Genomic DNA, 55,436 nt, shown 5'->3' on the forward strand with positions numbered 1-55,436 from the left:
TGTGTCATGCCTTTACCTGGTTGTTTATTGGACTTTTGATTCTTGCCTGCTCCTATATATATATATATATATTTAGTTAGGGATATATATATATATATATATATATATATATACATCCATACCCTCACTGGGTCCGTCCAGTATCACAACCACAAATACTCCCACTTCACGAGGTGGAACAATAAGGGCTCTATGCCCAGCCACTGCACCGCGCGTAATCGCTGTAAGTTCCCCATATTCCCTGGTGGTCTAGTGGTTAGGATTCGGCGCTCTCACCGCCGCGGCCCGGGTTCGATTCCCGGTCAGGGAACGTGTTTTGCAAATTTCCCCGCTGAGGCATTGATAAAGGATGATCCTATTTTGTCTGTATTTGCCCCAGTGATACCGCACAGTAGGGAATGAAGGCTGGGACCAAAATAAAGTGTGCTGACGTGAGAAAGAGGAGACATGCGCAATTCATGACAATTCATGACAATTCATATTACGCCCAAAACACTCCTATAAATAATTAAGACTAAATACAACCCCTTTGCGCCCAGATTACGCGCCGTTTAACTAGCAAAGGGGGAGTAGGACGCGCCCTAAATGCACCTTCGCCATGCGCTTTAGATAGTTGAAATAGGGCTGTTTATGCTAATAAACTGAACCGCATCAGCTCAGACTCGTCTGCATTTGGGTCCTATCCCTTGTGTTCCTGTTACCCTGCTAGCACCAGCCGTGACAATGCCCAAGCTCCCACCCATCCTATCAATAAAACGCATAATTTCCCTCAATTTCAACCATAGCAGTTTGCTCCTCATTAAGCCAAGTCTCACAAACTGCTATTGCACTAGTTCTTACACAGTAGTCTCAAACAATGCTGGATCTTTGAGTATCAATAATGTCTTATTGATATTACATCATCCATATTCACATTACTATTGAACAGTATAATATTCACAAGGAACAACATCTTTCTCCATATCATGTAAGTAAGTGTTGTCAAAAGTTTTAATTGCCTGTTAGTTTCCCATCATTGATGTCTCCGGATGGAGATAAATGCAACCTGTCCTCAGTGGAAATTGATACCAATCCTGCGCCATTTCAATGTCAATCACTTACAGAAAAAATAAGTATATTATTGTCATTGTGGTCATGCTAGGTTGGTATCGTTCACAGGATGACTTTAGTTTTGATTGATTTATATTTATCCAAATCAGTAATCATTTATCTTACTATTATTACTTTTGTTTCCTCATGTGATCCCTTCAGCTGGATATATCAGCGTTCTTTGTAGTTGGATGTCCATTCGGGTACACGGCAGCCCCCCGCAGCTTTCTGGCTCGCCACAGTGTCTCTGGTTTGAATTCTCTGTCTACAAAGCTAATTATAATTGCCAGCTTTGTCCGTCAGAGGAAGTGTATGGCAAGCCGAAATCGCATTGGTTTGTATATTCACCTGAAGTACCTGCTCCTCCAAAGAGAGTAATTCTGGCGTAGGTTCAATGTCTGGTCTCAAGTCTGCTTAGAATCAAATCATCCATCATCATGCAAAAAATCATGCAATTATTTTGTCCTTTTCTTTGATGAGTACTTAGCCCCTCCGGCAAGAAGTTAAGAGACTTTCTGATCTCCTGCATCTCGTACTCCTACAGATCAGTTTTCAGTTCCAACTTTAAATAATGTTGCAGCTAACTTTTGAGGAATTCAGGCTTTCGAGGAAGAGGGTTTAGGATGAGTAAATAACTCAAACTGCAGGCTGATGATGTCAGCATCCCCCTGATAAACTCAAGCTCACTACCACAATCCTCGCACTGCACTGGTTCCTTTGACCTTTTATACTACTTTTACTTAATGTTATCTGTTTTTATATATATATACAAATGCATTATTTATTAATTTTATCACTACTGTACACCAGTCTACCGCAGTGTTATATTTTATATTTCATATTATATATTATGTTTTATTCTATTTTATTCTATTTTATTCAATATATATGTGTATATATTATTCCCTGAGAAATGAAGAACTAACATGTTAAATAGGGACTGGTTTTATTGGACCTCTTGCTGGGTGTTTTCCTCCACAATAAATAAATAAATAAATACTGAAAAAGACTCTTGGATAACTTTCCATTTCAGGACAAAGCTAGTGTGTTTAGCTATGATATGCCTCACCTAGCTACCGGGCAAACCTCTTCACTGCAAAAGGAAACAAATCTGTGTTGTGCCATCCTGTGTCCAGCGTGGTGGCTCTAGCTGTTCTGCACGTTGTCTCACCGCTTAAATTTGTAGTCCTTAAGATTTCAGTCCTAAAATTTCAAGGCTTGTACTTCAAAGCATCATGGTTTAGAAGGCTCAGCTGGAGACTGCCTCTTTATGCATTCATGAGCCATGTGCTACGGTGGCTAAATAAAATAGCATCATTATATCGCTAAAGCGTTACTAATGATATGTACCTGTCATCCAGGCCCCTTCAGAAGTGGAATGTGACACAGACAAATGAAAAATCTGACCCCTTCCAGTTTTTACTATTCTGTCACCATAATGGCATATCAAGCTCTTTACATTGTCTGCCGTGACCCTGATGTTCACCATAAATCAAACTTCTCCAGTTCAGTCAAGGGCAGAAAATGGGGGAGGGGTGTCCAGGCTAGCTTCTCCCAAGAGAAAAAATATTCTTGTCCAGGATGAGCACTGTCCCATAGCACAATGATATACAACCCTAAATAAAAACGTACCACACCACAAACAAGGTGACCAGTAGTAATGTTTATTTAAAATCTGAATTTCAGGTTATAAGAGACTAAGCTCCCAGTAACCTAGATGCTAGAAGCACTGTAACAGTCTTGTGTTCCTGTTGCCATAAATTACAGAAAACGAAAAGTAACATGTAAAGAAAACGTGTTCGGCCTCTCTATACTTACAACAAGGGGACCTTCAGTAAAATGAAGCTAAAAAAAACGACTTTCGCTCTATCATGTCCCAGGAGAGGTTCAACAGTTTGGCAATGCTCTCCATAGTCAAGTTGCCCAGGAACTGGACTTTAAAGACATCATGACTTTGCTGTAAGGAAAGTTCGGGGCTTTACATTTGGAGTTCACCTGTGCGCATTCAGAACTGGGGGGCGGGTTGAGATCATCTTTTCCAGCCTTGGAGCATGTGGCTCCAACTTGGCACACCAACAACTCACCAGGAGGTCCCAGAGAGGATCTGCACATTGATCAAAGATGGCAAACTTCTTTTTGTGAAATGGATGGATATGAGGTAAGCTTCTGTCTCTCATTCTCTGGGGAAATGTTTGTGAGAGGAAGGAAGACGAAGTGATGGCGGATAACAGGTTCTCACGGTTCACCCTCAGTTCACCCGACACACAGCTGTCGCCTTCTCACCACCTGGCCTGCACACTGGAATCCATGTTCCTGCTGGCTTTCTTTGGTTCAATCTTATCCATCAATCAATATACTCACGTTCATAATCAATAAACAATTGTTCCCATCTCATTGATTATGTGGTCCTTGCTCTAGGACTATTGGCTGTATAGTGTAGATACAGGCACAGATATATGGTGAGGCTGTCAACTCTGTCTTCATACAGCTGGTGTACCTGAGTCTGTTCAGGCAGTTTTGTACAGATGGTATTAAAATTGTGATTGGTCTATTTTTTTTTTAATTAATTGGTTTAGTGTATTTCAAAATCATTATACAATATACTTAAAATATGGATTATATATGCAATGTTATACATCTTTGTCCTTACTGTAGATTTTCCAAAACCCTCTCAGGAGTGGATTTGCTGAAACTGCTCGTGCTGTTGTTGAAAAAAGTTATTCAGTAGACATCTTTCTGTTGCCTCCAACGCTCATAAACGATTTAACATGTCTTATAGATTTCATTTTTATTTATCCAGCCTAGAAACAAAACAGGCCACTACAGAAAACTCTCCTGAGTGGAACATGTGGTGGAGATGTCTTTTGTCGAGGGTTTAGAAACACATCTCCCAACGATCTCCCCTGTGTCTTGTAAGCTGTGCGAAGAAAAAGAGAGCTACATCCCCCTATCTCTTCTAATTCAATTTCATGTCTGTGTTTCTTTACTATTCATCATCTCTCTCGACTATGGATCAGTCGGGAGATCAGTGATTGTTTTGTTCTACGGCAAGAAGTAATTTAGCACCAGGGTAGATTTCATTATCAAGGGGATAAACTAACTTAACCCTAACCCACCCTGGTAAAGAAAGCTCAAGCACGGCTGTACTTCTTAATGAAACTTAAGTTCTCCTCATCTTTTACAGAGGAGCAATAGAAAGCATACTGACTGGAAACATTACAAACTGAGGGCTCTGCCGGGGGGGGATTAAAACCGCCCAGAAAATCATTGGTATGTATCTACCAAGCATCAGTGATATCGGTGAGGTGTGTGTAGAGGCCGATACTAAGAGACAACACCCACCCCAGCTGCTGTCTGACAAGCAATACAAAAGCATCCGCTGCCGTACCACCAGACTACAGGGCAGCTTCTTTCCTCAGACTGTGAGACTTTTAAATTCATCCCCCTCACTTCATCAAAATGAATAGTTTTTTGTGTGTGTAGCATAGAGTGACAACATACATTTTGTCGTACAACCTTGTGTTGTAAAATGACAATTAAATGAACCCTTGAACCCTTGAACTAAGATCGTTCTCTAAAGTCAGACTCACTTACTTTCTCTCAACCAAGATGTTTCATTTTCTTGCGTTGAGTATTTATTTATTTTTTCCCCTTTAGTGTACTGCGAAATGGAGGGAGTTAAGACACACACACACACACACACACACACACAGGAGTTTTTTTTTAAATCATGTCCCTCTGCTCTTTGTGCTCCCTGCCTGTGTCCTTAAGTCCCCTTTGCATTCTGACAGTAAAGCTGTGGGACTTGAGACCCTGCCTGCTTTCTTGGCAAGATCAGCGGAGGCCCGGCTGCCTGACGTACACGTGTAAGCAGACACAGTGAATGTGTACTTCAGCCATCAGGGACGGGATTGTGGATGCTCCCGATTTAACCACGACAATAGGGGGGCAATAAGAACAGGATCGTTGGTTTGCAACTCTGCAACATGCATCCAACACATGGAGGACGTTTAAAGCCACAGCAGCTTCTGCCAGGTTTATTAGGGAGGAGGCATCTCTCTCTCTCTCTCTCTCTCTCTCCCTCTCTCTCTCTCTCTCTCTCATGCCATCTATCACATAACTGTGGCAGATTAACATTTCCCCTTGTGTTTATTAAGTTGCAGCCCCTTTGCCAACAATATGCAGACACAAACACGAGTCAACAGTCCAGCATGAAGCATGGAGCAAAAAAGGTGGTTGCCCTCTGAACCAGCAGCTTCACGGCACATGGCTTACACCTGAGGTAGCACGACTACTATACAGTCCTGTATCCAATGTGAAATCTATTTCTAAAAATATGTGTAAGGAGCATTTGTGATAATGATGATCAACTAACCCTAACCCTTTTGAAATAAAGAAATACAGGATGTGATGTACAATACGTGGTTAAAGAATTGTATGTTGTTGTCCAGTGTATACACAAGTAAGCTTCTGAAAATAAGTCATTATTTTGCCTAAAAGGTCATCATAATTGGACCTGCATTCAACAGCAAATTCCTACATTTAGGAACATAAATCCACAATTCACAAGAAGGCCATGAGATCTGACTGTCCAACATCCAGCTCAGATATCACATTCAAAAAAGATGATCTGAGGAAACAGCCCTCTGTTATCTTTGGGGGATTTCTTCATTGAGTTGACTTTCTATTGTTGCTGTGATGGTTCCAACATGAGTGCAGTCTAGCTCCATACTCTTCATTCATAACTTCATTACACTGCCTTACATAATTACCAAAGATGAGTAATTATATTATTAATGTATTATTCCTCATACTTGTCTCAGCAACTTTCCCATAATAATAAGATCAAAAACAAACATAAGATATTAATAATAGTGTAATTATGAGAAACAAAAAAAACGTAGATGGTGGATTTTTGTGGACTTCCATAAATGACAAAAAGTGATTATTTCTCATGCTTTATTAATTATTTATGTCCAAATCACATGTTCATTTGTTCATGACCTTGTTTTGTGTGTGAAATGAAGACAGTACTGAAATACGTACTGCACTGTTGTCTTTGTAACAACAGCGAAGCACAACTGAAAATATCGATAATATCAGACTCTTCACTTCCAGCTTGTTTGTCCTCTAAAGCTTTGCAGCTCATATTTGATTTCCGAGCTAAACTTTTCTGTCTGACGCAGCTGAGCTCAGTGTGTTTTGTGAGAACACAGAGACTTTCTGAAGCACCTGCATTAAAAATATGCAGCACGTGTGAGGATCTGCATAGGAACTAAATCCCCTCCATTGTCCTTGTGAGCTGTCTTGAGAATGGTGAATATCTTAGCTCTAACCGACCTGCCTTTGGGAAGGAAGGCAATTACAGTGGGATTTCATGTACACCACAGCTCAGGATTACAAAAGCCTTGTATCAGGATGGTGCGACCCCACCCTCCATTGTGGCTCCTTAGGAGGTATCCACTGTCTCCAGCTGGGATGAGAAAACTCCAGACCTGGGAGGTAAATTTAATTTTTGAAGATCACAGGCCTTTATGATAATCACTCCCATTCCAGCAGTGGACTGTGAGAGATTTCAAGAGACAGGATTACCAGGGTTTGGTGACTCAATTTCAAAAAAAGGAAAAGATTAATTTAGGGGTTATAGTACATGAGAAGACAGCGGAGAAAACAACGGCTATGCTAATTTTTCTCACCCCTATCTGTAGCGATGACCCTGTCCACACACTGCACTCTGTGTTTCTAAAATGTACCACGCAAAATTATATCGTTCTGCAGACAATAAATTTCAACTAAAGCTTGTCTTCACTGCTGAGACTTGACAGTCAAATCCTTGAATACTGAGCGAACAGACTGATATGGAGCCTCTGCAATATCACATCAACAAGCACAGGCACCAGTGACAGTGTATGTTAATGCTGCTACATGTAGGTCCACTGAAACAGGTGGAGGTTAGAGAATTGCCTTTGTGAGCTGCATTATAATGGCCACATTAAGCAAAGAAAAATAAAACATAAGCATAACAAACATAAGTAAAACATACTGTTTCACCAAAGGGGAAAGTATATAATAATAATAATAATAATAATAATACAAAACCAGGGACAGTAAAACAATGGAGGATAATGCTCACATAGATTAAGAGTCAACAAAATATGCTAAATTACAAATATTTATAAATGGACAATAAAAAAGTATGACAATAAAAGCTGAAAACTGAAAATGGTAATTATTTATAAGAAGCATTTGAGGCAAAAGTCAGGCACAAGCCTTTTGGACTAGAAAATAACTCACCTGCCAGAGTTAATAGAGTTTGATTATGTATTTTGTCAGTCTATGAAAATTCTCAGCCTCTGAAAAGGTGCCGTTAATTTGTAGTGGCCTATAAAAAGTGTGTTTTTGTGGGGGTGACTTAACTAAACAATGGCAGCAGCATTTACAGTGTGACACTGACCCAGATTACATTATTTTAACAGCCTGAACAACACATCTCTAAAAGATTCAGGCTGACCCGTCACACGACAACTACACTCCGGGATGAAGTGAAGGACCTCCCATTCCTTCCTGGCAGTAGTCAAGCTTTAACATTACACCACCTGGCCAGTGGATCATTTCAATGTACGACTTTAATTGCAGCTAGCATATCTCACTCTATACGTAGTCGTGTGCTTCCGGCGGTACTGGAGCCATAGACTGCACGCACATACCACCCTGCCCTAAACAAGCACGTTTATTTTCTTATTTTTATTACATTTTAGATTTCATTTATTTTATAATATTTATTTGTATCATATTGCTTTGATTAGCAGACAATACACAACTGTCAAAAATCAAATTAATATAAAGGGGCAGATTCTTTGTAAGATAAATTCTTTGCTGTTGAGCACCATGATTTCCATTTTTTTAATATAATCACAAAAAGTTATTTATTACTCTTGTGCAGTAAAAAGGACGTCTGACAGATAATAATGATAATTAATAATCTAATACAAATAAATATGTGCGCAGTGTGCTTCTCCATCTGCCTAATGGGAAGGTTCTACCATAGTTTCTCAGTTCTTACTCAATCAGCTGACTGAGGGCGTTCACGCTCACAGTTGAACCAATCAGATTTTGCCACAACCTCTGTGAGTCAATCATCTTGCTGCTGTTACACTTTAAATCTGTTCCTTCCTCTGCTGCTGTCAGCTGTCATTTCAGTGTCAGATCGACGCAACCCTCCTCCACCCCATTCACCTCCAGTTTTCATCCCATTCAGCACCCAGGGGTTTCAGTTTTCATATGTGCACTATATCAAATAAATTCATCTAATTACTTTTGAAGTCTCTTTTTCAATGAAGTCTCTCCTGATTGAACTGAGTGAATCCTGCAAAATACACAATCAACCTCTGTAAACACGTCTCCACCTGTTATTTGCACGATCCTCCCATAAATGTAATGAGGAAAGAGGTGCACACGGCAAACACTCACACAAGTGACATGTAAACTGTGGCCCTGCTCACACCTGGCATTAACATGCGTCTTAGGTGATCACAAGTGGACAGCTCGAAGGTACTTCAGTTCACACCCAGCATTAGAATGCGTCTCCACATGCGTCTCAAGCAACCACTTGTGATCTCACTTGCCTCCGTTATATGAAAACAAACGTACATAATTTCCGTTTGCAAAGAACAAATGTGTTGTTGTTTTTAACCGGCGTGAGGCGGCAATGCACTTCCTGTGGCTAGTCTGCTGGAAATTAAAGAAGAAGTTTGAAAAGACCTTGGCTTCTTGGCATGTTCAAGACATACCAAATCGCTCAAGATGTTTGAGGCACTCATAATATATCTCTATTTCTGGTTGTTTCGCACTTTCATATGGCGTCGTTGGTGCGTGAATGAGTACTTTCACTTACACAAAGGACATCAGTTGAGTAGGTGGTCCTTCAATGTGGCCCAGGACACATTTGCGCACACACTGCTAAAACAATGTGGCCATATGTGGCCCTGACCACCTCCAAATGTGATCTGAGTGATCGGCTCTCAATGCGTCCTCAATGCGTCTTGGCTGCATTCACACCTGGTATTAGAGCTGTCCACTTGTGATTGGATCACCCATGACGCATGTTAATGCCAATACCAAGAGATGTGAGGGTCAGTCTGACGCTCACACCCTCTCTATGCAGTGATTGGTCAGGAGTGTGGAGGTGAGAAAGTAGGCAGGGCTTGAACTTTTCTCTCAGGGTCTTTACTAGCACATCATGGCTGAGGTGGAGGCCACAGAAAAGTGAACTTCATCCAAGAAGACACATAGAAGCTTGTTGATGGATTAACATAATCAGCAGGTAAGAATCTATGTGATCACGTGTACAGTGCAATAAATAATAATTATAAAAATAATAATAATAATTTAGTGCGTAGTTCCTCTTTAAGAAATTGCTTTCTTGACAGTTCCCATGATCAGCACATGGATTGGGTAACTTTAAGAGTAGTTCAGCTCTTGAATTCAAGCTACAATCACACTCTCATAACTTCCCATGAATGACTGGCAAATAAAAGCTCTCATGTTTGGATCCAAATGGTTGTTTAAGCCCTCTGGTGCTGCTCTGCTGTCCCTGCACACAGTCATCACCCAAAAATGATCAGAATCAGGGCTTCAGGTTTCATGCAGACATGAGTCAGGGCTGAAGGGAAACAGTGAGCAGGCTGGACTGGGGGGGGGTCAAGGCTGCCATGAGGAGGGACACGCCACTTTCCCAGGCTTTTGACAAGCCCAACAGCTGAGATATGCCCACCCCCAACACCCACCCACTGCTCCCACACACAGATGGATGCATGTATGTACTGTGCGTGTGTGTGTGTGTGTGTGTGTGTGTGTGTGTGTGTGTGTGTGTGTGCGTATGTGTGTACGTGTGTTGATGCTTGTGATGTTGTGCCAATGAGGGAGAGTTGTGTAATGAGAAAGAGAGAAAGAGGACTGAGAGATGATGATGTTTTTCTTCCCATCAGCAGCAGGATGATGAGAGTGGAACAGCAGCTGTGCTCTCTGTCTGTCTGTCTGTCTGTCTGTCTGTCTGTCTGTCTCTCTGTCTGTCTGTCTGAGTTTAGACAGTTATCCTGTGATGCACTATGAATAGTTTAAGAGGAGACAATAACGCTCTTGTTCCCCTAATTGACTGTCTGATTCATGCTGACGTCGCACAGCGGCATCTAGTGGTTGTCAAAGCAGCTCCATTAGTAATTTAATACCTGTAAAATAATTACTGCATGACTTGGTGAGAGAGTACAGTGGGGGATCACATACAGATCCACACTAGAAGGGATTATGTAAATTACACAAGCAGTTGTCTGTATGTGGATTATTTAGGGAAGGAAGTCTTCCAGGAATAAGCAAAAAAGTAAATACAAAACTAAATGTCAGTACTTTACAAACACACATCACACACACATAGACAACATACAAGTAACAGCCCATAGTCACTTCAAAATTTCATAAAAAGAAATTACCCTTGTTTTTTGTTTGTGTTTTCTTATTTGATTATTATTAAGTTATTTTCCTTTTTTGATGCCCACAAATGAATTACAAGTTGGCTTTCAACTCAATCATCTTAAGATGTGAGTAGAAAGTTCTTTCAACTGCATTTATACAACCTTTTGACTCAAACGTAGGTTAAGTGTGATATGCTACCTCAGTACACTTTAAGAACAAATATTACTGGGACCACTAGAGAAAATCACACATTTAATATCCAGGAATTCGCATTAAAGACACTTCCACTAACTATCTGTGTAACAATTTGGCCATATTGACCATACACGGTCCAGCCGTTTATTAAGCCATTTATTAAGTCTCGGTAATTTATCTGGGACTATTTTGGGAACTTGGGGACAATGAAGCCAGCTTAACCACATGCATGACTGCACTTCAAATGTCTTTTTGATTTCACATCAAGTTCAAGTTGAAAGGTTTATAAAGAGTTTAGTGGAGAGCTCGCACCTCTTCTTCGTGATGTTATTAAAAGCTGCACTACCTCTAACTCAGGATAGATATCAGTGTAGCAATGATCAAATTAAGGTCATTCCTGGTTTCATTTCACCATCTTTTTTCAAGTGCAGATGCGACACATTCTGCCTCAAACACATGTGGTGTATTTATCAAACAGACGCAGCAGACTGATGCCACAGTTTGTGTGTCATTTGTGTGAGTGATTGCAGTGTGCGTCTCTCTCCTCATTACATTTAAAGGAGACTCAAATAACGGGTGGAGACGTGTTAACAGAGGTTGATTAGGGTGCTATATGTTCTGCTGAAGTTTGCGATTCTTAGACAAAACACAATATTTGATGTGATACTGTAACAACAAACAAACATGAGGAGTTGTGCATTGTGTTCATTAAACTTGAATTTGAACTTGACCCTCAATGAACTGTGAAATCACATCAGACTGCAACTATATTCTTTTTTTCTTATGGTAAGATATTTACAGGGCTGGCTGCATTTACCTCAGTATCAACATCCATATCAACACCATCTCCACCTCCACCTGCTCCGTCTGAGCTGCTGGATGTGATCCTCTCTCTCTCTCTGGCTTGTGTGGTATCACTTCACTAACACTGGAGGGCAGCCGAGAGTGGGCACAGGATAATGTGACGATGGGGACGTTGGTGCAGCTGGAGAATGGATGTTTGGGCTAATTACTACAGGCACATGGTCACATGGGCCCGGCAAAGCCCTTTGGCTTTCCCTGACAGTTTTTCTTTTATATGAGATATAGATTCTGGTCTGAGGGAATGACTTATCTGTGTCTGCATCTTGAGCCGTATGTCAAAACCATCTCATTGTACTTTTGTATACCAATATCGTCCTACAACAGAGACTGATTGAACCATTAAAGCCTTGTACTTGTTGTACTTACAAGTTATGAAAGTAAGCCTGCTCACCGCTTTGAATTATGTTTTTATATTTATTTTCTATTTGCTCCCAAGAGTTACAACTGACAGAATAAGGTTAAAATTGTGATACATGCCATAATAATACATCTAAGCAACACATTCATTTATTGGAATACACAAATGTAATTATGGTCAGATCTACTCATGCCGTAATATTATATTATATTGTTAATTAACTTTCAGCAAATTATAACAAAGCCTAATAAAAAGAGATTTTTGAGAACTCGAGTCCGCCCTTCTTCCATTCCCCTGTCGGCTTTTTCCACTTCCTGTGGGTCATCTTTCCCAGGCTTTCACCAGATGAGCTCGGTAATATAAGAAACAAAGGTGTTACTTGCAAATTAAAGAACAATGTGAATGCAATGTGAAAGTTAACTAAGTGGTGTGCACCCAAAAAAAAACTAAAAACTGTCATACATTGAATAAAGTGTGAACATAAAAGACTATGTGTAGTGTCATTTCTATTTTGGGGAACAATATCTGGTTTAAAATGTGACCAAATGTAAAGAAATACGAACACACATTACACACATAACACTACACATTAATACACACTTTAATCTAAAACAAATAATATCTTACCAAATAAAACCAGCTCAACTTTAATGTGCTTTACAAGTTAGTTAACATTATTTTGCCCTCAGCCACTCACAGACACATTACAACACTGACAAGTCCTACCTTTAAGGATTACCCATAATCCCTTGGTATTACTACTCAATGCAGGTGCAATGTTATGATAGCAGATGGCATTTAGCATTTATCTGTTACACACGCACCAATCAGTCAGATACAGTAACACACACACAATCACAGCAACAGGCAAAGGTTTTAGTTGTGTCTTGGTGATTGAGTCCATTTTCTTTTAAACTCTGATTGTTGAGTCTTTCCACGTCATATATCTCTTCAGTGTCCAGCCAGTGTCTCAGAATCAGGGGGTCCTCTTTTAACCATTTCTGAACTGTAATGATATATCTGTGCTCATGTTGTACATTTACATTTTCCTGTCAGGTTACCTAAATAAAGCACAATCTTTATCTAATTAGTAAAAACGTTTATTTTCAGCCTGTCAGTTATAATGCTTCTTGCTAATGCCCCATGTGCCCATTGTTTAAAACCGTGATCAAGGATCCCCTGTTTGAATTTGGAATCATTCGCCGTCCAACTGAGAACGTTTACCACCACCACACCATCTCTTTCTTTGAGCATTATTCCATCTTGTGTTACTTTATATTACTACGGCTTGAACATGAGTTCCATCCACTAGGTGAGTGTGTGTGTGTGTGTGTGTGTGTGTGTGTGTGTGTGTGTGTGTTTCTCTTTTTCAACATATGGTGTCTGTGTTGAGTGAATCATATTAATTAATGGTTTCACCCACATATTGTAAACCACATTGCTTACACGTTATTAGGTAGAAACAATTTGTAGAGCCAGGGCTCCCATGAAACAGAAAACATTGTTATGTTGATTGGCGTTGAAAAAAATCCCCATGACATTTAGGTTTTAGGTTTAATAGTGGTGAGACCTTAGCTTTAACCAGTTACTTTACTTTTTCTGAAAGCTGCAATGATTCAGTCCTCCTTGTCCCAAAGGTCTGGTTTGCTGAAATGTTTTAAGGGATTTTCTACTGAAAGACCTAGAGTTCCCTCTAGTGGTCAAAGCCAAAAATAACACTTTGGTGGCCTGCATAAAATCCTCATGTTGAGTAAACATTTTGTGGAATCTTAAATTAACTGATTGAACCAGCCCAGCATAGGTTTGCTGCGGGTGGCAACTTGCAGCTTTGTGGAGTACGAGTGTCTATCCCCTTGAGAAATACTTCATTATGCAATCAGTGAGTTTCTTGGAATTTGGCCCCTTTAAATGTTTTAGTGTCCAAAAAATCCACAGAAGTCAAGCTGGTGGTAGATTTGAGTTTGATGGATGCATTATGGTTGTTCAGAGTGGTCAAAAATCTAAATCCTACTTTGAGTGTGCCCACAGACCCCAGATATCATCCAAAACCTATAATAATGTACAGGCCTTTTTATGCATTTTATGAGGTCTCCCATTCAGCCATGAAAATCTTAACATGTGCAGGGGGGAAATTTCTTGCTCATAGCTGTGCCTTTAATTTGTCTCCCTTAAATTTATGATCATTCCTGGTCAAATAGCTACAATAATTCGTTGTCTGGTCTTTTCTTGTCTGGGTGTTTATGGAATATGTTGCAATGGCTTGTATGCCTTCAACAATATCAATATTAGTATATAAACTATCAATATCAAAATTGAATCCTCAAGAATGTGGAGTTTTTTAACGTCATCTATTGTCACAGCTAAGGCCGTGCCCCCAGCTATTCCTTGTGTTTCTAGTGTTTTTTCACTTCCCATTGTGTCTCTCTGTGGTGTGTGTGTGTGTGTGTGTGTGTGTGTGTGTGTGTGTGTGTGTGTGTGCGTGTGTGTGTCTGTGTTGTGAGTGTGGCACTCCTCTCACTCTCCTGGCTTCCTGATTGCTGTCCAGCCTACTCACCTGCTATCCATCAGTATAACAACCCTGGCTCTTCATCCACTCATCGCCAGATCGTTGTTAGCATCGCCGGCTCACTTGAATTGTGTATAAGGGATAATAACCACCATGAGACGAGATATTTTTTTAACAACTTTTTTTGTGAGTAGTTAGGTTAGGGGACTGCAAATGTCGAAGGCTCAGATTATCTTCTTCTTATCAGTGTGCTACCATATGAAGTAGATTCAGGGAGAAGTGTATGACTGAAAAGACCAAAATCAAATGAAGAAAAGGACCTAACTAAATTAACCTAAACCATAAAAATATAATATAATATAATATAATTATATATATAATATAATAAAACCATTAAAAAAAAACCTATGTTGAAAAAAGTTAGGGAATTTCACCAATTGGAAAGTCAGCCATAATGAGGTTGAAAAGCAATTTGGCTCCATCTAGTGAGTATTTTCTGCATCACACACGGCTTGTTATCCCACTTCGAGGAACAAAGAGCCGGAAAGTAACATCTTAAGTTCGACATATGTTGTATGTAAGTATGTGGAGGAAGTTAAGTGATAATAAAACTTGTTTTTTTCCACCCAGGTAAGTACATTTAGAATAAAATATTAAAACATAACATATAGGTGTGTGTTTTAAGTTCTGTTTATGATTTTACAATTTGACTGTAGTTGTCTTTTTTTTTTCTTCAAATCTTCCAGGTCAAGAGGTCACTGCAGAGGGGAGTTCAGGAGGCAACGGCCGTCCAGATTCCAAACCGAGACACAGGCGGGCTCATAAAGGAGGTAAGCGGGATATTCCTTATAATCCAGGCAGGCAGAAGGAACCAATGGGACAAGAAAGTGATATAAGTAAACTGTTTGTGGGGTCATGCAAACCAGTCAACGCTTGCCTACGATTCATAGCCTAGCAACAGCCTTGACAACACTTTGATTGACACATATGTATGTATATATGAGTGCTGTACAACAACAATAAATAGATACAAACTAGGAAGCTCCCTAATCAAATTCCATTTTGCATGCAAAGTAAGATTAACTAAAAAAAAATAATATATACAGTGGGGTCCAGAAGTCTGAGACCACTAGTCAAGATACTTCTATTTTGCATTTGTTTCAAATGTAATACCATTTTTCATTATAAATGATAATATCAGCTTAACAATTTGAGTGAAAAGTTAAATGTTTGAAAAATTTCAGAAAATTGTTTGGTATGTTCCCCTGTTGCTTTAAGGACCACATGCACTCGAGCCGGCATGGACTCCACAAAAACCTGATGACCCATGTTGTGATGTCACAGAGTGTTTGGTTATCTGGGTCTTTAAGTGCTCCCCCCCCAACAGTTCAATGGGTTTGAGGTCAGGTGACTGTGGAGGAAAGTCCATGAGAGTCAGGGCTCCTTGGTCTTCAAGTAGTTCTTGCAAAGCTTTGAGGTGTGTTTGGGGTCATTATCCTGCTGTAGTATGAATCCCTCTCCACAAAGATGCAAACCAGAGGGTATAGCATGTCTCTGAAGAATGGTGTGGTACTTCTCCTTGGTCAGGGTGTAGTCGATTCGGTGCAGGTGTCCAACTCCAGAGTAGGCAAAAAAAACCCACACTTGAATATTCCCACCACCATGATTCCCTGTTGGTTTGAAACACTGCAGTATCATTCTCTCTCCTGTTCATCTCCTTACATACACCCTTCTGTTACTGACATACATCTCAAACTTGGACTCATCAGTAAATAGGACTTTTCCTCATCCACAGTAAATGCTGGTATTTCTTAGCCCACCCCAAGCGTTTGGCCTCGTTTCCCCTTCTGAGAAGTGGTTTAGAAACTGCTACTCTTCCTCTGAGACCACTACAAGACAGCCTGCATTTGACAGCACTTTTGCCAATTGGAGTCTTGCGTTCTTTATTTAGCAAATTCAGTATCTGTGATGAAGTTGCTTTTCTATCTCTCAGGGCACTAAGCTTGATGTATTGATCTTCTGATGGTGTGGTCACTTTTAGTCTGCCTTCTGATGCCATGTTTCCCACTATCACAATGCTACTTTGTAAGCAATGATCTGCTGGAAACTTGAGGCACAGGCATATTTATGAACAGGTGAACACTGGCTGCAAGTGGAGTTTTTTGAACAAGCCTCCCATGAGTAGATCAAATCCACCTGAGCGTCATCTGAACGCATGCTTCCATGGAAGGGATACAACTCAAGGAAATCTGACTTTTTGTACATAAGGTTAAGGTTAAGTTGGTCAATGCCACAAATGTGCTTAAATTTGATTGCTGACCTAAAAATGATGCAGAATCCTAAATATTTCTTCATTTTACACCAACACAAAATAGACTTCTTCAACAAAAACAAAAGGAACCCTTTCAATAATGATTTGAAAAACAAATTTGAAAAAAAACAAGACAAGCACCAATTGGCTTTACGTGTTCTTAATAAAAAGGTGCAACATCCACACTATACAACTCATGCAGAGGTTCAAGGGTCATTCTTGACCTGGGAAACAGCAGTGGGGAAAACAATCTCAGCACAAGGTCCATTTAGTCGGTGTTCTTTCACGTGTCACGTGATCTTTATCAGCAGGTGGACTGATTTTTTTTTTTAAGCCAACATGAACGAAAGGTCTCTACAATTTCATGTAGTCACCACAGAACAACTACTAAACTACTATTGTTTACTCAACTTCATAATTCTACGATAAATCATTAACCTTGTAGAATTTGTTATCTTGGGTTGAAGGACATCAATGGTGAATGTGACCCAGAGCTCCTGTGTGTCCTGTCACTGCTCTAAAACGACTTTGGTTTTGTTAATACAACAAAAACAGGTCATGTCATGTCAGGGCTTCGATTAAGCCGGTTAAACAACTTAACATAAAACTTAAATCTGATCCCCTGGTCACTGCCTGTTTAAAGGAAGTTCGTCCTTGCAATTGTCACCCAGTGCTTGCTCATGGTGGGAACTGTTGGGTCTCTGTGAATAGTATTATAAAAAGTACGGTCTAGACCTGCTCTATATGAAAAGTGCCCTGAGATAACCTCTGTTATGATTTGGCGCTGTCCAAATAAAATGGAATTGAAGGATGACTTTTGAACAGAGAGCTGGAGACAGAAGCTCAAATACTGCCTTACTTTCATACCTCCACACATGTAGCCAATGGCTGGATGTTTCATTGTGCCTGCTGGCAGCATGCGTTTCATTGTTTAAAAAAGCAATGGCATATGTGATGTGTTAATCAATAGCGGAAGGTCGCTTGCTTGTTCCAGGGGATGGATCTACTTGCCACAGACACTTTGTTACCACACTGATCCACATCTTTACATTTAAGATTGAAGTTTCCACAGAGGCAGTGCTCATCTCTCTGCAGTCAGTGTTTATGTTGTAATATTATATTGTTTTACCCAGCCCTACGTTGTTATAGATACAATATATAGATATATAGACATACAACAAGGAAGCTAACCAGCTACATTATTAGACTGGTTCTTTCACAGCAACGCATCAATCTAATAACACTCTGAAAGGGGACATCGTGCATATTGATATACTTTCATACATTTATTTTTACCTGGGTAAATAAAGTACAGGACTTTTACTTTGAATAGATTGTTTTTGCAATGTAGTTTTGTTACTATAACTCAAGTAAAGGATCTGGATTTGTCTTCCAGCCCTCGGCAAAGCAGATCGACAAAAATACAAAACACTGGCTCTGTCACGAGCCCAAATGCAGACTTCAGACAAGCAGGTAAGGTGGGTGTTACAGAAGTGTCAATGTGGGTGTTACAATAAAGGAGTTTTATTAGGCCTACAACAATTTCTTGTATGCATACGGGGCTCATGCCTTCATAAAAGACAGAAGACCACAGAATTACACTCCAGTTTTATGGACAGATCAATGACAGAAAATAGTGGAAGCTGCCTCGACATCCTTTGTCTGCAAACAATATGAGTGCACCTGGCTGCCTTATCCTTCCTCCTGTGACAGAGTTTTCTAATCATCTCTGTGAGAGAGTATGTACAATTTCCCCCCCGGGGATCAATAAAGTAAATCTGATTCTGATTCTAATTCTGAAGGCGGGCGGGCGGGCGGGCAGGTAATCCTGGAGACAGGAAGAACAGCGTTTAGATAACATTCTGGCAGATAAACTAACTAGCTGACGTGGCAGGAATGAAGGTGTTTCTTGGCTGAAGCGTGGCACATTAACAGACAATGATGGCTCGATAGCAGGCAGGTGTGCAAGGAGAGAGAGAGAGGGAGGCATGAGGAGAGGTGAACGAGCAGACAGACAAAACACACACACACACACACACACACACACAGGCAGGAGTCATGGAGGAGGGGTCATGACAGACTCTAAATGACATCTCTCTCTCTCCCTCTGTGTTCCTCTCTTTCCCTCTATTGGTCAATCCAGGTTATGTAAACAGTGAAATGCAGCGTTCCTTCCTCACAGGAGGAGGCGTGGACACTAGAACTGTGGTAGTGTGGCAAAGGTGAATGTGTGTGTGTGTGAGCGTATTCATAGTTGCCAGGCAGTCCTCTGCTTCACACAGCCTCCTCCTCCTCCTCCTATCTCCTCCCCCACTGCACTATTTTTCACTCCTCTGCCCCTCCCCCGGGCTCAGTAGGAGTGTGGATCAGTGTGTGTGGCCATGTGAGACTGGGCTCTCACCTTCCACCCTATGTGTGTGTGTGTGTAGTAGTCTGTGAAGTATAATCCTACACCACCAACATGGGTTTAAAAGGGTCATGGGGTTCACAGGATTGACAGCCCCCTCCCCTTGTTGTCTTTTATCAATCTTTTTCTTCCTTCCTTTCTTGTTCTCTGAGAAACCATCACTCCTCTTTTCTATGTCTTCCTCTCATCTTTCGTGTGTTTCTCACTTCCCTTCCGGGTTTTTCTCTGCCTCTTTTCCTTCATATTTTTATCTCCTCCTACTTTTCCCCACCATGGTCAACTTCAGTTTTAATTTTTCTTGGATATATGCTCCATAATTCTCCTTAATCCCTTTCGTCATGCTCAGCATTGTTTTCACATTTACGTGTTGCTGAAAAAAAAAAAGCCTGTGGCAATTGTGGTGGTTTATTGGTTTTTACAAAGTGCAACACTGTCCTGTGGAGCCAAAATAACAGAAACATTTGACAATATATAAGGCATTTACAGTCCGTCACATAGATACAATAGAATTAACTTTTGCTGTAGAACTGTTTTTCCTTCATCTTTAGTTTAAAATGGCCAAGACGTGTTATGGTTATTCTATGCCTCAGCCCGTCCAGACTAATGATCAATATTGGGATTCATATCTTTGATAACAAAATTGAGTAAAATAATGATGATTTTGGCTGGTCAAAATTTTCTTCTCTTTCAGTCACACACGTTCTATTTTCTCCCTCTTCACACCCTCACAGTTTTATCTTTATACTCTCATATTTCAGACAGTCTCGAATGCTTTCAATTAGCCAGTTATCGTTGAAAAAAGTCATGATCTTCACAAGATCTCAGTGCAATGGCCACAAATCAACACGAGCAGAAGTTGCAGTAAACAACAAAACTCAGGATTATCATTTCACACCCCGTGCACCCCTCCTCTTCCTCCTCTTTCCCCTCTCCCTCCCCATCTGTCCAGCTCTTCCTGGTTGAAACCCATTGCCCCTGTTACCCTGTTACCTAAGGCAGCCTCTCCGGTGTGGGCGTGGCCTGCTGACATCACGCTCGCTTCTGTGTCAGTTGGCTGGGGGAGGGGAGAGAGAGAGAGGGAGGAGGAGGAGGAGGAAGACAGGAAAAGCAGCGCATGTCGGGGGGGGTTTCCTACACACGACAGGCGCGGCCAGCTTTCAAGCGACTTATTGTTTTGTAATTGTCCCAATGGCCTTCTGTCCCCTTGTTCCTCACTGGAGCATCGGTAAAGCTGCGAGACGAGGCTACAGCTAGACGTTGAGAGCGTTTATGTTCCACACGCGCTCATTCACACACACTTTGACATGCTCGGTTGAGACGGGACACGGAGGTGGTGTGTTAGCAGTATGAAGGAGGAACACACACAGCATCTGGAGTAAGTTTCAAAGACAAAGTGTAGAGGAGGCATGGATCTCTCAGCAGAATAGGACACATACAAACTTTCAACCACATGACATGGGTGAGTAGCTGACGGGTTTGTTTGACTGACTGATTGTTGACAGGGTTTTTTTTCCCCCCTGCACACCTCTTGTTTCTGTTTCTGTTTCTTCTCATCTCTCTGTTTGTCCTAATATCTCGTCTGCTGTATGTCTGTTTATCAGTATGCCGGTAAAGGGGGGGGGGGGGGGGGGGGGGGGGGGGGGGTTCTATCATTCTGACCTAGATGTGGTGCAGGGCCAAGTCTTTGCAGAGCAGAGCTCAGAGTTTCATAAGGCATGTTATGAAATAGATGCAGGAGTTGACCTTGCCCCCCCCCCCCCAAAAAAAAATGTTATCTCGTTTCATTTAGGATTTTATTGTCAATTTATTTGGATAAAACTTAATTTTTGTGGGTAATTTGTGGCCTTTACAAACAGAAACTGGCCTAAAAACGGAAGTTGCTGTTGTAGAAGAAGCCTGAATTTAGTTTGATCTCCTTTCTTTCAATCAAAATCATTTTTTGAGAAATCAGACAAATCTGCCTCTGGACACATTGTACTCTCTTTAAATGGACGTATAATTGCCAGTGTGCTGTTGTTCTGCTACAGCATTCATGTTGAAAAACACACATGAAACACAAGTCTTTTTGTGGGACTTTTACAATCAAGGATTGTAGAAATACTTCTTTAAAACATAGATTTTGTGAGTGTAGTCTGGTGCTAAAGTAGTCCTAATGCACCTGTGGATATGGTTTTGGAGGTTTTTGAAAATCAGGTTTCAGTTATTGTACTGTTGATTATAATTACAGTTCCCTGAGTTGTAACATCAAAGTCTTGTACTTTGTTTCATATAGAAGGATTCTGTATGGATCGTGGATCATGTAAGTGAGACTTAGAGGTTTTAGGAGTCAGTGTGTAGGTGTTTCAGGGACCTTGTCACAGATTTCTGCGGCCACATTCCTCCTCTGTGCCCTTCATTCTGCTACACGCACATTCACACACACACACACACACACACACACACTTGCGCAAGCTGTCTGTCTGGGTCAACAGGGCTCCGGCAATGTCGTATACAAGCATTCATGTCCGAGAAGTATTTTGACATAGCAACACATAATTCTTGTGTTTTACAAGGTAAACATGAATAGATGGAATAGAAATGTGCATGCACAATGTGTGTGCGTGTGTGTTTGTGAAGTCCTGTTTCTTTACAAAGCATCCATAACTGTTTCCTACAGAAGTGTTTGTAACATCCATGGATTTGTGTGCTTGTGTGAAATCTGTTTTTTTATGAGCATCAGTCACATATTAGTACATAAAATGTGGTTGTGTGTGTGTGTACTTTTACCTACATACATTTCTGTGTCCTGTTCTTTTTTCTAGCAGTTTTCAGTTTAAACGATCCTTAGACAAACCAAAGACGAACATTGTTGAGGTGTTTTTAAGAAGAGCATCTTTCCAGAATCACTTTTTTCACTGACCAACAAACATGTAAACAGGCAGCATGAATGTGTGGGCGCCTGCTTCCGTAGGCCTACATGCTCTGTATCCTGAGTGTGTTATGGAGGCGTGTATTTTTTTTAAGGTGTGGGGGGGGGGGGTAAGGGATGATCAGCCGTACGAGTCCCCCCTTAGCAGGGCCCCAGCTCCAGCATGAAGGCTTATGTAAGTTTTTCAGCTGCCAGCCCTCCTGCCTGCCTCCACCTCACATTCACATTGCTATTGACTAGGGAGGAGCACACCGAGCAGCTGGCCAGTAGTCAGTCAGTTACTGAGGCAGTATATTAAAGACCAGCCTAGTGTAATACAAGGCAAAGAGAGGGACAAATACACCTCCTGTGTACTTCTTTTTTAAAGTTTTTTTCCTGAAAGAAGAAGCGGTTTTGAGAGTTTGACAGGGAGTTCAAGAGCAAGAGATAAGAGAGGAGAGGAAAAAGGAAAGCAGAGACGAGCAGCACATCTCTTTTTTTTTTTCTTGGTAACCATGCTGCTCCTGGACGAAACAGAGTCATTCACAGGTAGGTGACATCATCACCCTGACCTGGAGGAAAGGGGTAGGAAGTTTGGGAGAAATAGAGCAATGGGGGAAAATTAGGAAGTAGCAAAGAGTGAAAATACAAAGGGGTTCACAAAGGTTCGAGATGGGCCGATGTTTTGAGAAGAGAAAGAAACGCTGCAGAAAGCAGAGACACTAGTTAGAGTCAGTAGTTCATCTTATGAAATAATGAACACTGCTCCTCGGCTGAAGACATGCTTCTCAGTAGCATCCTGTTTGGGGGGGGAAAAGCAGCATAACTGAATGCCAGAAAGGAGATGAATGGGAGGGAAAGAGGACTTAAACAGACGTAATGAGCAGAAAACCATCTCAGAAGTGTCTAGAATGTGCAGCAGTTGTTGATTTGGCGCTTCTTAAGTTACTTAACATTGTTGTGTAACACTAGATCCATACCTACTGAAGCATGGACTCGCTGTCTATCTGTTTTCTCTCTCTGCACTTTTATTCTCGTCATATTTTCTCTCCTCTCAATCACACTCATCTATTCCCGCTCCCTCTGTTCGATTTGTCCCATTTTCTCCCCTTTTTGGTCAGTCCTCCCTCCATTTTTCGGCTTCTCTCCCACGCCTGCCCGGCTGCCTCTCCTTTGTGTTGTTGTCTATGGCCCGCCCTCCCATTGGCTGTTTCTACAGTTACCTAAACCACTGCTGGTACGTGATTGGTGGATCCGGGTAGGATTGGGCCATGCTGGAAGTGTGAGGCAGGAAACCATATGGTTCATCAGACTGGTGGGTTGGGGGAGTAAACGTGTGAGGCGGCAGGCAGGGACAGAGCGCCGCCGCAGTCTGGATGAATGAAAGTAAAATCTATGAAGGTTGTTTTTATAAGCATGTGTGCTTAATTTCTTCACTCACTCAGCAAAGGCAGGACACTCAGGAAGTCCAAGAGTTCTGTTTCCTTCCTGCCTGCCTGCCAGTGGCAGTAAACAAAGTGGATGTGTCCCCTGACTCGTAGGCTACCTGCCTGTGTTTGGTGTTTGCCATCCTGCCTGTGACTTTATGGTCAGAGTGCAACTTGTTGCCCTCTAAGGCTGTGGGTGATGGCCTATCCTACCTCCTCCTTCCCTATCTGGAGGTTTTCGAGCATCCTTGTCTTTGTGCTGGCTCGCTCACCAGCTACACTGACTGTCTTAAACAGTCTGTCGTGTTAATGAATCCTTCCTATTGCTAGATGTTCCAGTCGTGTGCAGTGGCTAGCCCACAGTTGGTCCTTAGCTAGCTGCTGAGATTTTGCTCAAGTTTCTCATCGCGTTCTGCGGCCAGCCACAGTTCTCGCTTGGATAACCTGGCCACACTGCAATTGAGCAGGCTTGCAACAGGTCGGTTTAGCCTGTCTGGCTAGCTACTTGTTTGCCTGGTTGCATTTGTGTGACTCGCGTCCTGTGGCCACTTAACAGCCAATCGTACTTGTTGACACCATGTATTTAAGGGAAAAACTATGTTACCATGTCTGTATATTTAGTATGGTTTTCCTTGCAGCATTGTCCTAAATGTCCTGCATTTCTCACTCAATATAGATGTGAACACTCAAATGAAAGCCAACACTTAATGTTTAATTTCGAATCCAAGGTGTTTTCAAACAAATGTGTCAGAGAAGGTCATCAGGCATTATTCAGGATCTCTGAGCTGATCAGTAAAGGATTTTGACTTTCTGTCCTGTAAAACATATCATTTGTTTTTATTTTGCTCAGGCTGCACTGTGTTTCCGCTGCGCCTGCCTCTCGCTGTGTTTGCATTTATTTAGAATAGCATTCACAGGGATCCTTGATGGAGAAATAACTAATGTCTACATGCTTGTAATTCTTGGGATTGCTCTGGGTGTTTGGCTCGCTGTGAAAAGAGACACTAAATGCCTTGTCATCGCTGCAAACATGGCATGTCGAATAGTGATAAAGGCTGAAAGAACACACTGTTCTCCCTCAAATCCATTGTGTAGGATCTGTGTGTGTGTGTGTTTGCACATCTTCCTGTGAGTAGAATCTGTCTATCAGTGACAAATTGCTTATTGTGAAAAAAAGTGAGAGAGTTTAACAGCGGCAACACCTCTGTTGTACAATAAAGCAGGAAAGAGCTTGTTTACTGATTCTTTTTTTTCCTTGTGCTGCACGGCACACTCTGTTCAGTTGTAATTGGTCTTGGCACGCAGGGCAGGAACAACCTGTCCAGTTCAGACCAGTGTCGGGGTTCGGGCCATGGCTGCTTTCATAACGTCACAGTGCAAAGGATGTAGGCTTCGTCAAGCCGGCCACATGGCTCTCATTCCCACTTCCCTAATGTCGTCTTTTTTAAAAACCAGGACTTTTTAGTGTCTTTGTTTCCTCCTGTCAGATCATATAGTCACTTTGTTTGTTCTCCTTCAATGTCAATTTCCTCCTGTTAAGTTGTCTGTGTTCTTTTTTTTTTTTTTTCATCTCGCCGCTGCACACTGTTCCCCCCTACCCACCCCTTCTTTTTCTTCTCTTTCTTCTCTTTCTGTTTGGCTCTCACTCCTCATGCTTTTCAGTCAATAGATTATAGACTTATTACCCATAAGTGCAGATTCTCTGTGTATGTGTATGATTCTCTGTGTATGTATCCCTCTCCTACGCTGGTCTCATTTATGGAGCACTGACCCTTGTGTGAGGGACACTGCGTCAAGCATAAATCCCGCTTGATGTGTTGTGTGGACGTGAGCGTAAACCCCCGTGCATGCAATCTGGAGAAGCGTGTTCCAGCCTGAAGGCTAAGTGTAATTTACAAAAACTTCATACAGACACATTATATACATGCCAGTGTTTCCCAAAGGTGGAGAATTTACTTGTAGTGGTGGGTGGCGCGGCGTGAAACTAGTCAAACAAAGGTATATGAATAACTCAGAGAGACCTAACGTGCTGTGTTAACTAACTAACTCAAGACATCACTGTGTTTGTGAGTTTGGTGTTGAGGCTAACGTTACTATCCAGCCAGTCCAACTACCCTCGTAAGTTAAAATAAAATGTGTAATTTTAACTCATCAAATGCAACAAGGCATTCTTTTTTTAGGCATCCAATGCTAGGGGTGTAATGGTATGCAAAATTCAGGGTTCACATGTACCTCGGTTTTGGGTCATGATTCGGTATGTTTTAGGTAGGCTACAGCTGGGAAAACAAAGAACATATTGTCAATTAAAAAATAATAACATAACACAAATTTCAGCAATGCTCCATCATAAGACTGACCTGTTGATAATTCCTGAACAACCGCAGCTTGTGCTGGTTTATATAGGGCAGACACAACGGACTGACTAACATGCACGGCAAGGCACATTGTAGCGGGGCTCAAGCACTTTGACCATTTTCTCTCTAACTAATCGGGAAACTGTAATGCTCCCATAAATGTCTCGGCTGACTAGCATGCTACAGCTGATAGACAACAACTGGTGCGCTGCCAAAACGTTCCTACGTGCAAGTAGTCGAGATAAATGAATATCTATATATCTATATGGTGTATAGTATGATGTATGACATTTTTGACCAGCACAGTGACCAGCAGAATCCAGATGTGTGTGTGTGTGTCTGTCCTCTCTCACTTCTCTTCTTCTGCCCTCCTCTTCCTCCTCCTCCTCAGCAGCAGTGACACACTGGCCTACAAACAGAGCGTTCTGCCTCGCCTCTCCCCTCTGCTGCTCTCTCCTCTCTGTCACCGCCTCATCGCAGCTCCGACACACACGCACACATGCACACACGCACACACATGCAGCCAGTGGGAGGGTTTCATAACTCACCTGCCGTGCTCTAATAAAGCAGTCTTAATAACTCATTCAGGGCAGTCTGTTATATAAGAGAGTCTGTCTGTCTGTCTGTCTGTCTGTGTGTGTGTGTGTGTGTGTGTGTGTGTGTGTGTGTGTGTGTGTGTGTGTGTGTGTGTGTGTGTGTGTGTGTGTGTGTGTGTGTGTGTGTGTGTGTGTGTGTGTGTGTGTGTGTGTGTGTGTGTGTGTGTGTGTGTGTGTGTATATACACAGTGTGTATATATATATGTGTGTGTATATATATATATACACACGGGTGAGGCGAGGTAGAACGCTCTATATAGTATATATAGTCTTTCTCAATGCAGGTTATGTAACCCAGTTAAATCTTGGTTTGTCTTGGGAAGGAAACCACAACTGTTTTTCTGTTTGGTTTTGGCTTTTTGTTTTAAATCTGCAGTTTGTGTCTCAGTTTCTACATTTGATCTTTGTGATATTTTCCTTCTAAAACGTTTGTTTCAGACAGAGGGTGAATTGAGGGGCTGCATGAAGGGCCAGTATAAGCTGGAAATGAGCATAATGGGTCCCCTTTTAACAAGAATAATATTCGAAAATTAAATCCATCGGTCGGCAATGAGTGAAAAAGTGACATTTATTCTATTGCTAAATGCATACTTCTATCACACTGTTAGGTGTGATAGAAGTATGTTTCAGAGTTTACATCATCAGTCTGTCTTGTTCCGATTGGTTTTGTGTTTGTCTTCTTATTTATCAGTTAATTTATCTGCGTCACTCTGTGCAATCTGTCCGCCTCAAATCATCTCTAACATTTTTCTTGTCCGTAAGAGTACAGCGTGAATTCTGCTAAACAGCAGGAGCGACATTGACAGTGCACAAACACAAACACTCACGCATACACATGCCTGCATGATTCTTGTAATTTTTGGATTGTATCCACGTTGGATGAAAGCATCAGCTCAATAAATGTAATGTACACACACACGGCGGCATATGTGTGCCACTGTGTGTATATTTGAACGTCTGTGTGTCTAGAAGAAGAGATGTTCTTTAAATGTCACTGTGTTCGTCTGGGTCTACCAGCTCTTGCGAGTGTGTGTTCTGCGTGTCTGTGACACGGTGCAGCTTTGTGTGTGTGTGTGTCTGCGCGTACAGGACATGAGGTTCTTGTGAACATGCTGGTTGTGTAACAGTCAGAGGCAGCAGTTACATAAGCGTCCCCCCTCGTCCAACCAGCCTCTGAGTCGGTGGCCTGTCTGTCTGTTAAAGAGCAACTTTCTGGCTAAGTGACTGTGTGTGTGTGTGTGTGTGTGTGTGTGTGTGTGTGTGTGGGTGTGGGTCTGGGTGTGGAAGCAAACGGGATTGTTAATAAAGCAGGTCGTCTTATTGTGCGCCGCAGCCTCTTGAGGCGCCTCCGGGTGGAAGTAAAATAGAGACTAAGAGACGTTTTGTGTGTTGCGTGTTGACCTCGACTCTTAACACAACCTACTGACCTCGTTAACACCTTCACAGTCATCCGTGACCCACCTCCATTTTTGTCATGTTGACATTTTGACTGCCTTCTGACATTTTTAACACAAACGCAAACACTTCGTTGAATCGGATGTGGCTGGTTGCTGTCAGATGAAATCAGGCTTCCTGTTTTCTGACGTTTGTGTTTTTCCAGTACATCTCAGTTTGCGGGGACATTTGTCAACCTTGTCTTTGTGTCCAACAAAGTGTATATACATGTGTTTTACCTTGTTAGCTTGTTTGTCTGTCATTCTGTTGGATTTCTGAAGAACTTAGAAAAAGATTCCCAAATAATCAGGTGAATAGTTTGGTCATCACATTTGATGCTGATCATCAATTACATGAATAAATATTTTATTTATCTATGAAAGACTTGATTCTAGATATCAGTTAATCAAATCAGTTTATCTTATGTGAATGAGAATGATGCGTTTGAGCAAGTTGGAGAATTTCTTATTTTTTGCTGGGAGTGCCATGTTGTTCTGGTAGGTTACAACTAAAATAAACAATGTGAAACTCTTTCATTGTCCGTCAGATTTTGTCCACCCGATAGTGTCACAGCCGTGCAAGATGCAGCCAGTAAACTTTACAGGTGTGTAGTTGAGATCAAAATGAAGGGCGAGTTTGAGGATATCCAAGAAAGGGCGCCGGAAGTACGGGCGTAGGAAGTAGGGAACTTCATTGAGTACTGAGTACTCATGTAATAATGTAGTAATGACTACTGAGTACTCATGGGTCGGAACATCAACATGTTGATGGGCGATGCAGCTGTTCAGTTCAGTTTTGCTCAAATGTCGCAGAATGATACACCTTCATAAGTATTTTAGAAGTCCAATATGTAGCGCAAGTAGGGGTGTCATGATTTTGATTCTAAATCAGAAGAAAAAAAATGAAATAAGCTTTCAATTTCAAAATTCGAAATCAAACGCAGGATCAGGTATTCTCCCACTTTTATTTTTTCTCTCCACGCCCGCCTACTTGCAAAGAAAAAAAGACACTCACAAAGAAACACTTCAAAGATGACACGGTGTAGCTTACGGTGGCCTGCAGCTGCACTTTTCAAGACAGGGACACGCACGCACGCACACACAGTGAAGTGGTCAGACTGTCCGAGAGTGACTGTCGCTAGCCTGCCAACGTCTGGCAGCGCGTCAAAAAGCCTGTCGTATATTTATATACAGTACTTCAACGGTACTCCTTATCAGCTAATGGTTACTTTAATGTAAAGATTGACAAGCAGTATCAGCAAGAGCAGTAGCACCATTCAAAATTCAAAGAATGTGAGGCCATCGGCCTCATGGTTCGTGTGTGTGTGTGTCTCAGAGAGGGGTTGCAGTGTCTTCTGTAATCACAAGGTTATGTAACCAATCTACATACTGTATATGTTAGGTGTTTATGTAACTCCTCACACTGCGCTGATGAACGCAACTCTGCAACCATCCCCAGAATCAGAAATACTTCCAGGGCGCCGTGTGTTTGTGTGTGTGTGTGTGTCTGTGTCTGAAAGTTTACAGGCTAATCAGGCCAGCCAATCAGTGAGCTAGGGTCTAACCTAAGGAAAAGCAGGAGGCTAGTAATGCATGTGCCTGCTTGTGAGCTAGATAGGGTTGTATATGTATTTTTATTTAGCCATACAATTCATAGTGTTTTGAATATGCTGATTAGCTGATCAGCTACTTCAAGTCTAGTGTTGTTGTTTTTGGTGAAATATCACTTAAAGTTTGTAAAACATTTTAGAAACTGCAGACACAATAGAAGTCTTCGTGTGAAATCCCAACAAGAAAGAGTGAGAAGAGAGAGAAATTAGTTTTTGAGTAACGACCTGCTTCTTGACAAACGCTGGTGTTAAATAATCAGATTCTCAAGGAAACTCTGGAGAGAAACAGATATCCAATAGCTGCATGAGATTTATTTTCATCCATAAATCATGAATTCAGACAAGGCACTCCCATACAATCACACAGGAACTACGAGGTCCTGATGACGGCAAATATTTACCACAACTCCACGTTCCACACATTTCACTCGAGCACGCACGCACACGCACACACACACACACACACATGCACACACACACACAGAGTACAAACTGTCCGGTTATCTAACACAGACGGGGGATTCCAGGAAGTAGACAGGAAACTGAGGGATACAGAATTCATTGTAACACAGCACCAATATGATTCATCGAATCATTTCATCCAAATGCCGTGCTAAGAGTCTCAGCTTGATGTTTCCAGGAAGCAAAATGAATCAATTTTGTGCCCTTTTTCTACTAACCATAAATACATCTATTCTGTCGCAGTTATTCAACATGTTTTGAAAAACTTAAATGGGAATTGTGTAACATCTGACTTTTGAAATGCCAGTGAGAGGGCAGCTTTTGTTGCAAAACGAGACTGAGGCTAAAGGCCAGGTTTGAAATCAGAGGTCCTGATGAGGCAATCATTTACTAATGATCGTATTATTAAGGTTATCAGCTGGACTGATGATCTTTAAAAGGAACAGAATCAAGAAATGTGAACTCTGCTAAGGAGATAGTTTGCCATCAACATCTTTTAACTTCAGCAAATCATTGGAGTGGAAGAAGACGTTTTTTTGCTGTGGGTACAGTAGAATACGTTGTCTGTGAGGGGATGGAGGCTTGCAACAAAATAAAGCCTACTGCTGTGAGGAAGAGGAGACGAAGGTGGCGCACTGTAACAGTCCAGCTAGGAGCAGAGGAGGAGGGAAAAGGTGGCGACAGGCAGGAGGGCGAGCACATCAACAACTCACTCTGACTATTAGCCAACATAATAATAATTAGCTAGCTAGATGGTTCAAATTAGACCGTGGCAACGTGTTTCACTAGAGCATTTTCTTAAAAGCACACACCATAGCTGTGCAGTATATTTGTTGGTATGTGTGTATGGATATGTATTTTTATGTGTGTGTATGCATGGATGTCTCTGTTTTATTTGCACATTTTTGCTGTTTTATTTTGTTTTTTATGTAAAGCTCTCTGAACTGCTTTTGTATGATATGATGCCATACAAATACATTTCAAATGAAATTAATTCTCCTACTTTTTCCTCCTCCTCTTCCATGACCTGGCTGTACTTTCCTGAATTTAAACTCCCTCCTCCTCTACTTTTCTTTTCCTTCATGTCTCTCTATTCATCTGCCGCTTCCTCTCCTAACTTCTACCTTCTCACTCCTCTCCTCTTGTCACATTACGTGTTATTTCTCCTCATCTCTTCTTGTCCAGGTACATGTTTCAGCACGCTCATTGGGTCGTTGTGTTACATAATCTCCCTTCCTGCTGACATTCGGTTATAAAACAGAATCATACCTCACAGGGCAGGAAGACCTTGAGACATTCGGCATGCTTCTGTCATTACAAGGCCTAATTACATCTGTCTGACTGACAAATCAGATCATTGACGTAAAACACAGCACATGAGTGATAAATGATTTATCAGTCTGCGCCAAAAACAAATCCCTTGTTTCTTAGTCCATGGCTTTATTTTCCTACAAATGTCTTTGAAAACTGATACGATATAAGATATCCAGCTAATTACAATACAGACAGACAAACAGGAAGCAATGACTGGTATTTTACTGTCACTAAATAAATGAATAAATACTTAATTAAATGGAACTTGTACAGATGAAGGTGCATCATGCTGCGACATTTGCCGCAACGCCTGTCAACATGTTGACGTTCCGACCCATGAATACTCAGTAGTCAATCTACTGTCCAATAGTTGTCGAGGCATTTCACTCAAAACCACAAATGTGACCTTGCTGATGGTGCTTGACGAAAAGTCGGGAATTACCAAAACCAGTAGGCTTCATTGTCTGAGGACCATGAATGTCTGTAAAATGTCATGGTAACCCATCCGGTGATTGTAGATGAACTCTTTTCAAACACTACTCTGAGACACATAAGCATATCACACACACACACACACACACACACACACACACACACACACACACACACACACACACACACACACACACACTCTCTCTCACTAACTACTGAGACAGGCTGGTGTCATTAGCAGCCACGTCAAGAAGTTTATCACATAGATGGACTGAAGGGGTGTTTTATGTAAGTTGTTTTTCAACTCACTGTGAGCTCATCACCAGCCTCCATGCTTCATTATGTGTGTGTGTGTGTGTGTGTGTGTGCGCGCGCACATTCTCATAATGTGGGAAACAGACTGTGGTTTGCCAGGTGCCATGCGGTCAACATGTCTTGTATGCATTTCTTTGTGTGTGTGTGTGTGTTTGTTGAAACTGAAAATCATGTGTGTGTTGGCAGTGTGTTCTTGTTTGTCCAGTCATCCCAGGCAGATTCTTGGCTGGACTGGCCTACACATTTGTGTGTGTGTGTGTTGATTTATATTCTTATGTGAACACTTGTCCTCTGGTATGTGTAGGGGTGTGAGTTTGTGTGGTTTTGTGTACGTGTGCGTCAGTGTTTGTGTCCTGTCTTGTGTTTCATAAGCCGTCCATATTTATGATCCAGCTCTTACGTAAGCCTCAGATCTAGTTAAGTGTGTCTCTGCCAGAACAACTTAGAGAGGAGGGGTTGAAGAGAAGAAGAAGAAGAAAGGTGAAAGTGAAATACAGAGCGAGAACTAGAAATGAAGACAAGAGAAAGACTGAAGAGAGATAGACAGAACAGAGTTAAAGGTGCCATGTCATGATTTTGTGTTGTTGTATGCTTTGGCTCAGGATGAGAGGGATCTTCTTCATGCTGTTTTGCAAATATAGTTTGATGTTAATTTAAATACATTTGAAAATCCTCGCAGGCTCTGGCTGACAACAGCAGCCCGAGTGAGTCAAACCAGTTTGATGGAAGTTTCCATTTCAAACACAGTAAACGGGCACAATTGGATGTCAGCAGCTCGAAATAACAAGTCCTAATAAATATAAGAAAGGCTGCAAAGACTTGTGAGTAGGATGACATTAACCATTTTATACAGCTATATTTTAACAATTCCTTTTATGTCTGAGGTAAACAGGATGGTGTCGGTCAGAACACAGGAATGAAGATGAGACGTCATTTCTTCTCTGAACTGTATGGTGTTCCTGCAGTGTTTATTGTCGCAGTTCAGCACTCAGTATTGTCATCAGGAATTGCATATAAATCACCATTAGGCACTGGCATATTACTGCAATTTTTATACAGATTTTTTTCTCTCTATACAGTGCTGATACAATAAAACCGAGAGGATCTGCATATTTGACTTGGGATTGTTCACATCACCTAATTCTTTTATATGATGTATGCCTTCCTGTTTACTGACAGTTATAATTAATAGGTGTGTGCGACTTTTGGAGTCGGTAAATTGATTTGTGAATCGTGGGCGATAAAGAGTCTAAATTCATAACATGCATCATGTCCTGTGTTTGTCGTGGCCTCATTCACAATATTTCCATTTTATTCCAATTAAAATAACCATTACTTATTCTCTTCCTGTCTTCCTCACACAGACCAGTCCCACGGCGCCCCCTTCAGCTCAGAGAATGAGGCTCAGGGAGGCGACCCCGCTGCGTGGCAGTGCACCCCTCACCCATCTACCTCACCTTCGGGGGAGACAGCGGCCCATCCTCCTCCCTCCCAGCCCAAGTCCAGAGCCCACTCCAGGCCAGCCAGCCAAAGCCCCTCCCCTCCCTCCGCCCTGACAGGAACCAAGAAGAGGAGCTCCAAACCGGCACACATGAGACGCAACATCAGGTACTGAATCCTGACTTCAACTTGAAAGACTGTCTCAGTCGAAGAGTTCAAATGGAGGCCTGCTTGTTTATTCCGTAGGGATCCTTAAGAAACTGTAACAGAAACTGCAATAATTAACCCACCGTAATTTCTTATTAAAGCTTTAGATGAGTTTGAAACTGATTCCTATACTTAGAGAAGGATTGTTGCCATGACATTAAAGCACAGGTTAATATTGAAGTAAAGAATCATCTGAGGAGCTTTGCTCATGAACTACAAGGCATTTGTTTCCGGATAGATAGTCATTTTATTTAGCATATTGTAGCAGATCATATTTCTGCTACAGAAATTTGAACTGAGATGTAGAGTAAACTAACATTCACGCAGCTTATTCAACACTTATTGTATTTCTAATAACGTTCATTGTTGGCTGGATAATAAGATTTATCTTCTCCCTACTGAACCTGTTTTTACCTTCTTCCTCTCTTCTCATTTGGAAGAACTGAAGGCCAATTACATCAATGTAATGTCATTACATGTAATGTCAATGTCATTACATTGCAAGCACTGATTACTTACCTTTCTTCTAATCAGACTGTGTACAACTAATGTATAATTTCCCCAGAATTTCAATAAAGGAACATTTGTCTAATATCATTCAGCTTTCAAATAATGAAATCATGCAGCTGTCAAAATATTGGCAATTTTCTGTTTCTGTTGAAACTTACTGAGGGAGTTTCAGTTGGAGTCAGTGACTGAATGTAACTCATAATAATAATAAAAAAGAAAAAAATAACTAGATTGTGCATTTCCTAAAGAAAATGTGTGTGAGAGTCGGGAGCTGTTACCTCTACCCGTGTCCACACAGACGGCGCTGCTGCTGCCAGCCCTCTCTTTCTGCATAGATTCAGCCTTTAATAATGGCCATCAATAATATAATGTTTCGTTTCATGATAGATTTAATTTTCATTTCGTTTCGACAGATAAAGGTTAAGAGGCGTGTGCTCAATTTTACTGGGGTACAATGATAAATATTTTTCTGTGCATTGAAAAATAGGGAGAGAGTCATGAATCACTTAATACATTTGTGAGTCCTTCTGTCCACATTAATTAATATTGAGACCCATCTTACTCCATATAGGGGGCAGAAGAACTGAAAAACAAGCTAAGGGACACACACCCTCACCTAATCTTTACGGCTAACGTGTTAACACATCTGACACTTGGCAACATTAGCATTCATTTGGATTTGTGTTTCCGTTGTATTCTTGAATAAATCTCCATTTCCCAGACTCTGAAGATCTAGTAGTGTGTTTATTGTAGACAGTGTGACGGGGTACCTGCACCCATCTGGCCCTGCCACCTTTCACAATGCAGAGAGTCATTTCATTCTGTGTTAATATTTAATAAATAGTGATTAATGCAGCTGTCAAGTCATAATTGATTCATCACCATATGAATGTGTATTCAATGACAACCATGTCTCCCAGCATTTAACAAATACATTGACTGTTGTCACAATACTATATTTATACCAATGTGATTCTTCTCTGTCTGTGCAGGAAGTTACTGAGGGAGCATCAGTTGGAGGCAGTGACCAAAGCCGCCCAGCAGGAGGAGTTGGAGAGGAGGCGACGCCTGGAGCAGCATAGAAAGGAGGATTTCCCCGTACCACTGCTGCCTGAGTACATAACTGGTGAGAGCACGTAACACAAACAAAGTGCCTCCATATACTAACAGCACCCACTGGTCCATCAAACACTAATTCTCTAACCTGCACATCAACCTTAAAACAGCTTGCTTGCATCTGAACAGTGTGTTTTATCCAAACTCTTAATCATCAACCTGTAGGTTTCAACTAGGTTTGATATGTGTTTCATTGTGGAATAGTTACATCATAACACAAGAGCTAACTCTGGCTATTGTTTCACCCCATGCTCCCTCCCTCCCTTTTTGTCTTCCTTCCCTTTATCCTGTCCCTCATTTCTTCCAAATCTTCTGTCCTCTTCTGTCTTTTTTTTTTACTCTCTTGATCTGCTGCATCACTCCCGTCTCTCTCTCTCTCTCTCTCTCTCTCTCTCTCTCTCTCTCTCTCTCTCTCTCTCTCTCTCTCTCTCTCTAGGTGATGTGACAAAGCATTTGTCGTCATCGTCGGCATCGCAGCAAGAGGCGAAGTTGGCCAGACAGGAAGTGATCTGCCTGGACTCCAGCAGCACTGGTGTCAGCGAGGACGACAGCAAGACTGAAATACCCGCCTCCGTTACCACAGAGCACAAAACAGGTGCTCACACACACATACAGTGGGGCTGGGCAAATTATTTTATATCCAGTGACGGTATATATCACAATAGTCTACAGTAATTGTTCTTCATTATAGCTCTTTACATTCAGACCTTTCAGCTGCCCAGTTCAACCATAGGCCTTCAAGCCAATCCACTGGTGCAATTGGAGGTACAGTAGTAGTTTGCAGGTGTCTGGTGGAAACCTGAAGCATCAGTCTGTCACAGATTAAGCAAAAAAGCAAAAAAAGCAGCCATAATAGTCTCATGACAACCTTGCGTTTATTAAATTACACACTCGGTTTCAAATTTGCTCTCTGAGCCCAGGGGTCTGGAAAGTCGGCACATTAAAAGGCAACATCTGCTTGAATTTCCAGGAAAAACAAAGCTGAGGATTGAAAAACAACCTAAATTTGAATGATGTTTTTACTCAAAAGCTGCAACATAGCAGATATCTGGGCCGGTATTCATCATGAAATCTTCTCAGAACCGCAGACACAAGAATGATTTGTAGGAATTAATGTTAGTGATAATGTTCAACAGAGACAGTTTAGTGTGTGTAATAAAACGCTGACTGCTAGATCTATCACAGTCCTGCTGGGTCCCTTTTGTGATTTCTACACTAATTTCAGCCTTCTCATTGTCATAAAGGAAGTTGCACGTAATTTCAAACAAAAACTTCCCTTCACTTATAAAACGTTCAACACATCTTCAAATTCTCTCAAGAGTGAGCGGACTCCGCAGCCTTTTTTGGAAACATTTAAACCCAATTACTGAAAGTCTCCCTGCACACATGTAGTTTTAAGGAGGGAGGGTTCGTAGATTAGCTGCTTTGTGCAGCAGAATATTTAAAACCTCCACAGGGTACATCATGTACCGTTCCCTTACCGAGTGCACAGACGCACACATTCACAGAGTCACTCAAACAGTCAAGGATAAACACACACACACTCAGTGAGGGATAAACACACACATACGTTACTTCGCTGAAAGAGGAGCCGGAGGCCCACTACAGGCACACACACCTGCAACCCAAACACACACACACACACTCAAATGAGAGAGAGGGAGAGAAACCGAGAGAGATGATGTGTAGATTTGGGGGCTGAGAAAGACAAAAGCGAAGGAGAGAAAAAAAACTAATGGAGGGAGGAGAGAGGAAGAGAGATGAAAGGCACAGAGCGTCTGTGGGGCAGATCAGAGCAGGTCTGTGGAGCAATAAAGCTGGCTAATCCTGGTTATGAGCCAGAACACACACACACACACACACACACACACACACACACACACACACACACACACACACACACAGACACACACACACACACACACACATACACATACACAGACACACACACAGACACACACACACACACACACACACACACACACACACACACACACACAGTGGCACAGTGACATTTCTAGTTGGGGTTGCATAACCAGTCTCCCCCTCCACTCTAATCCTACTTGTATAACCAGCCATTCACTGCAGTTATATAAACTCTCTCTCTCTCTCTCTCTCTCTCTCTCTCTCACCTCTCACACACACACACACACTAACAGACTGATACACACCCCACACACACGCACACACACACACACACACACACCTCTCTCCTCTTCCTGCCGTACCCTTGCAGACTGCCAGCTAGTGTAACTTTCACCACTTGATACCATTGACGTTGAAGTCCTTTTTATCAGATATGGATTTTGGCCTTTCCACTTCACACACACACACACAAACACATAGTGACGTCTGTGTTTGATGTAATATCACACAAGTTGTGCTCGTGAGCCTCCGTTCACCACATCACTTGAGATGAATGTATCAAGGCCAATAGCAATATCATGGGAAAAGCTGTAGTCCAATCTTTTGTTCACTAAGTTCCTTGTTCAAGTGTTTTTCTTCAGTTTTTTTTTTAGTTCTCCTGTGAAATAAAAACGCCCCTCCTGAATTGTCTGTGAGACTTCTAAGGATATTTTTGGATTTGTTTTGAATATTTCTCCAATCTTTCTTTTGAGTTCATGTGGTAGCATTTTCTGAAATGCTTATGTGAAATCACAGCTGAATCATCCGTTAAATATCTGGAAGGGGCCTTGTAATGTTTAGCCTTGTTACAGTGAAGGTTGAAGTGTCTTCAGATTGAGCTGATCTGGCTGTAATATGTTGTGCAGAGGGGAGACAAGACAATCAATCAACTTCAGTAGACTATCATAGCATTCAGTGTGTGTGAGCCTTAGATCCAAGAGTTAAAATACCCTTTGGATACGGTTGTCAGAGACCAAAATGTGTTTTCTGAACTGAAAAACAGTTAACAAGACGTGCAATATAATGTTTGGAAACTTTTTAATCTAATGCAGATGTGATTGATCTGAGCTCAAGCGAGGACGAAACCATCGTCCACGTCAGCAGCGAGTCCACCAACGACGAAGAGGAGAGCAGCACGCATGCCATCGATGCCCCTAACCGACCGGACCCCCGGGGCAGGGTGCTGGTCAACTTGAACCATCCAGCTGCGGAGGAGGACATTTTCCTGTCACCTCACCTGGCACGAGCAGTCAAACCTCACCAGGTATTTTATTACTACGGCTGCACTCAAAGCAAACGTTAGGTCCTTTCTGTCTGGTCATCCTGCGCCATCTTCCTCCTCCCCCTCCTTTTCCCTCTCTTCCCTCTGTGTCCCATTACTTTATTTTTCATCTCTTTCCTTGCTTTTCCTCCTCAGATCGGCGGAATCCGTTTCCTGTACGACAACCTGGTGGAGTCGGTGGAGCGGTTCAGCAGCAGCAGCGGATTCGGCTGTATCCTCGCTCACAGCATGGGCCTGGGCAAAACTCTGCAGGTCATCTCCTTCATTGACGTCCTGTTCAGACACACCCAGGCTCACACCGTGCTCGCCATCGTACCTGTAAGCATTTCATGTTGGATACAAGGAAATGTGAAGGATTGAATTGATGAGAGCTCAAAGTTAGAAACGCCATATGCTCAGCGTGGGACCCAGAAAAACAGTTTCTCTGCAAAATTAATTAAGTGAATAGCAATATAATGGATTAAATCGAAATATGTTTGGGCACAATATGCTTGCCATCTTTCCTGCAAGCCTTAAATTGAATGTAATAAATGTGTGAATAAATATTTTGCTGAATCAATCAGTGAAGAAGTGTTAGTGTGGGCTACAGTTCACAACTATATTCATCATTGATTCATGCCCATCACAAGATTCTGCAGCTCAAAAACAGTAATTTACTTTGATCTGTTGCTAAAAAAGCCCCAAGATATTTAAATGTAAAATGTAATGATTTGAAACAGAGAAAAGATTTCAACAGATTTCATAGCATTTGTGAAGCTGTAACAAGCAAATTCTTGGTGTTTTTACTTCTAAAATGTCCAAAATATGGGATCCATGTTGTAACTATAAAATATTCTGTCAAGCAACTGGTCAGTTGATCATTTCAGCACGAGATCAGTCATGAACAGAGTCAGTGTGGAGACTGGAAGACGATGAGGGCTGAAAATGGACTCATCAATCATTTATTTATTTGTTTCATCCCAGGTGAACACGCTGCAGAACTGGCTGTCAGAGTTCAACATGTGGGTCCCGCCCCTGGAGGCGTTACCTCCAGACACCGACCCGGGACTGGTGACGCCTCGCACCTTTAAAGTTCACATCCTCAATGACGAACACAAGTGAGTCATAGGCACGGTCTATCTTCTTCAGACTCATGCAGCAGGGTGATCGGTACATTTAAAAGCCATCTCAGGAGGCTGGAAGCAGTCACATTCATGCAGAGTGTGTGTGAGAGATTGGGGAAGAAGAAAGGCATGCTGCATGATAAGTGTGAAAGTGTTCTGTTTATTTTAAAAAGTATTTTACCAGCGTAACTCTGAGAAATTAACATGATTAACAGACATTTCAAGCAGCTGTTGATAACGCTAATGATTGTTATTAATTTTGTAACTAATCAGTAATTTATTGCAATAATATTTATGGATTACAATGCTGTTCAGTCTTGTTTTCGCTCTTTCATACAAGATTATCTGCTGAGCTCTATTCTTCCGTCGTTCTCATCCGCTTTGGTTTAATTCAAATATTTCATTCATGTAGTTCCACTAAAAGGTGCCACAAATCACATTTTATCCCGTCACTGAGAGAGAAAACAGCTTCAACATTGCATTTTACACTGTGTGCCTCTGGGATGGTTTATTACATTGTAATAAATGTTTATTTTTGTAAACTTTTAATTACTTTTACTTTGCAAGGCCTTTAACAGCGTTCTGTATTGTTTGCTTGATTGGGATTGTTTCCCACCACATAGAGGTGTTGTTCTTTCTGTGCAAATGGAGCAGTCTCAGAGTTTCAGAGATTCAAAGTAAAGTAAAACAAAAAGTAAATATTAAAAAAAAGTAAACTCCTCTCTGTGACAGGAAATAAATTGTGGTAATTGTGGCAGTTTACCTTTTCTTTTGTTACCCAGGAACACAACGACCAGGGCCAAGGTGGTGGAGGACTGGGCACGGGACGGAGGGGTGCTGCTGATGGGCTACGAGATGTACCGCCTCCTGTCGCTGAAGAAGAGCTTTGTGGCTGGGAGGAAGAAGAAGAGCAAGAAAACAACGGGACCTGTCGTTATTGACCTGGATGAAGAAGACAGGCAGCAGGAACTGCTCAAAGGTGGGAGAGATGAAGGGGAGGGGGAGGAAGAAAGATGGAGGGGAGGGAAAGGGAAGGATGAACAAAGGAGGGAGGGAAAAAATGTAATATATGCTACTTTTTAAAGCAGTGTAGAACATCATTGAATATATGTTTCCTGGCCTCCTCCTCCAGGTATCGAGAGAGCGTTGGCCCGGCCCGGTCCAGACGTGGTGATCTGTGACGAAGGCCATCGCATCAAGAACTGCCACGCCAGCACATCGCAGGCTCTGAAGAACATCCGAACCCGACGCCGTGTGGTCCTGACCGGCTATCCTCTCCAGAACAACCTGATAGAGTACTGGTGCATGGTCGACTTTGTCCGACCAGACTTCCTAGGTATGGGACAAGATCTGCATTCTGTTTCAGGGAATGTTTTTACCCAATCATTCTCTTTGTTGTTGTTTTGCAGTTTTCCTTTCAATCTTCTAACTACAGTTTTTGATGTATTTCAGGCTCGCGGCAGGAGTTCAGTAACATGTTTGAGCGTCCCATTCTGAACGGGCAGTGTGTGGACAGCATGCCTCAGGATGTCCAGCTGATGAGATACAGGAGCCACGTCCTGCATAGCCTGCTGGAGGGCTTCGTACAGAGGTGAGGCAGCTGCTTTTATAAACCACAGCTACTGTCCAGAAAACAAAACTGGGCCATTTAATAGAGAATACCAAAGTTCCTCTGGTCAAACCTGACATTTTTCCCACCTGTAGTTTTGAATAACACTTGTTGACTGTAACTTGTCTTTATTCCAGACGAGGTCATGACGTCCTGAAGGACCAGCTGCCCTCTAAAGAGGAGCATGTGATCCTGGTGCGTCTGTCTCCCCTCCAGAGGGCACTCTACACAGAGTTCATGAACCGCTTCAGAGAGGCAGGAAACACCGGCTGGCTCAGCCTCAACCCGCTGAAGGCTTTCTGCGTCTGCTGCAAGGTGAGGAGGAGGAGGGCGTGTGTGTGTGGAACATTATCTGGATACGAAAGGACCCCTATTTAACATCTCCGGTAGATTTCTTTCAAATTTGGATCTGTACTAGGTTTTGGAGTAGCCTTGCATTGCCAGACCAATTCGCAAATCAGTCTGGAACCTCTCCGTTCATTTTCGTCTGGATGCTACAACCAATCAGAGCAACGAAACGTGTGACGTACGCTGCTAGGCTAGGTAGCTAGTTCAAACATCCAATTCATATGGATGTTCATTCTAGTTCAACATAATACACAGACGTTTGGCATGACATGATTTAGAAGCGACAGCGGATTCAGGACGTTCCACATCAGTGGCAACCATCTTGGTTGTTTACGAAAATGTCTCAACGGTGCTTCTCTGTCAGTCATCTTATCAAACCCGCCCCATATTAGATAAATGGTTGTGATTGGCCACAACTGGGCCAGGTCCATGTCGGATGGAAATCTGTCTGAACAGTAGGGGGGCCAGACGTATCTACCAGAGCAAATAAAACATGAGCTTGCAGATTTGTCTGGTTTCCAGGGTAGGTTTAGAGATTATTTTCTTAGAATTAGTGCCAAAGATGCAGTTACCGAAGCCTTTAATTTAAAAATGTCCACAATTATATTCATTTGGAGGATAAACATCAAAATGACTTCTACACATGTCTTCTTGGTCCGTATGAGGCCCTGCTGTCCTTGTAATAAGTCTTTATTTAAGTCAACATGTTTCTACGTCAAGATAAATTCCTGTATATTACATCACCAGTGATTGTCACCTTGAGAAAGTGTTTTCACTCCGCTGTCACTCTTCAGATTTGGAACCATCCAGACGTGCTGTACGAGGCTATACAGAAGGAAAGCCTGGCGAGTGACCAGGACTTAGACCTTGATGACATCACTTCCACAGGTCCCACCCGATGTCCCACCGCACCTAATCAAAAGTCCCTGGAAAGTCCTAACCCCATTGGTGGACTGAGTCTCAACCAGCTGCAGGAGAAAGCCAACCAGGTCATCACTTACGAATGGGTACGTTGAAAGACTTGGATTATAACATTAATAATAAACTTGATTTATAGAGTACTTTTCTTAACAAGGTTACAAAGTGCTTTACATAGAAAAAAACATAGATGCATACAAAAGAGCTGTGACATAAAAGCCTCGGAACTAATTTAACATTTAAGAACACCACCAATCTTTTCACGCAAAATCTCACACACAGTTTAATTATCATATAATTATGAACTATCCATCCATCCACAATGATCCAGTTCAAAGAAAGCTGAACTCATCAACTTACGGTACATCACAGTACATGATCTCTAACCATTTAAACATTTTCCATGACATTTAGGGTCCGTGTGGAGCCCTAATTTTGCTCCTAAGCCTCGTTACACTCATTGGCTTGAATTGTATTTGTCTGGCAGCAATGTGTAATTAGATTGGAAACTAATGGGGACTTGAGTTTTTTTTTTACATGTTGCACTGACGACTATGAAGCATTTAAATAAAGTTCACAGCTTTGGTCATTGCTTATCCTTACTTATAAGGTTTGCAAACTGACAGTTAATAGGACAGTAAATTCTAACAGTCTCTCTCTTCACATGGCCAGGCAAAGGACATCATGCGTGACTACAAACCTGGCCTCCTGGAGAACTCAGCCAAAATGGTGCTGCTGTTCCACCTGATAGAGGAGAGCGTCAGGAAGGGTGACAAACTCCTCGTCTTCAGGTACAAGATCAGACGACACAAGCACCTGAACTGGATGATACGGAATTTTAGATTTTTATCAATTATATTGTTTTTCAGTTATTTTCACACCTCAAATTCCACTTTCCATTACATTTACATTACTGAAGGTTTTCCATCAGTCTCTGATTTTGCCCTTTGTCTGCCTCCTGCAGTCAGAGTTTGTCCACACTGACAGTGATTGAGGATTTTCTGGCTAAGAGACCAGTGCCTCCGTCGCCTAACATGTCCGGCAGAGACAAACCCAACCAGAACTGGGTCCGCAACCTCAACTACTACAGTAAGCAATCATCATTTATGATTTTAAAGATGTTTTTCCCTGTTGTGTATTTGGTTCAATAAATATTCTGAATATCTAAAACATCTAGGAAGCGTGTGTCACAGTGGCAGGTGACAGTGAAAACAGGTGTAGTTCAGTGGAAGAAATGAAGATGGTCTGAATATTCTCTACGGTTTATTAACTCAGTTGAGAGTTAATAAACTGTTGACTGAGTTTTTCTTGAGGGTATCTCTGACTTTTGTGGTTTGGTTGTGCAGTAGTGCTCCTCCCCTCATTGACTGACAATAAGTGCTGCCATCTGCTGGTGTTTCTTGACAACAACCAGACTTTTTTGGTTCATGGTTCTCCACAGGCGCAGAAAGAAAGTCACAGAGTTGGTGTTTGTGTATTTCAGGAATATTTAAAGAATTGACTTGTAAAACATGAGCTGTCTCCATTACACGACAGCCATTGTCTCTTGAAGTTGGGCGAAGTTGTTAAAAGTTACTTTGTCAACCAAGTAAAAATGAATTGAGTTCAACTATGTCCACGGTTATCCTATTTTGCACAAATGTTATCTTCAGAGCTGCAATGAGGACTCGATTAACTGATTGTTCGAGTGAAAGAAAATAAGTCGCCAACTATTTTGATATTCGATAAATCGTTTCAGTCATTTGTCAAGCAAAAATGTGAAACGTTTGCGGGTTCCAGCTTCTTAAATGTGGGGGAAAGCCACTGAAAACTGTTTTAATTCTCCGTTGATTGTGTGATGTCTTGAAGGACTGGACGGAAGTACAACGGTCTCAGAGAGAGAGAGACTGATAAACCAGTTCAACGATCCGTCCAACACCTCAGCGTGGGTCTTCCTGCTGTCAACCAGGTGACACACACACACACACACACACAATAACAGTAATATTAATGGAAGAGAATGGATATGTGAAATACTGATGACAAATATAACGATAACAAAAATAACTGGAATGCTGACCTCTCTGGGCCTCAGGGCAGGTTGTCTGGGCATAAACCTGATTGGGGCGAACCGCGTGGTGGTGTTAGATGCTTCCTGGAACCCGTGCCATGACGCCCAGGCAGTGTGCCGCATCTACCGCTATGGCCAGAGGAAGCCGTGTCACATCTACCGGCTGGTGTGCGACTTCACGCTGGAGAAGAAGATCTACGATCGCCAGATCTCCAAACAGGGCATGTCAGGTGAGTCGGAAAATGCCTTGATGAGTTATGTCTGAATGTTCCTTTCAGAGAGGAGCTAATCTAACATGCAGTTAACAACAGTTTGGGGAAGTTTGTAAAGTAGTCTTATTTTTTACAGATGGGTGACAAATAAAAGCATTTATGTATTATCCTAGTTCACTCATTTCTTTTCGTTCTATTTTTTATGTGACATCCTGAGAGAACCAACACAGAAACTGAAATTGAGGAAGGGAGGAAAAGAAAAATAAAGAGAAAACTCTATAGGTTGTTATGCCTACTAAATGTTCTATACACATTTGTTGATTACTGACAACATCTGTCAGTAATCAGACTGACTTACTGCTCTTCAGCAGACAGACCCCCCCGAAACGAAATAATCAGCTTTGTGTTGAAACTAGAGTTCTTCTGCCAAGAGGCTCTTGTCTGACAGAGTACACTGTCTCAAATATTTGCTGTAAGCTTTTTACTGGTGAGACGGACACATTTAGGCCACTTATGCTTTGGAGAGCTGTTGGAAATCAAACTCTCTATCTTGTCTTCCTTTCTCCTTCCCTCCATTAGACCGGGTGGTGGATGACCTGAACCCGGTGCTGACTTTCACCAGGAGGGAAGTGGAGTCTCTTCTTCACTTTGTGGAGGAGGAGCCGGACCCCTCCGACGTCCACCTGCAGCCCCAGGACAGCATGGAGAGCGTCCTCAGGAAGGCGGTGCACTTCTATCCTCACCTGATTACTAAGGTAGAAAAACACTGTCCCTGTATGCCCCCTAGAGGTGTTTAAACGTTGAACGAACAACATGAACGAGAGCTATCGCACTACTTTTTTTCATCCACCTTTTCTCCTTTCCAGCATCCCTTCCCCCACGAGTCCCTGCTGATAGACCGCAGGGAGCTGAAGCTGAGCAGGGCTGAGATGAAAGCGGCAAAGAAGGGTTACGAAGAGGAGAAGAGGGCTTCTGTGCCGTACACCCGCCCTTCCTACGCTCACTACTACCCTGCCAGTGACCAGAGCCTCACCAACATCCCCGCCTTCAGTCAGAGAAACTGGTCAGTGACTCACAGTAGCAATGACAACAAAAAAGTTTAATTAACTAATGGAAAACTAATAAAAAAGTCAACTTTCTGCTCAGGCGCCCACCTCCTCGTACTGAAGAGAAGCCAGTGGCCAGCGTCCGGCCAGTCCAGTCAACTCCAGTTCCCATGACGCCCCGACAGGCGTCTGCAGGCTCTGCAGGCTCTGCAGGCTCTGAAGGCTCTGCAGGCTCTGTAGGCTCTGCTCCGAGTGAGGACTCATCAGGATCCAGCCTTGGTGCTTTCCCCATCAACTGCCTGCAAAAAGCTGGGGTGTTTGTGCAGAGGATCGTCACCACTACTGGTAGGCACATTGTACATGTAATGGACCTTTTTTATCTTACCTGTTTCTTTTTTGTTTTTAGGGGTGTCACAATTTGACTTTTTATTTTATTGTTACAGTTTGATTTTTGATTCATACATTTCTGTTCCCCACAGTGTTTATTACACAGGCAGTAACCCCCATTCAACACAAACCCAAAGTCTCTTGCTCAGTCTTATCAGTCTGTGTCAGTACGTACAAAAGCTCTCTGCTCAGTCGAGAGTTTGGACTGAGGTTTCCACAATCACTCTGCAGAATGGAAGTTTCCCTAGTTTAGACAGTGAAACCTCTCATCATTTGTAATTTGCCCCAGAAAGTCAGACGTTAACGTTACTCTTTGTCTCTTTCAGACTTTGTGATTCCAGGCACCAACAGCTCAACAGATGTCCAGGCCAGGATCACCGCTGGAGAGAGCATCCACGTCATCAGGGGCACCAAAGGTATAATACGTATTTATTATACTCTTGAAGACTTCTGCATGTTAGCCACAATAATCTATTGATTGTTGAAAGATTTGCTTGTTCCAGCCTCTCAAAAGTGATAATTTGCTGCCTTTTTTCCGTCACAAATGAGACTAAATCAAAGCATAATAAATATGTTTGGGTTTTGGACTATTGGTCAGACAAAACAATTGGTAAAATAATCGTCAGATTGAAAATAATCATCAGTTGTAGCCCTTTGTGCAATCACAATGCTGTAAAAGCATCTTCTCTAAGAAGCATTTAACTTGACTTAATGAAGCAGGTCATAATAAGCTTTCTGTTTCTGATCTTTTCTTTCACCTTTGTCTGTTTTAGGGACCTACATCAGGACGTCTGATGGTCGAATCTTTGCCATCAGAGCAGCTAATAAGGCCAAGACAGCAGAGGAGAGTACTACAGCGCCACCCAAAGGTAAAACGATTTATTACCAGAACTGAACTCCACTTAAAAGCATATGCAGATATGCAGAGATGTCAATGACATTTTGACATTATTTATGCAAACCATGTAAAGGATTTAATTCATTTCCAAAAGCTAATATCTAACCTCTTGTTTCTTCCTCTCAGATTCCCAGGCCACACCAGAGGAAGTGTCAACCAATGGCAGTAACGGTTGCCTGTCACCTCACAGGAAGCAGCTGGCACCCTCCAACCCTGTGCCCCGCCCCCTGTCACCTGACAGCCCAGAGATCATCAGGGAGCTGCAGCGCTACACAGGTAGCACAGGAGCTGGCGGCACCGCAGGCTCCAGAGCTAAACCACAGAGCAACAAGAACAACCTGCCTTCCACCAAACTGGTTGAGACCAACGGCAGCAGTGGGAGCAGTTTTGCTGGTGGAAATATGAGCCACAATGATTCCTCTGTGACTAATGTAATCCAGCCCAACATGGACGCCACTGCCGCCCAAGACCTGAGAACAGGCTCCAAGCGCAAAGCCTCCACCCCGTCCCTGGATGAGCAGCCCAGTAAGCAGCCCCCTGCAGGCAAACACTCCTCAGCTCCTCTGGCTTCACAAGGCTTCCCCTTCACCGGGGGCTACGGCCTCCCTCCTCTGGGCCTCGATCCCGCCATGTTGGGTGGTTCACTGGGGCACCCGCTCCTCATGGGGGCAGGCTCGCCTTACTTCCAGCCCCCACACACTCAGCTGGGGGACCCCAGTTACATGTACCCAGATCTGTGTGGTTTTGGCGGAGCCGGCGCCGCCCCCACTTCCTCTTCCTCCTCCTCCTCCACAATAACCACTGCTACTGACTTATCATCGTCATCATCTGCATCAGTCAAAGCTGCCGGTTCGGTTCCAGGAGCCCTGCTGCCGTTCATGCTGAGCCCCAGCATGGCGGGCATGGCTGGGATGCTCCCACCAGGCTTCCCCCTCTCTTACAGTCAGTCTCTGGCTAGCCTCTACACAGGGTCCATGCTCCCGGGCGGGCTGCCGGGTTCAGCTGCCACTCCCGGTCCAGCCGGAGCCAGCTTCCTCTCCCACTACCCTCCCACTGCTGCCTCCACTTCCTCCTCATCTTCCCCTTCCTCCTTCTCCCCCTCAGCACGGTCTGAGGGTCACAGGGGCCCGGTGCTGGTGAACGGTGGGGATGTCAGCAGCGCCAGCAGCTCAGACGATGACGACGATGTAATTGAGGTGAGGGGACAGTAATCGGCGAGTGATGTGGTTGTTTGACCAAGCTTGATTCAATTTAATAATCATCCAAATAGGATGACATCCTGTTTGCCGGGACGCAGGCTTCAAAAAGCCTGTGGCCGAGGCTGTGAGGGAAATGAACAAAAAATGAAAGACAATAAAAGTGATGACAACTGAGCCCCTTCTAAAGTGTTTCCTCTGTTCGTCTCTGCTGCCTTGGAGAAGCAGTCTGAATTGTGATGGAAGACAGACTGGACACAGAGCGACAAATCCTTATGCTGAATATCAGAAGATGAAACCTGAGGAAGAAAGAGAAAATGAAAACCAGAGGACTTTGGGCTTCCAAGTTTTTGTCCAATACTGGCATTGAAATACTGATCACTGGACTTAGTACTGCTGAGCGTGGACCTGCTGTGACCACGAATGGCCACTAGTTGTACTGTTGACTTTAGAGATTCTAGTTCTGCAGCTTTGCTAAATGTCAAGACTCTTTTGATTTTTTTTTTCAGCTAATTAAATAGGTGATGGTAGGGTGGTGTTACTCATTTAAAAAAAAGAAAAGAAAGGTTTGATAATTAAGTTAGCTGGTAGTAACGTTTGTTGAATATCAGTAACTGAAATGGTATCGTTTGTCACTTGTCGAATGTTGCAACTGAATTATTCTTAAAATAGTGAAAGAAAAGGTAAAACGATCAAACAGAACTTTTTGAGAGCATTTTGATTTAAGTCAATAATTCACTGCCAGGACAGGGGTATTGTATGTTTTTGTCCTTGAAGGAAAAAAAAAGGGGGGATTAACCTGAATTATTGGAGGAGCGTTTGAGGTTCGATGAGGTTAAAGACAATTACTAAAACCTTAAAACTCTAATGAAAGAATGTATGCTTAATCAAATGCCTTTAAACCAGGCCTTTTTGAAAAAGACTCCTTCTATTTATGCATCAGACGTGGGAAGATCTGATTTTTCTTTTCTTTTGTGTATTTTATTTATGTAATCTTTTACTTTTCAAAGAAAATCATTGCCTAAAAACCGCCAGGTGGAAAATTAGAAAAACTGTGTTCTTGTGAGGTGTCCTCCTTTTGTAGCGGGGAAACAACCAACAGAAAATGCCTTTTTCCTCCATCTTTCTGAATGTTAACTGTGAGAGAGGAGAGATGACGAGAGACTGCGGCTCTCTGAATCTCACCCACAGTCTTACTGTAGCCTAGCGAAAAACGATGCAAAACACTCACTCAAGCCTATATATGTATTCGTACAACCCCAGAGGAATCGAGCTCTCAGCCCAGAGTTGTGGTTTACGCTTGTGTCGTTACTGTGTTCATATCTGTGTGTCGTGTTCTTAAGGGGTAAAAAAGGAATCGTTTAAAACAAAACAAAAAAAAAAACTAAATAGAAACTTGTGTTTGGTAACTGACGACGGCACAGATTCCACTTCTGCTCAGTTTATTTCTCTTTCTCATCTGAAAAGAGGTCATCCTGAAACCAAACTGATTCTTTTGGAGAGATGGTGTAGCTTTGCCAAAAAAAAAAAAAAAAAAAAAAAAAAGAGAATTGCATGAGCACATCAGAAACCTCCATTTGAGAGGATTTTGTCTTAAGAGACCAAATAATGTTCAGCAATGTAGAGCAGAATTAAATCCACCACTGCAACAGAGAAGGACATGTCCGCCCCCATGTGACCCTGCAGGTAACACTGTTCTGTAGAAGAGACACCAATCTGTATACGTCAGTGGGCCGGTTCAAAGCTGGGAAAGCTTCAGCGAGTGACAAAGTTCCCTTTAGATGAACCATAAATCATCATTCTGCTGTTCCAACTGATCCCCTCTGATCGCACAAACTGATCTACGATGGTCGGCACTGTCCTTAATGTGGAAAATCTTCTCCTCCAAAATGGCTGCAGCAAGAGCTTCTATTGAAAATGAAACTCTTTAACATCGTAAAATAAAAGACGCTCTTTCTCTTCCTGGTATTTGTTCTTCATACTGAAATTCTTAGTTAACTTATGTTGCATTTTTGTGCTCCTCCTTTTACAATGTTTGAATTTACCAAATGTATTTATTTATGATGGTGCATATTTATTCATTTGTATTTTTATTTTTGTACAACTTTTTTTTTTGGTTTCCTTTTTTGTTGCTTTTCTTTATCTTGTTTGTAAGATTTTTATTTTAATATTACTTTTGTTGTTACTACGGATGGAAAACGCTTCAGTGACGATCTGCCAGTCTGACCCGGCGCATGCAAACTTGTGCAGAACTTGCAAGTGGACCAACCAATTAGTGCATTACTGTGCACATTGATAGCCACGATAGCATCCTTAAGAATGATTGAGTATACATCATATCCCATTTACGATGACTTCAATCAGCTCATGATTATGGGAAACCCCTCAAAAAGGGGGATACAATGACATTAACTGTGATACTGAGCTGTGTTCAAACCGTCTTATCTGTATGAGCTCAGATTCCTTCATCAGAATATCCTTCCTGTTCACAAGTGGGATACAAATCCAAGTATGTTATCTGGATAATATGAGCCATTTGTGTGTATGTAAGCCATCAGCTGAAAAGACAGAAAACAATGACATCAAGTGCTTCACTTTCCCTTTTTTTTTTGTTTTCTTTGGTTGCTCCTTACCATATCATCAGAGATATCTGTGCATCTGTGTCATCCCCATGACGGCAAACAAGCAAGTTTCCTCAGTGTTGAACTTTTTTTGTCGTCAGCTCAGTGTTTGCTGCTGCGCTGACTGACTGCTTTTTTCTTTCACAGCTTTCTACTTGAATTTACATATTTATTTATACGAATTGATTTGAGCCGACGGTCTGAATTCCGTTATAGCTGAGGAGAAGATTAAAGCTGCTGTCTTTGATGATTGGCTCTTGTCAAAGCCTGTTGTGTAGTGTATCGATGGATAATGTGTATGACCGTGGATTACTTTCAGATCCTTTCCCCCCTCCCCAGAAGTTTGTAAATAAAAAGGAACATGTTCTAAATAATATTTTTCCTTATTTCTTTACACATTTTTTACACACAATATTTAATCAATATTAGTAGCAGATGTAGTGCATATCCTCCCTTTGACTCTACCTCACACACATCACACATGCAACTGCTTCCAAGGAAATTAGTTTTACAGATTTACAGTCACATAACAAGAATATAATTTGCTCTCAACCACAACCCTATAAAATATATACAAACACGTAATCTTCAGTATATTATATTCAGTCTTGAAGTAATAAAACGTTATTGTCAATGACCACTGGTGAAACATAAACAAGACCTAAGAGTCAGACATTCAGTAAGCAGACAGTAGAATCAATTTGGGCTCCATCTAAATGAGAAAATTTACCCAAAAGCCTTAAAAACACTTACAGACAACGTGAACTGAATGTATAGTACCTAAAGAGGTCATGGTCAAGTTTAGTACCACTTGTAACACTCAATAAAAAAAGTCTGAATCTGAAATCAGCCCCAGACAGTGCTCTATTCTGTTAATAAATTTTTAAGGGCACACTGTAGATAATAACAATACATATTATGTATTACAATATTATGTTTTACATTCGTCCCTTGAAAAAGAGACGAATATGGGCACTAAATGAACCAAAGCGATACAGAACGATTCACTATTTGAAACATATACCTACTCTTACAATGTGGTAGAGAAGAAGTTAAATACATGGCACTTTTTAAAAAAATAATAGCTGGTAAATGAAGCAGTTGAAAGAAATGACTCACCAACATTTTAAAAATAACTTTCTTTTTTCAGATGAATGCAAAATTGGGCCAGCTACTAGTAATAATATTATAATAGTTGAGCTGAATTAAGTTGTTCATTTATTTGCATTCATATAGGTGTCAGTGAGCTCAATGTTATTGCTTTTGGCAGTATATTTGATTATCCTGTTCTTGTAAGATAGTGTTAAGATCAATGGAACGTAACATTGAGGGTGAAATCTGGGTTTGGATTGTACTGGCTCGATTTCCACGTCCTGCTTTAATGAATGGTCCCTCACTTATTGGAGTTGCTGTGTGTGCGAGACCTCCATATACAAGCGAATATTTACTTTGTTGTCAAATTGAACCCTTAATATTGAAACCAACAAATTTGTCTACTGACCATTGTGCAAATCCCAAGATTCAACAACCTTTGTTGGGCAGTTTACTTGAGTTTTTGGCTTGTTGGTGGTGTCATATAGAGTTTATTCCACCCACCAAAAGATGATAAAATTGATAAATGTAATGGATGCATCGTGAGAGTGGTAACATTTCTGAATGATAACAAGGAGTATCTTCATCTGATCAATGTCCTGCACACAGAGGACAATAATTTTGCAGAGACAAAAAACTTAATTAACCCAGCTCACTAGCTTATTTGGTGGTTAATAAAATCTGTAAATCTTCACAGCATACAACACCCTCTATCCATAGACCCTTGATTTAGATAAGGAACAACTCCCCAAACCTTTAACAGGGAAAAAATGGAAGAAACCCCAGGAATCCCTCTCCCAGGATGAACAGACTTGCAATAGACACAATAATATTATAGTATGGACAATCATGATGACAAAATTATAAATAGATCAACATATATGAAGAGCAACTTCAGGTGTCGCCAAACAGATCGGACCTGAGCCACACAAGCTCCTCTCCACCATGGAGACCTGGAAGAGGACAGACTACACAAACACACATATGAAGGAAAGCTCAAACACACCTTTCACACAGAGAGGAGAAAGAAACAGACACACACAGAGGGAGAGAGAGAGACACAAGAGGAGAGGCTGAATCTGCTGCAGGACGAAGGTCCAGATCCAAAACATCTGGGGAGAGAGGTCCAAGGACGGCTGATGGTCCAGCACAGAGAAGCCTGTGTGAAAAGAGAGGACAAGACGAGAAACAAGAGAGACAGAAGAGAGAGAGACAGAGAGAGAGAGGCACACTGCTGCGCTTGTGGGACACAAACAAACAGAAAGTTAGATAAATGCAGTGGTTTTCAATATTCAATACAACAACAATATTCTTGTCGGCAGGACAAACATGGACAATAGTACTAGTCTTGATAGATTCATTGAGACTAAGAACAACCTGCAGGTGATGTGGCATTTCTTGGCATTTCTTGGAATTATTTTGATAAATGTGTTTTTTTTAATCAACAGTTTTGGTTCACTTCTACACTGCCATCATAGAGTCCATCCTCACCTCCTCCATCACCGTCTGGTACGCTGCTGCCTCCACCAAGGACAGGGGCAGACTGCAGCGTATCATCCGCTCTGCAGAGAGGGTGATCGGCTGCAACCTCCCATCTCTTCAGGACCTGTACTCCTCCAGGACCCTGAGGAGAGCAGGGAAGATCGCTGCCGACCCCTCCCACCCCGGACACTATCTGTTTGACCCCCTCCCCTCTGGAAGGAGGCTGCAGTCCATCAGGACCAAAACCTCCCACCACAAAAACAGTTTCTTCCCCTCTGCAGTCAACCTGATGAACACGGCCACAGTCTTGCACTGACTCCCCCCCCCCCCCACACAATCACACAATCACAAGTTATATGTTATATTAACGTACACCGCCCTGTCCCCCCTGCGTTACATTAACGCACGCACCCCCTACTGGACAATACTGGACACTTTACCTGGTCACTTTATTTTGGTCACTGCACTGTTTGCTATTTATCTTATCTTATTCTTTTACCTTTATATTTTTACACGCTTGATGTCTGTCAGATTATGTTATATGTTAAAAAAATGTAGCACCATCAGACCACGGCAAATTCCTTGTAATGTAGGTTACTTGGCAATAAACAGTTTCTGATTCTGATTCTGATTCTGATTATTAACAGTTGTATTACATTTTGCCCAGTATTTGAATTACAAAGAATTACTGAAATTACCAGAAAGCTTAAAGGGAAATTCTGGTATTTTTAATCCTGGGACCTTTTTGTTTTTTTGTTGTTATTTTTTTTACAAATTTTTGTAAAACATTATGGAAAGTATCCTCACAGAGAGAGACATTTTTGTTTCACTAGAAACACTGTTTCACCTCTTCATGACCTCTCCTTGAACAAGACTTACTCTTTAACAAAAAGGTCTATCTTTGTGTGGATGCACGTCCTTTCCATAATGTTTTCAGACCCTTAGAATAACAATCTGAGCCCGTTCACAGCTGCCAGCTGAGGCCTTTGGTAACAATTAGTAATTTAGACCCCAAAACATGTAAAAAAAAAAAAATAATAATAAAAAAATAAAATACTGGAATTTCCCTTTATATTTCACTCATTTCAAAAATATATATTATCTGAGCAGCTAGCCCTAACTAAACATACACACAGAGGCAGAGCAGGGCCCGGTGAGGCTTCACCAGAGGCCTCACAGAGGGAAATTCCAAAGGTAAATATTTCAAGCTACCATTTTGGCCATCTTGTGGAACACTAGATGGCCAAAATCATTACTAGATAAAAAATGGCATTAAAGCCTGTGTCTTTTTTGTGTTTAAAAAAAAGTGCAATGTTTCCCTCTGTATAGCATAAAGTACCAGAAAATCCAAATACTCGGTTGAAGTATACACCTCAAAATTATTATTAAAAGTACAATGGCCTTCTTGAGAATATGTAGTTAGCTACTTTCCACCACAGGCAGCCAGAAGGCTCACCTATACGGTCTGAATACTAACGAAGTCATCTACCGACTCATTTATAACCCAGCTAAACGTGTTTGTTGTCAATGTGAGGATCTGGGGCTTTTAGCGTACGTACATACGACATTTGTTGAGGACTCGGTTTCCCAGCGTGCTCTTGTGTTGAAAAGTTACGTGACTTGACGTTTTTTCACCAATTGTTGATGACGGTGGCAGACAGCGCAGGTCAGTAGCTGAGTGGTGATACTGGGAGGAGGAGTGCCTGCCAAAATAATATAACTTCCTCCGGCGACCTGCTCACAAAAGACGGAAGAACAATAAAATAAAGGAATGAAGCTAAGGTAGTATGAGTAACCTGCGAAGTATACGCGAATTGACGCAGGTTCAGAAGCGTCTCTAACATTGTTTTGAAGGCCTGTTGCAAGCTACGGGAAATCCTCCTCGGGTTAGCCCGGTAGACACCGGGCCGAGAGAGCGCAGAGGACCCGGACGGGAGCTCCGTGGGCTAGTTTGAATGATCAGGTTTTACGGACGCTAGCTGCCCT

At 42.0% G+C, this 55,436-nt stretch overlaps 1 protein-coding gene and 1 non-coding gene across 2 annotated transcripts; both read left to right on the forward strand.

Moving 5' to 3' along the window:
- Positions 1-238: 238 nt before the first annotated feature.
- On the forward strand, positions 239-310 carry trnae-cuc (transfer RNA glutamic acid (anticodon CUC)). Its single transcript has one exon. It is a non-coding gene; the product is annotated as a tRNA-Glu (tRNA).
- A 22,290-nt stretch (positions 311-22,600) lies between these two features.
- Positions 22,601-51,250, forward strand: LOC139288479 (helicase ARIP4-like). Its single transcript, XM_070909781.1, has 24 exons — positions 22,601-22,634; positions 32,372-32,428; positions 33,393-33,636; positions 35,178-35,311; positions 35,738-35,896; positions 38,259-38,470; positions 38,624-38,806; positions 39,452-39,585; positions 40,374-40,570; positions 40,724-40,927; positions 41,044-41,182; positions 41,338-41,515; positions 42,343-42,555; positions 43,139-43,257; positions 43,431-43,555; positions 44,315-44,414; positions 44,541-44,746; positions 45,308-45,483; positions 45,595-45,791; positions 45,875-45,969; positions 46,015-46,119; positions 46,488-46,577; positions 46,935-47,030; positions 47,186-51,250. Exons 1-24 carry the CDS (start codon positions 22,601-22,603, stop codon positions 48,268-48,270), a joined length of 4,482 nt encoding a protein of 1,493 aa, XP_070765882.1. The 3' UTR covers positions 48,271-51,250.
- Positions 51,251-55,436: the final 4,186 nt, after the last annotated feature.

This window comes from Enoplosus armatus, chromosome 8 (assembly GCF_043641665.1).
Source record: "Enoplosus armatus isolate fEnoArm2 chromosome 8, fEnoArm2.hap1, whole genome shotgun sequence".
Classification (NCBI taxonomy): domain Eukaryota; kingdom Metazoa; phylum Chordata; class Actinopteri; order Centrarchiformes; family Enoplosidae; genus Enoplosus; species Enoplosus armatus.

Bases quoted from the DNA above. Each gene is read 5' to 3' on its own strand.
- LOC139288479 (XM_070909781.1), top strand. From the start codon at position 22,601: ATGCTGCTCCTGGACGAAACAGAGTCATTCACAG. The intron at 35,897-38,258 runs GTGCTCACACAC...AATCTAATGCAG, and splicing joins TACCACAGAGCACAAAACAG to ATGTGATTGATCTGAGCTCA. The intron at 38,807-39,451 runs GTAAGCATTTCA...GTTTCATCCCAG, and splicing joins CCGTGCTCGCCATCGTACCT to GTGAACACGCTGCAGAACTG.